Genomic DNA, 61,199 nt, shown 5'->3' with positions numbered 1-61,199 from the left:
AAATGCTTATATAGACTTTTATTATGATCTGTCCCATAAATCAACATCATGATGTAAAGAAGAAGCCATGAAACAGACGATTGAGACCATAAATGTATCAGGAAAATGTTTGCTGAGGTGATAAATCAAGTGAGAAGCAGGGACATTTTCTTTATGCAGCCAGTGATATCACCTTCTGATGATCAATAGATAAAATGTAAGTTTAAAGCACTTCTGCACTGGTTTCACTTTTTAGGCCCTCAGTTTACATCCGTTTATGTCCAATCTAATCTCCAACCTGTTTTTCCCAACATTGCTGTTGTCAATATATCAGACACTCACATGTAGATGCGAAATGGATAAAATGCAAATGGATTGTAACATTTTTGATGTTTTTGGAAAAAAGCGGATGAGATATATAATTTGTATAATTTTTTGGGGGGTCAAATCCAGATTGTAAGCAGATGTAAACTGTGCAACGCTGAAATGTATGCACCCAAATATATCTACCCAAGTTAAAGTAGTGGAAGGCAACTTTTCTATAACTGTTGGCTTTTGCTGAACAATAACAATTTTAAGTAAAAAAATTAAATTAAATCAATAAAAAACAAGAAGTGGGACTGTGTGGAGTTCTCCCCGTGCCTGTGTGAGTTTCCTCCCACCGTCAAGACATCATGTTTGGGTTAATTGGTGGCTCTAAATTGTCCGTAGGTCTGAGTGTGAGTGTGAGTAGTTGTTGGTCTCTGTCTCAGTGTGTTGGCCCTGTGATGGACTGCTGACCTGTCCAGGGTGAACCCGCCCTCACCCAGAGTGAGCTGGGACCGACTCCAGCACCCCTGCGACCCAAAAATTGATAAACAGTAGAAGATGAATGAATATATATAATGCATCAACAAGTTAACAGTCACCTCAAACAAACATTGAGTCACAGCCATGGTAACAATAACCGCATTAAAAAAGAAAACAAAATCCTTACATAAAAGCTGAATATAGAAATGCTCAAATATTTCTCCTAAAAAAACCACAAAAGGCATTTTTTTTCAGTGCATGAGAAAATGTTTCATCCCATAGGCCATAAACGAGAGGACTGAGGCATTTTGGTGCAAGGTTAAAAATGATGTAGTTAATATATCTGACATCAATAAACAGCTTCACATTAATTGCAAAAATGGCAGTTTCTATGAAGGGACACCACAGCCGGATGAGACAGAGCAGCAGCTGGAAACCATGAAGAGCCACTGTCCTGAGCCCTTTCCTTGATGACCGTTTATCCTCTCCTGATGCAGCTTTGGCCACTTTCATTATTTTAACATAGCAAAAAACAATGATGCTGCACATGATCAAGAAGAAAATCTGATAAACAGCCGACCTTAAATTATCCTGCCATCTGAACAAAATGAATATGTCCACAGAACATAACTGATATTTGGTGTAAAATTTTAGGGATGCAGATCCAAAGAAAGTGGAGAGAATAAAAATAGAGGGCACAGAGCCGAGAGCATGAATGATGAGGATACAGTTAATAGTATTACGTGTGGAGCAGATCTCTCCATGACGCAGCGGCATACAAACAGCCACATAACGCTCCAGAGTCATTGCTGTCAGAGTCACTGGTGTGACTGTAGTATACACAATTACCACAAAACAGATAATGACACACAACCAAACTTGAAAGGTAAGGTTAAAAAACACCAAGATGAGCAGGATATCAGACACAACCAATTGGAAGCTATCTGACAGTAAATTAACAGCAAATAAGATGTAACGTGTGGTTGTGTAAAAGGACTCATTTTTAAAAAACATTGAAATGAGCAACAAGTTGATGCAGAGAAAAACCATCACCAGCATCTGGACGATCAGGACACGGTCATTGATCTGCCGCAGTAACACCTTACCACCAACCAAGGAAGCGTTGTCTTTCATCACTAAATACAGTTTCTGCAGCTCTGCCAAAACTAAGTCACTCTTGTCATTATTTTGCAGGTTAAAAAAATTCCTTTGATTCTTTTCACACAATAGCAAAAGTTATGATAAACCTTCCCTGCCTGGCTACGACAATGATTCAGCAGCAAAGCAAATGTCGAGGTCTTCGCAGTGCTGTGAGATATGCCTGTGCATAGAGACTTTATAAAAGCAAATACAATACAGAGTGAGAGCTATGAGGCTTTGCCCTCGTCACTGCCCTCAGGTGTAATCTGTTCAAGTCAAACATCAAATGCCTCAAAGGGGTTTCTCATGAAGGATGAGTCAAGTTGTGAGATACCAATTGTGGACTACATTGGACTAAGACAGACTTGATGTCCAAACCACGATATTAGAGGAGGCAACTGGAATTTTCCTTGTCACAAGCTCATCATATGTTCGACAGATTCCTCAGACACAGCAAACACTCATGTCTCCCATAAACAACATTCACAACGTGAATATTTGCTGTCAAACTCCATCATTTTTAAACGAAACAAATATCACAAGCAAGTCTCTGTTCAGCAGGGTCCTGTCACTTCTCATACCTTGTGCCTTTTAACATTCATCTCCTACCGCTTATCCATTTATGGGTCACAGGGGAGCTGGAGCCAATCCCAGCTCACACTGAGTGAGGGCGGGGTCACCCTCCACAGGTCAGCAGTCCATCACAGGGTCAACACACAGAGACAGAGACCAACAACCACTCACACTCACACTCAGAACTACGGACAATTTAGAGTGACCAACTGCCCTAAACCTGACGCCTTTGGATGGTGGGAGGAAACTCACACAGGCACGGGGAGAACATACTAACTCCACACAGAAAGGCCCCAGGCCGGGAACCGAACCCCCAACCTTCAGCATCTGAAAATTTGATTAAATCAAAGCTGGTTCATCTTACTGCTGTCATCAACATTCACCAGTGTTCACTCATATTCTCAGTATCATGTGTATGTGTCTGTGTATATGAATATCCTGAAGGATTTATATATTTGAGCCTTTACGAAAAATGTTCATCGCATTGGTGGTTGCAGATGTTCAGCAAAAGTTCATGGACTTAGAAATAAGATGGCAAGGCAGTGTACTGGCAAATTAATGGACAATATCTTGGTAGCTATCACTGTTTCAGCTGGCCTGCAGAGTTATAGATGTTTTTATGCTGAAACTCCATCAACCTCAATCACACCAAGCACTTCACCGTGACCTCACATACAACTATTGTAACTATGGTTACAACTATTATTACAAAAAGAAGAAAATGAATCATTTATCTAATCTGTCAGTTCTTTTCTTTTAAACAAGACAAAGGAGGCATAGAATTTCAGTGCTTTAAAGAACACCCCATCACTGAAGACATAAATGAGAGGATTGAGAGGTGGAAGATAAAAGATTAAATCATCAAAGCACTGTGTGTTTTCGAATAATCTAAAAACTAGTCTGAAGAGTAGCAGCCAAAACCATAAAGAGCCACTCTCCATCATGCGTTATTCAGGTGGGTATGAATAGGCTACTTTCACTGTAGACTGACTGAAATGAATTCAAAGAAATAACCACCAATACTGACGTTACTTATATTTATATTTTGTATTTCATTTACACCCTTTCCCCCAACTCAGTTTTCTTTCTTTGTAGTTTGTTGCAATTAAATCAAACTATCAAGAAAATACAAACTGCATATGCACGCACACACACACACGCACACACACACACACACAACACAACTCTTAATCCCCCCAGTTCAAACATTTACCTTTATTATTTGTGTTTATCCAGTTTAAAATTGTAAATAGGGCTCAACAGTGTCCATGTAAAACAGTCTAAGTGTCTGACATTAAGAACATAGCATTTAGTGTGATGCACAGCAGCTTCTGTGATTGCACACCACAGCTGAATGAGACACAGCAGCAACATGTGACAACTCTCTGTGACAGAGAATTAAATGATATGTATTTTCCATCTAAAGCCATGAATGTGCTGCAATGCAGTATGTTTGAAAGCTTTGTCACTTCTGGCTGCCGTGCAGCTCAGTGAATATCATAACTCATTCCAATGTCATGTAGAGTTTGATACTGACCAGTCAATTGTCACTGATACAGTGCTGTTGTGGGACCCAGAGGCCAACTGGCTCACTATCTGAGCAGCAGCTCTTTGAGACCTATTCAACATCTACAGTTGTCGTAGGAAAATGCAGCATTCACTTGGAATGTGCTGAACTTTTAATCTGTCAAATATTTCTTTTGAGCAACCCAAAGGACGCGTAATATTTCAGGGCTTGAAAATAAACTTCATCCCTGAGTCCATATATGAGAGGACTCAGACATCTGGGTGCAAGATAAAACAGCAAAAAATTCAAGTACCTGGCAATTTCAAACAAACCAACATCAATCTGTAGTATAGCAACTTCTATGAAGGGACACCACAGCTGGATAAGACAGAGCAGCAGCTGGAAACCATGAAGAGCCACTGTCCTGAGCCCTTTCCTTGATGACTGCTTATCCTCTCCTGATGCAGCTTTGGCCACCTTCATTATTTTAATATAGGAGAATACAATGATGATCACCATAATCAAAAACTGAACTTGATATATGCCTGACCTGAGGTTATGCTGCCATATGTAAAGCATGAAGATTTCCACTGAACAGAACTGATACTGTCTGTAAAAGCTCAGCGACGCAGATACAAAGAAGGCTGACAGAATAAGAATGCCTGGTACAGAGCTGATAGCATGGATGAGGAGAATAATGTTTACAGTGTTTTGTGTGGAGCAGAGCTGTCCGTGTCGAAGTGGCATACAAATGGCCACATAGCGCTCCAGAGTCATTGCTGCCAGAGTGACTGGTGTGACTGTAAGATACAAAAGCACTGCAGTGAAGATAATGAGGCATATCCAAACTTGAATGGTGATAGAGAAATGAGTAAGAATGAGAAGGACATCCGTTATGAATAATAAATAACTATCCGACAGCAACGTCACAGCAAATAAGATGTAGCGAGCAGTTGTGTAGAAATATTCCTTTTTAAAAAAAATTATGACGAGCAGCAAATTGATGAGAAGAAAAATCATCACAATCACCTGCAGAACAACAAACTGTACTTTCATCAGCAAGTAAGCCTCGCCAGAGAATGAGTCATTAGCAGCCATACGTCTTTATATGTTTTAGAAACAAACACAGTTTGAAGCACTGCCAAAAATCCAGCTAGGTTTCATTATGTCACATAACTGTCAACACAAAATCATATTGTTGCTGCAAAATGATCAAAGTTCAGTTCAGCTGAATAGCTTGGCTCCGTTGAAGATTGCAAATCATCAACCATGTTGTTTGTGTCCTCTGCTGAGCTCTGAGCTGCCCTCTCAGACAGGGCTGACTTTAAAGACTACAGCATCCAAAAATATTGTAAAAGAAACAGTGATGTCATCCCCACATAGCTCCAGCTGTTCATTTGTTTAGATCATTTCATTTGTTTCCAAACTAGGAAAACATTGTTAACCCTTACTCCTGAGATTGAATCTTATGCTTCATCTGACCCTTAAACTTGGACTGTAGACCCTAAATCACACAAACTCCTTGCAACACACTTGCCACCATTTTCTAGCTGAGAACAATAACATGAATGCTCAGATTGAAAAACAGCTTTTATCCAGCTGATATCAGAAAACTAAACTATTAACTGACCTGCACAGTTCAAAGGGCAATAAATGACCTTTAAATGTACACAACTCTGAAAATGCAATGTTTCTTTCATCACTGTAGCAGTGTCTCTATTTTTATTCTTGCCCTAGTTCATTTTTGTATATTATAACTGTTTTTATATACATACTTTATTTATTAAAGTTTTTCATGTGCTTTTTTTAATTATTATTTTTCATTATTGCAACAAGAGGTATTAATGACCACTCTAAAACAAAGTTCAACCAATGTCCTTGTTGTACTATCCCATAACACTTGACTTTTGGGAGTTTTTTCTGACTGACAATCATCTGCAGATCATAGAATGTGAATTTGTGTTATTGTGCTCTACACTCTCTGAACACCAAAATTTGACAAAATATGCATACTTTATGTACCAATTAGAAACCTGACAGCAGTGTACAACAATACAAGTTATACTGCACGCAATGAGCTCTCCTGAGTATGGAATGAATTCAGCTTGTTGAAATTATGTTGCAGCTCCAGTTTATATAAGATTTAGTCTAAACCTCAACCCAAATATGGTTTTGCTGATGAAAAACCATGACATATTTTCCCTGAGCACTACTGTCTATGACGAAGACAAGTTAAAATTTCATTATTTCATCTTCATTTAATATATTTCTATCATCAAATGTTTGCATTGAGTTTCACAATCCAAGAGACCTGAGAACAAAAATCTACTACTGCAAAAAGAAAAGACGGCTACACTGCACAACAAACTGAAGTGAAACAAAGAGAGGGAGCACATAATTAACATCTAGTAAAAGTAAAAGAAACATATAACATTTTTCTGAATCTTACACATTGGTTTTGACACACTGAAATATAAAAGGAACATTGTGCTTCAGGGCAAGAAAAAATTTGTCATCTCTGAAGCCATAAATGAGAGAACTCATACATCTTGGTGTAAGATTAAATATTATGTAGTTAAAGTACCTGACATCAATAAATAACTTTAAACCGATTTTAAGCATGGCAGCTTCTATGAAGGGACACCACAGCTGGATGAGACAGAGCAGCAGCTGGAAACCATGAAGAGCCACTGTCCTGAGCCCTTTCCTTGATGACTGCTTATCCTCTCCTGATGCAGCTTTGGCCACTTTCATTATTTTAACATAACAGAAAACAATGATGATGCACATGATCAGGAAGTAGCACTGATATAATGCCAATTTAACATTATCCTGCCACTGGAGAAACACAAATATGCCCATGGAGCATATGTTGTACTGGGTATACAAGCTAAGCGGGGCTGATGCCAAGAAGGTAGAGAGAATAACAATACAGGGCACAGAGCTGAGGCTGTGAATGATGAAGACACAGTGCAGAGCTCTGTGTGTGGAGCAGAGCTCTCCATGACGCAGCGGCATACAAACAGCCACATAACGCTCCAGAGTCATTGCTGTCAGAGTCACTGGTGTGACAAAAGTGCACAGAACCAAAACAATGTAGATGATGACACAGATGCCAATTTGCATGGTGTAACGAAAGTAGCTTAAGAGGAGCAGCACATTCGACATTATTAATATCAAGCTATCAGACAATAGTGTAACAGCAAATAAGATGTAGCGCATGACTGTGTAGAAGTACACTTTTGAAAAAAAGGTCACAATGAGCAAAATGTTGATGGAAAGGAAAATCAAAACCAGTAGCTGCACAATAATAATCCGTTCATTTGTGTGCCTCTTCAAGGACTCACTAACCATTGTGTAGTTATCTGCCATCCCAGATATTATCAAAAGTCAAACAATACATTAATATCAAGGCAGAACTTGATATTGATACCACAATTGTGCCACTGAGGCACACTATTCTGTTCTTCTGCACCCTGTGCACCTGTCTGCTAGAGAGCCGTGCGCTATGTAAGCCTATATGAACCTCAAAGATCACAGAGCAGAAAAAAATTACTATTATCATATACCACGTGATCATTACTGCTCTGCCACTGCTGTTGTTATTCATTCATGCTGGATCCATACATAATAGTCAGGTAGGAGTGTGAGTATGGTAGCACCTCTGACTTTCATTAAATTTGTCCTAGTATGTAATCACAATTTTGTTGCTTGTTAATCTTAAAAAAAAAAAAAAAATGGTTGTAGGTCTGAGTGTGAGTGGTTGTTTCTCTCTGTCTAGCTCCGTGATTGACTGGCGACCTGTCCAGGGTAACCCCCTGCGACCCGGAAATGGAAAAGCGGTAGAAGGTGGATGGATGAAATTAATGAAATTGGTTAGGAGAATTTGTGCTGAAGCATGTCTCAGTCTGCAGCCTCCTGCAACTTGTCTAACTCTGCAAACACAATAACCTCCTTGACAGTATTGGCTCCACATTTGCTCCCTTGAGAAAGTTTTTGTATATGCAGTGCTAAAAACCATTAATCAAACTATTTATGATCAAGCCTGGAAGAAAAACATAGTAAAAGTGAGTGAAATATGGGATCTTTATATTGCTACGTCATTCTCTGCAATGATAATGTAGTACAAATGTAGCAGTGTCTGAGTGACAGAAACTGAGGTAGCCTTTCCTGGCCTTTAGGCTTTGTGACACACTGCAATGCATTAATGGAGCCTGTATGGTTAATTACACAATCACACATTCAGAATATGGAGAATATGAACATTTATTTAATACACAACTATCAATTTTTTGGAAATGAGTTTAAAGACTTAACTTATGTTTCAAGTAAGCATTTTACAGGGACAAATGTGAGTTTGGTTTGTTGTTAGCACATGTAAAGAGAATGGGACTGAATATTTATAAGGGCAATATTATCTCAAATATTTTAGTCATGTAGAATAATCACTTGTCAATCAAAATAAATTGTGTTTCTTGTACAATCCACAGAGAGCATAGTACTTCAGTACATGAACAAACTTTTCATCCCTGAGGCCATAAATGAGAGGACTCAGACATCTGGGAGCAAGAGTAAAAGTAATGTAATTAAAGTATCTGACATTGATAAATAAAAGAAAATTAATTTGAAGCACAGCAGCTTCTATGAAGGGACACCACAGCTGGATGAGACAGAGCAGCAGCTGGAAACCATGAACAGCCACTGTCCTGAGCCCTTTCCTTGATGACTGCTTATCCTCTCCTGATGCAGCTTTGGCCACTTTCATTATTTTAACATAAGAGACAACAATGGTGATGCACATGATCGAGAAGTAAAATTCGCTTACTGTTGACCTAAGGTGACCCTGCCAAGTGTAAAATATGAAGATTTCCACAGAACATATTCTGTCCTGAGTGAAAAAGCTGCGGGATGCATATGTAAAGAAGGTAGACAGAACAGCAACACAGGGCACAGAGCTGAGAGCATGAATGATGAGGATACAGTTAATAGTATTACGTGTGGAGCAGATCTCTCCATGACGCAGCGGCATACAAACAGCCACATAACGCTCCAGAGTCATTGCTGTCAGAGTCACTGGTGTGACAAATGTGTATATAGATAAAACAATGTATACAATAACACATAACCATATTTGCATGGTGAGCCGAAAGTAGGTAAAATTGAGGAGAATATTGGTAATGACTAAAAACAGGCTGTCAGACAGGAGTGTAATAGCAAATAAGATGTAGCGCATGGTTGAGTAGAAACAATCCTTCATAAAAAAAGTTGCCATCATCAAACAGTTGATACTAATGAAAAGTAATACAATCACCTGAACCAAGATGACCCTTTCATTCATCGTGTACAAAGAGGAATTATTTGCTTCCATGTTTGTTGGAACCAAATGTATAAAGGTTGTAGACAATGGCAGATTTCATTTAGCTCTAAAGACAGCCCAGATGAAAAAAAAACTTACAAATAACTAAAACATTTGCTTGAATCCAGAATTAAAAAAGGTATAAAAAAAGCTGCTTTAATCAACAGGTAAATGAAAACTCTACAGAAAACTTTAGCAGAAAAATATCAGCATCTGAAGGACCTAAGACCGAAGCAGTTTACCAAATCAGGCCCAAAGTTAATGAGCTCTGTGTAGCCAGCTGATCAATGTCCATGTTTGAAGAACATATATGTGAAATTATAACACAGGGGAACATACGACAACTCCCCACAGAGTCACCATTGCAGACTCTTGTAAACAACACTAACTGAAGTCAATTTCTGTCACCATGACTCACATGTGAGTGTGAGTGTGGATTCTGGAGCCACATGCTTCAGATTTTTCCATTTTCCATTTCCGCTGTGGCACATATACAGATGCTGCTTCCACATCTGGAACAATTCTGACATACACTGGAAATCTTCCAGCCATCTTGTCAGCCAGCATTGGAGGCGAATTGTCACATTGCATACTTGAGGATACCACCTTAGTGAAACCGTTAAACTATCTGATATTTACTGTACTTGAGTTTAAAAAGTATTTTGATGTTAATGAACTTTGAAAGCACTGAACATAGTAAAATGTTAATACTGTCAAAAGTCAGCAGTAAGTAAATACTCTCAAAAAATGTTAACAATTTCCATATTTTCAAACAATCAACACATACAATACAACCAACCAACACAGGTTGGTACAGTTCTAGCCAAATAACACGAGGCTACCATTTGTTTTGGGTTTGCTGCCTGTAGGACAGTATGCCTGTAGAGTATGGAGGACTACACAGTGCACTGTGTAGAGACACACACACACACACACAGACGGAATCCGAAAGGACCCATATCTGGGTCCGTTTGAGACAAAACTTGAACATATTAGCAGTACAATAATCCTGAAGGTATAAATCAGCAAGAAAACAGCAGAACCGGGCCCCAATGCGATCTAAACCACACACAGCTCAAAGAGGCTCAATGAAAAACCATAAAACATCACCAAATCAACCAAATCGCCACATTTCTGCCTCTATCGGACAGTCCTGTGGCACAGAGACAGGAAGCCATGGACTCCGGTGGACCCTCGCAGGACACAGGCCCAGCAGCAGCAACAACAACAACACAAACTGCTTCACCAAAAATAGTTTTAAATGTTCTCTTACCTTAGCTGATTCGCTGGTTAGCTGTTTGTTGGATTACGCCAGCCGGAAGTCCTGTGCTCACTGACGGTGGGGGGGCTTCAGCCTCAAAGAGTCTCAGCCCCCCCCAAGCAAAGTTAACAATACTTGTGAGCAGCATCCACAATCAACTGCTGCTGAGGGAGCTGTCAAAGCTGCAACATGTCCCAGAGCAAATCACACATTACGAAAAAGTTATGGGCCTAGCGAGAGCTAGAGTGCGTGTGTCTATGTGGGGGGGGGGCTGAATTCGTCAGCCCCACAATGAAAATCCAGTCCCCCCCACCACCACCACACACACACACACACACACACACACACACTCTCTCACACACACACACACACACACACACACTAGCTCCCCCAATTAAGAATTTCTGGCGCCGTTGCTGCCTGTGCCTGTGAGTGATAGCGTTAGCACCCGGCTAGCGGAGCTAATGGGCGGAGTGTGCTACGCTTGTCCCGTAAACAACATGGCGTCCTGTGCTGTCAATCTCATTTTGTTGCGTATAGCTGTTTTCTATAGGCTGTCTCGGTGACAATGAGGTGTCATTCATGGAAATTGACCCATCCGTTGTGGAGATACCGCCAGAGTCTCAGCCTAGGTGTATTTTCTTTGCCGGGCAGAGGAGGAACGGCAGCGTCCGGGACAAGGTTGTATCTGTTTTATGTGTTTGATTTCGATGCGTTTAGCACTAGTGGTAATATGCAAGTAAAATACACGGTTTGGGACGTGACGTGAAAACTGAAACGGGGCACTGTGTTTCCACGTGTCCCAAATGGGAATATTTAAAGTACAAGTACTCCCTTCAATATGAAAGAAATATTCAAATAGACCTCGTGGTTGCAGCGATATAACCTTTTTTATTGAGAATATGCAATTTTCGAGGCAGAAACCTAAAAGGTGACAGTGACACTGACTCTCCACTATTCACAAGGACAACTTGGTGAATAATAGAAATAAAATGACGTGTCTCAGTTGTTTGCGTACCGTGCATGTGGCCCTCACAGCGTTGATCTTCTTCAGAGTTCATCTTCTTTCTACAGTCTGAACAGTAAACCCTCGGTCATTGTTGCGTAGACTAAGTTAACTCCAATCAAGTGTCCAAAAATCTGACAGTTACGCATTTCACAGTCTGTTTGCCACCAGGGGGAGGCATCCCATCACCAGACCTCTGCCTTGACCGAACTGTCATGTTTCCCGTGTGCCATAATTGCAAAAGCTTCTTGTCACAAACTTTTATGTGACGTCACCCCAAACCCACTTGGAGGTCAAACTCACTTCACTTTGTGACTTATGTGTGTAGTGGAGTAAAAATAGATGTTTTATATCGGAAATGTATAGTAAAATGTGAAAGTCGCCAAAAATAAAACAACTCAAGTAAAGTGAAGATACTTTTAAAAACTGCTTAAGTACTGTGATTGTCATTTTAAGTAGCAAGCCAGATTATGATTGACATGTTGCCTGGTCATTAGAAAACTAAGTGTAAAAAACTGCCAACAAGGCCTGGGTGACAGCAAGTTTTTTGAACGGGGTTGCAATAATTGTTTGATTATTGATAAAGACGTTGACGCTCTATATGGCCAATTAGTTGTAGTCATCTGTAACTAGTACTTACTGTTCACTTTTGATGCACTTCTATATTTCATAAAATCAAAATCAAATCCAATTTATTTATATAGCGCCAGATCATAACAAAGTTAGATCAAAGCATCTTACATGTGGAGCAGGTCTAGACCAAACTCTTTATAAAATGATTTAAAGAGAACCAACAGATTCCCCCATGAGCAAGTACTTGGCAACAGTGGCAAGGAAAAACTTCCTTTAAGAGGCAGAAAACTGATCACCCTGTATTTAGTAAATAGATTTTAGTTAGTTTTTCACCTGTGATGGACTGGTGACCTGTCCAGGGTGACCCCGCCCTCGCCCAGTGTGAGCTGGGATAGGCCCCAGCCCCCCCATGACTGGAAAAGTGGTTGAATAAATGAATGAACGAATGTAGTTCTTCATTCTTATGTCAAGTTTTCCTACTGCACACAAGCACAAAGCACTAGGTCCATTTGGAAAGTATTTGCCAATTTAAAGTATGTAAATGTAAATATCAGAAAGACCTGTTAACCTTTGGGCACCTGTAGATTCTGGTCCCGACTGATCCTTCATAGGATTACACTGACAAGTGTCGCCTTTTCACATTATAATGTTCTTTTTACTGACATTTGACTCATTGATCATAGCAGGGTCAATAGCAAATCTCACTCTTTGTAATTATTTATTGAACCACATCACAGATACAACAGGCAAGTAACGTAAGTGTTCAAATAGAAATCACACAGAAAATGTCCTACAAAGATTCAGCATTGCATCAACAGCTCATACAAAGAAGTCATTAACTATGAGGTTAAAGGTAGAAACATTACTCTCCCAAAATTTGGTTTGCATTTAGTGAAATAAATTAAATGGAATGGGACAGAATATTTATCAGTACAATGTAATCACAAATACTTGAATAATGTACTATCATGACTTTCCTTTGTCAATCAAAATAAATCTTGCTTCTTATGCAATCCGCAGAGAGCATAGTGTTTCAGTACATGAAAAAACTTTTCATCCCTGAGGCCATAAATGAGAGGACTCAGACATCTGGGAGCAAGAATAAAAGTAATGTAATTGAAGTATCGGACATTGATGTATAGCATGAAATTAATCTGAAGTATGGCATTTTCTATGAACGGACACCACATCTGCATGAGACAGAGCAGCAGCTGGAAACCATGAAGAGCCACTGTCCTGAGCCCTTTCCTTGATGACTGCTTATCCTCTCCTGATGCAGCTTTGGCCACTTTCATTATTTTAACATAAGAGAGAATGATGATGATGCACATAAGCAGAAAATAGAACTGATTTATAACTGACCGAAAATGAGCCTGCCAAGGGTAAAAGATGAACATCTCAACAGAGCATACCCTGGATTGTTTGTAAAAACTAAAAGAGGCTGACACAAAGAAGCAAATGAGAACAACAGTGCAGGGCACTGCGCTAAGACCATGAATGATGAGGATGGAGTGCATAGTGCTGTGTGTGGAGCAGAGCTCTGCATGGCGCAGGGGTATGCAAATGGCCACATAACGCTCCAGAGTCATTGCTGTCAGAGTAAGTGGTGTGACTAGAGTATACACAGATGAAAAAAGGTACCAAATGAGACATAACCACATTTTCATGGTCAAATTATAATAGCTCATGATCAGGAGGTAATTTGTTATCACCAAGATCAGACAATCAGACAACAATGTATTGGCAAATAAGATGTAGCGCATAGTTGTATAGAAGAATTCCTTCATGAAAAAGGTTACCATCAGCAAAATGTTAATGCAAAGGAAAAGTGATACAAAAATCTGAACCAAAATGAGCCGATAATTAGCACTTCGTATTGAAGGGCCTGTAACCACTGAGCTGTTGTTTGCCATCTATTTTTCTGCTGAAAGTAAATATACAATTTTTAATTTACGGTTATACCTGCTTCTTTTTATTGTCCTGGTCGAAATATGTTCAAAATGAAGAAACTCCAGCCACTGGAACTGGCAATTGTCCTTAACAAAAAACACAATGCATGAATAGAAGTTCAGATAAATTGCATGAAAAAGTTACATCCAGAAGTCCAAGAGTGTAAAATTGTTCATTTCAGCAAACCATTGCTGAAGTAACAAAGTGGCACACAGTCTGCTGTGCTCTGTTAGGCCCTCTGAGCAAGAGCTGCGTTTTAAGAACTCTAACACAAGAGGAGCATCAAAAAAATGTTTACTCGTAACAATGTCGTCATCATCAATTTCTTTCATTGGCTACAGTAACTATGGGTTCATAATCATGTGCTGGCCGCATTTTTGTGTCCATTCTAAATAGTTTTTTTCCCCACGTAAGTATAATTGAGACAAATTTAGTCCAAACTGACTGTATATGGAAAATGGACTCAGGTGGGGCTGCATAGTGCTTAGCGTTGTCTACCTGCAAGAGGGTCACATGTTTGATTCCTAGCTTGGGGCCTTTCTGTGTGGAGTTTGCATGTTCTCCCCGTGCCTGCGTGGGTGTTCTCCAGGTGCTACGGTTTCCTCCCACCGTCCAAAAACATCATGTTTAGGTTAACTGGCAACTCTAAATTGTCCGTAGGTCCGGGTGTGAATGTGAGTGGTTGTTGGTCTCTGTCTTTCTCTGTGTGTTGGCCCTGTGATGGACTGGTGGCCTGTCCAGGGCGACCCTGCTCTCACACACTGTGAGCTGGGATTGGCTCCAGCACCCCGCGACCGGGACTCCGAAAAGTGGTCGAAGATGAATTAATGTATCGACTCAAGTGGTTGTAACCTTTTTAGCCCATGAAAGTAAAAGTCAGAGCCACTTTGCTTTGAAAGTTTGCACAAAAATGCTGTATCATTTGTGTTTGTTTGGCAGTCAAATTTTAGATTGTTGTCACTGTCTGGTCTCTGGAACTAGCTGTAGTGACACAGAGGAACTGTATCATGTGGGAATATTAGCTCATGGTGGCAGCAGTCATGGTTAGTTTTTTCCATGTGGATTTAAACTCGAACAGAACAGTGATATTAATGAGTAGTCCATTGTTGTTATTATATAGCGAATAAACTCCTGTGAGACTCATTAAGTTTATTGACTCATTAATTATTTAAACAATCTGCCACTGCCATTGATTTGGGTCCTAAATGAGGTCAAAGAGTTGGAAGATGTCATACATTTTCTTCAAGAATCTGCATTCTTATCAAAAGTATGACCGTTTATTTAATATATTCACAAGAAGATATTGCATAATATCTGCCATTTCTCTGTTCATAGCAAATAATGGTGATGATAAAACATCAAACCAAATCTTAATCTGGCCTCGGGGCCAGGGGGTCAAGACATTTACTATGTAACTCCAGTGTCCCCAGTTTTTTTAAGGGAATTTGTCATATCCATGCAGGAAGCAACCTCTGAGGCCAAAAATTATGTAAAATATGTAGTCAGGATTCAATATTGCAGTTAAAAACAAAGATGGATTCAACAAGCAAGATGCAAAAATTTCAGTGGTATGTGTATTTAGTTATATATTGCAATCCCAGCTAGTACAGTGAACTTTTGGAGTTTTGTTTTGCTTTGTTTGTTTGTTTGTTTGTTTGTTTGTTTTTTTTATGCAATTAAACTTTTATTTAACCATACATAACTCTGGACAAACAAACCATGAAAATAAAGTGAATTACAAGTGGATCATTCAACTTGACACATTGACATGAACCAGAAACGGGGAAATGCAGTGTATGACATTAAAACTGTATTCAACACAGTAGTGGATCAGAATCATGAATAGAAAAGAATATTGTGAGATATTAGCTTTAGGATATATTTGCTAAGTAGCTACTTATTTATTTAAACACTAGCCTTTATTTGTCAAATGAAAATCTTGTCTTGCACAAGCCACAGAGATTATAGTGTCTCAGTACAAGAAAAAGTTTTCATCTCCAAGGCCGTAAATCTTAAGTAACATAGGTCTAAACTGAAACACAGCAGCTCGAGGAATGGACACCACAGCTGGATGAGAATGTGGTAAACCTTTAATCTGTCAAATATTTCTTTTGAGAAACCCAAAGGAGGTATAATATTTCAGGGCTTGAAAAAAAACTTCATCCCTGAGTCCATATATGAGAGGACTCAGACATCTGGGTGCAAGATAAAACAGCAAAAAATTCAAGTACCTGGCAATTTCAAACAAACCAACATCAATCTGTAGTATAGCAACTTCTATGAAGGGACACCACAGCTGGATGAGACAGAGCAGCAGCTGGAAACCATGAAGAGCCACTGTCCTGAGCCCTTTCCTTGATGACTGCTTATCCTCTCCTGATGCAGCTTTGGCCACTTTCATTATTTTAATATAGGAAATCACAACAGTTATGAGCATGATCAAGAAGTAAAACTGACTCATAGCTGACCTGAGATGTATGTGCCAATTGTAGAAAAGGAACACCTTCCCTGTACACACTGTTATCATTGGTAAAAGCAAAATTTGATTGAGGCAAAGAATAGTGAGAGAATGACAATAACTGGCAAACAGCCGAGGCAATAAATAATAATCCTCACATTCTTTTCAAAAAGAGTAACTGTTCCGTTTGACATCAGTACTTAAGGTAAATTGCTTTTTAACCTACTGTGACAAAAGTAAATGACTAAAGATTAGCGGGCAAGCCCTTGCATTTTTGACACGAGCATTTGAAAATGAATGAATGAATTCAGTGTATGTGTGGTGATTTGACAAATATGCATATGCATATGCAATATGCAACTTAAAACATCTTTGACAAATGGAAGTAATCAGTATAACTATGTGTTTATTCATTATAGGATTATATCTGTTGTTTTTAGAATGCTTGCACTTTGCCAGACAACTGTGTGTGGTCTGTACAATCAGCAACAACTTCTGAACAAACTTTGATGCACCACAAGGGAATATTACACCGACAGTCTGAATTCTTTCATCAGATACTCTTCTTGGCATAACACGGTGCTGATGATAATTAGCCGGTTATCTTGTGTGTAAATGTAAACTCCAGTGAAACCAATTAAAAAGTGCAATTTCATGGTTTCATTAATTATTCAAAATATTCTGTTGATGTTGCTTCTGCAAAATAGATCTGCAATACTTGGATCATCTCTCACTGGATTAAAAACTTTGACAACAAAGTTTGTAGGAAACAGCAGATAACTAGAGAAAAAGAGAAACAGAACTCCAAAAAATGTGAAATGCGGACAAACATTCTTTCTTGAACTTCTGCCAAAGCTTAATTTGAAAAATCAAGTATTGTTTTATATTTTTCTACTACTTAGTTGTACATATATTTAATTATTTATCTTGTGCCTTTCTACCTCGTAAAAGTTTCTTTTGGAGTTGCACTCGAATCTTGTTGTGGTGTAATTTACAATGACAATTCTGAATCAAACAATGCTTTCCCTGGAAAATAAAATACAATAAATAGATGGCAACTCTTTGCTCCAGAGTCCATGTGGGGACAGTAATCTTGGATATTCTGCATCACTTCCTCTACACTTTGTGGATTTCAGTAATGTAGCTTCAGTGCTACAGTTGAAGGGGACAACAATTCTGTGAGCAGCCACTTGGTGGTGCAGTTGTCAGCATCCTCCTTCAATCTGGACCCCTTGAATTTACTCTTATCACTATTTAATTCTGTGAGACTGTTTGCTAAATATTGCACTTTTTTTTCACTCGGTTAGATGGTGAGGGCCATCCAAGTCCCTGATATTAGTACAGTGCTGCTTATTCATTATATACTTGAAAGCTAAAATGCCAACTTACATTTGTTATTATTTACAGTAAAATGCTATTTTATTTCCATTATACATGCAGCAATGGAGGAGGACATATTGAGACACTCAGTGAAAGTATTGATCCCATTCTGAAAAAAATACTTAAATGCAATAATGTTATCATTATCAGAGCCCAGTGATACCTCCACCATGCTTGTTTTGTCTAGTCCACAGGCCAAGTCACAATTTACTCTCATGTTATTATTAAGACAGACAGATAGATAGATTGATAGATATGGTTTTTATTTAATCTATATTTGTATTTGCTGTAGCTGTATGTAGTATATTTTGATTTAAATCATATCAAATGATTTATTTGGCGTTTGGCATACAAAAATGTTCATTGTCGGACTAAATTAATCAGCAACTATAGTTAAATAAATGCAGCGGAGTCGAAGAGCCAGGAGGATAATGGTGTTTTCTCCAGCAGATGGCGTCAGTGTTCAGGCTTTACGCTCCGTGCTGCGGCGGAACCTTGGTCCCATCCACTGCGAGGAGAGCATTTTATGGTGGGGGACCAACATGGCTGCGCTCAGGAGGGGGGCGGTTTACCTCACTCTATTCAGGTATGAGGTCTGTCACAACTTGACGCTGTTATGTAAATAGAGGTTGTAATTCAGTCGGAACATAGCTTGTAAAACTAACTGGCTGTTTGACACTAGAAGCTGCTGTGGACTTTATCGGGCAGCTTTAGCTCGATGACCGAAAACGGCGGCTCCACTTCCGCCGCCTGAACGTCACACGTTACACTGTGGTTTCTCAATCACAGTAAGATCACACACATGTGGCTCAGTGATGCAGAGTAAATGAGCCCAATGAGCCTGTGTTTCAGCTCGGAGCTTGAGTTTTGACATTTCACTTCTCATTTTCGAAAGGGTTGTGGTTAATTAGATATTCAAATACATCATCTTGGGTTTTCAAGCAGACACCTTTCACTACTGACGTCGAAGAATTATAATTAATCGATTAAGCAGATTAATCAAAAAATTATATCATATATTAGTAATATAATGAAAGTATAAAATGGGAGAATAACTGCAAACCATATTGTAATATACATACATATTCTGACTATTATAGTTGCAGTTGTCCCATTTCTCATATTTTCCATATTTCAATGGAAAGTCTTTGTATGTCGGTGTTTGTGTCGTATTTGTGGAGTAGCGATAGTACCAGGTACATTCTACATTACACAGAAGGAATAATGTGCATGGACTGTAATACAGTGAGAGGGTCTTATCAAGCTTAGAGAACAAGTTTGCTAACACCATTTTCTGCAATCCTCAGTTTTATTTTAAGAAGTGCACCCTGTATGTATACAATATTTATATAAAGACAGAACATTTTCCTTTCCACTATAATGCAGTGTTTGCTTCCTCAGTCACCATGTTAATGTTCTCTGCAATGTATTAGGAAGAATTTGCAATTAGAACTGCTCAGTATTTTAGTAGTAGCTAGTTGTCAAACCAAATTACCCAGCACATCTTTGGCTAGAACTAATACACCTGGACGCAATGCAATATGACTGTACTGGGCTAAAACTGTTTGTCTGTTTTATTAAGGAGTTCTGCTCGTGTCCTGTTCAGTTGCAAAAGACCTACCGTGCACAAAGTGGGGAAATGGATGTATACAAGTATAGCTACTCTCACTGTTGGCAGTGGGCTTTGTGCCGTGCCTTTCAAGCAGGTGAGTCACTTACCATAGATTGATGTAAAATAGACAGTAGTCATCTGGAATATATGATTTACACTTACAATTATGCACTTCCTTTGTGTTTGTAACTGATGCCTGACATGACTCTCTTTCATGTTTTTTCTGTCTTTGCTGCAGGTTGAAAGCCTCTCTCATGACACTCTGATTAGACGAGCAGCCTCCCTGGTAACAGACAGCTCCAGCACTTTTCTCTCACAGACCACCTTAGCTCTCATAGATGCCATCACAGAATACTCAAAAGTACGTCTTGTACATCTACTCCATTATGCTGAATGAAGTATCACCCTAATTTATAACTGCAATGTTAAATGGCGATGTCTTAGTACACACAGTATTAAAGTTCTTACAGTGTGGTGCACTGTGTTGAAATTGAATAACTATCAGTCTAAAAAATATTTTGTATTCAAACAAAAAAAAAAGGATCCCCCATACCCCTGTGGCCAGCCCTTCACTGTGTTTCTGCCTTCCAGCTCAGGTCAAGCACAGTATCTTAGCTGTTCCTTTCTAGGACTGTACTCTGCTGGACTCTGCTGGAGCCACATTCCCAATCTCTACGTCATAGCATCAAGTGGGGACCACTGTTTTCTTCTCATGATGCATCAATTTCTAGCTGTTCTTTCAGCCCTTGGTATTTTTTGAGATTTTGAGATTTGACCTTTTTTGCCACCACTGCTATGTTGGATTGGTTAGCCACAACCAGTTTGCCAGTCTGTATTCGAAAGTACCATAGGATCTGGGCCATCTTCTTGAAGTACTTATGGAGCTCTGTTGTTTCATCTTGAATAGTTGCTCTCATACTCATTCGCTCACTTGGTTTGTGTGTATATCTAGGATTTTTTTTTTCAGCAGTGAGGGCAGGGCCAGTTGAAAATGGCTTTTTCCCTTACAACCACTACAACCTATACATCTCTGTTATATACAATATCAGATAAAGGCTGAATGTAAAAAGGGGGGAAAAGACACCAACAAAATTGAATAAATAATCTCTTTAACAGCTAGATGGGTTAGGGTTGGAGTCTGGGGGCTGAGTCTGTGGAGGGAAGGATCTGGTCTAGTCTCTGGCTCGTCACCAATGAACCTGGCCATGCCTACCCACATCAGGAATCGAACCTGCGACCTTCTTATTGTCAGGCGACCACTACACCACCGTGTGGCTCAAGGCACATGGCATAAAATGTTAATATACAGGTGCTACATTATATAATTATTTATTCATGTATTTGCAATGTGCTTTACTTCCCAACATGACAGACAAACAGCTTGTTTTTGCCCTGCATTGTTCTACATTGTTCCTCCACTACCTCCTTTTATGATAATTAACAAGTACTTTTATGATAATTGGCAAGTACTTCTTGCCATAAGTGCAGGATGATGGAAGAAATGGAGGCTAGAGTTAGTGAGTTCAAGTCGTGGCCCTACACCTATCTAGCTCAGCTTATGCTAGTGTAGCTAGCTGCCACTAAATAAATGTAGAGGAAACACTGATATATCTATACAGTGAGCAGGTGACCGGGTCAGGAGTGTAAGCTATGAAATTATTAGGTTGTCTGCAGGCAGATACCCTAATGCAGAGAAACAAGCTGTGATCAGTTCTTACAAAACACCAGAGTTTACCTTTTTCTGATTTCCATTTGGTTTGATTTTAAGTTGAAGCTCTGACTGATGCCAGTAATACCAGAGACATTATTAGAGCAAGTGATTGCAGTCCTCTGCAGACTTCAACTGATCAACCACAGTTTGAAAACCAGGTCTCACACTTTTAAACATATCCTCTCTGTGTTTTCCAACAGGCTGTTCACACACTCATTGCCCTCCAAAGACAATATGTGGCATCACTGGGAAAACTGAGTCCAGCTGAAGAGGATTCCATCTGGCAGGTGATCATTGGCCAGCGTGCGGAGGTAAGTACTTTAAAATAACCCTGCTGGTCAGTTTTTCTCTTCATTTATTGGCAAATAGACAGCAGACCTGGTCAACTGCACAAACAAACAGGCAGTTGTAGTTTGAATTGAATTTGAATCTGACTTTGGTTTTATAATTCTTTGTGTCCTGGCAGGTTAAAAATAGACATGATGAATGCATGCGCTACGAGTCATCCTGGGTCAGTGCAGTTAGGATGTGTGAGACTGCAGCTGAGGCAGCGTACACGTCAGGTGTGTAAAAGGAAATGTCTGAGTGCTGTTACATGGATGTGCAACTGATGTTATGGTTGAAGTGTCGAGGCCGGTTTTCTCTGTTCTTGTTATGATGAATAAAAGGTTTAAACTGTGGATCATCTTCCTCAAGCTTTGTGAACTCCTTTTTGTGTGTTCCCATTCAGCTGCTGTCAGTGTTACACTTTGGACAGTGCACAGATCATTTGCTGTCACTCAGCGAGGCTTTGTTTAAAACAAAATGGGGGTTGTGGACAGGAGTGCTTTCTTTCTGACCACACATAATGTCAGAACCTGAGGTGGCGTTATGCCAACCCTTGAACTTTGTGTGTTGGTTCTTTGTATTCCCAGGAGCTGAACACGCATCCATCACATCGAGGACAAATGTTCAGGTGGCCCAGGTACAGGTGGAGGAGGCACGGAAGCTGTCAGTCGATGCAGATAAGAAGTTGGCTGAGACTAAAGTAATGGAGATTGAGAAGATGGCGCAGTATGCTGCATCCATACAGAATAATGATGAGGAAGAGATACCTGACGCTTATCTGAGAGAGGACTGAAACTAATACCCAGAGGTTGATGCCCTCTCAGAGTAAATCACTTTTTGTCGCTAGTTCAGTCTCTCATTTCGAATCTGTGATTTGCCATGCCATTTTGGTAGGAGACTGCACAAAGTACATGTATCCCACACTGAACATGGAAAAATGTCTCCACACCAGAGTTTGGCCATTTATAGGATCTATTGATAAGTTTTGCTATCTCTACATAGCTAATATTATCATCAAAAGTTAAGATCTGGTCAATGTCATATCTTGTCTCCTACTGAAATTAGCACACCTTCCTTGTTGGCACCTCTTAGCACTTTCTGATAGCCTCTTAATGCAGCCTTTAGTCATCTCAGAAGGCATTTTATGGCCTTGAGCATTATAACTACAAGCTGTTCCCCCTGCTCTGGTATGAAACCATGTTCAGCAGCAGGCAAGGCTTCAAATCAATCAATCAAAGAAATAAGCCCCTTAAGGACTATTTATTTGATTAGTGACTATTAGCTTCTTTGTGTTGGGTTTTGAATCTGATCTTGTTATATTTTCTCACACTTGGAATAAAGACATAAGAGTATAAAGTGATAAAACTGTTCATTTCTGGTTTTGAATTACTTTGACTTGACTTTGCTTAAATAATAAGTGGGTTAGAGTCACTATTGTCTTGCTAGTGTTTGTTTTGAGTCATTTCATTGAACCAGCAAACACAGTAAACTAGCGCTAAGAATAGAAATAAAACAATTCACATGGTGGCCAATAGTTGGGAGTTTTTAAATTGTACTCACCAGATTTATTTTAACATAATTGTTGGTGTTAACAGATTTTATACAGGAGAGACGTCAACTGTGGGAACAGAATGTCCCCTGTGGTCACCTATGGATGTATTCTGTTTGCTAAAAAACAGAAACCACTTTTTAAACATTGTAAAATATAAATGCACCACACTGTTGGTCAGGTTGCACTTTCCTGTCTGTGCAATTGAATCTCCCACAGATTCCCTCTCATCTGTCTTTTGTGAATATCTTTAAAGGCAGTGTTGCTTTACTTATTTGTATCTCCCTTTTTCACTCAACAACTCTAACTTCACTGCAAATTACCCATGTCTCTGGCTCTCTCCCATGGAGCTTTTTAGGTTGTTTCTCAAGCTCCCTGCTGTCGTCACTTCATCTGCATTGTCATCTCTTTTCATTCTCACAGAACAGAAACCAAGCTGGCTGAGAGGAAAAAAAACAAAACAAAGATTCTTTAAAATTCTTACTTTCCCAGATTGACATTTCATTCAGACAAATCACAAATATATTCTTTCTTTGTAAGCTCAATGAGTTTTAATATTTTTAAGTATGTCATAAAACATACCAAGAGTCCCCTATCAAGACAGATTTTGCTTGCTGTAATTGTCTTTCTGTACAGAGAACTCATTGGTAAACTACTCATGTAATTTTAACATTAACCACCCTCATTTTGTCCAAAAACATATTCTAACTCCATTGTTTGATTTCTCTAACTCATTGAACTGGAGTCTCATAATATCTTAGATGAACTCAGAATGCATTTTTACACTGAAGGAAGACCATATTTTCAACGCCAGCACTGCACATTCACTATACTGTCAGAAGGAACAACCTGTGTCACTTAATCCACTGATGCCACAGGCAGGCTTGTGAAGCTATCCTTGAAGACCAGCAGATGGCAACCTAAATCTAATGTGACATTAGATTTAGGCTCACATGTTTAACTACATCAGTTGAGGGCAACACGGTGGAATAGGTGTTAGCGATGTTGCCCCACAACAAGAAGGTTGTGGGTTCGGTTTCTGTGCAGAGTTTGCATGTTCTCGATGTGGTTGAGAGGGTTTACTCCGGGTTCCTCCAGCCATCCAAAGCCCTCATGTTTAAGTTAAGTGGTGACTCGCAGGTAACAGTGTGAGTGGTTGTTGGTCTGTGTTTGTGTGTTGGCCCTGTGATAGACTGGTGACCTGTCCAGGGTGAACCCTGCCTTCGCCCAATTTGAGCTGGGATTGGCTCCAGCACCCCCACAACCCTGAAACAGATAAACTGTAGGAAATGAATGAATGAATACATCTGCAGTTTCAATTCCAATCCAATGCAAATGAAACATATTTACTGGGGTCATTATTTCATATTGTGATTACCTTTTCATAAAAAAAATATATATAAAAATCAGTTTTCTTTGCTGTTTATGACTGGCACAACACAGGTTATTATAGAATCTATAATGAGAATATGCTGCATTTGCATGGTGCTTTTTGCCTCTAAACAAATACGTGCATATAATGTATGATTGTGCATTAACAAATGTGCCTGTTCATAGCTGTCCCTCCTAAGTGCATTCCTTCAGTAAGTATTGGAGAAAGTAAAATTTCACTTTAATGTACATATACCTAACACGTTCATTACATTACACATTACATTAATATTTACTGACTGCAAAGTATTGTCAACACGATATGTAACCATTACACATTACATTAATATTTACTGACTGCATGTATTGTCAACACAATATGTAACAGGTATGCTCTCTTAATTGCCTTCTTGCATGTCTTCAGAAGGTGAGTGTGTCCTGCAGAGGGTCATTTCAGAGGGAGCTCATTATGGGGAAGACCTATGTGGAGCCGCAAGCACAAGTGTGTCACGTCAGCAGTGAAGTGACCTCTCTTTGCTCTGGATGGTCAAGCCTTGGCAGGGGATAGGACCGTGAGTATGGCTACAGGGAGGGTGGATGGGGGAGTTTAGGTGTGCAAGGACTGGCTCACCAATGTGACTAGAGAGGAATGTCATGTTTAACAAAGGCTGTTTTCACAGACTGTAAAACCAAATGTCCCAGACAGTCTGTATGGATGTGCACCCAGTGGTAACAGGAAAGGTGGTGCCAGTACAGCCTTGCCTGCTTGGAAATAAATGTAATAGCCCTTACTGACTAAGTATTTTTGAAGCATAAAAACTAAATGATGTAACCGCAATTATAAAGGTCAGGGGCCATAAATGCTCGTAAAGTCTTTAATGCTTCTAAGGGGGTTTGAGCATTTACACAGCAAAAGCTATATGTAAACTAAGCTTCACTAAAGCTATTTCACCAAAATTGGTGATATCATTGACATATTACATACTTTGTGGAAGAAAATAAGATGTGATTTATTGTCTCGTAAAGAAAAGAGTCTCCTCACTACACTGACTTTACAGTTTCAATGCAAAGTGGCCCAGGAGGAGAGATTGATTGGTGAAAAGAGCAGCACTTTCACCTGGGGATTTATGGCTCTTTGAGGATATAAATAAACCACCAGAGGGTATAAAGGCAGGGGGTATAGTGTGGTGACTTATCATGGGTCATGCTTTAATCACAGTGAACCTGGACTCCAGCACTGGAAAGGGGAGGATCCCCACAGTGTTCACATCCCCTGATTGAGACTCCAAGCTAACACAGACCACCAGGACGTCACTGCTGAATGGAAAGGGAAGCTCAACATGAGGGATCCACATTGAAGCAAACATTTTTGCTTATCTTCAGTGAATAAATATGATGTCCGCCTCAAACTGCTGAGGATGCGAGTTTATCAGTTCAAACAACAGTGCATGATAATAACACAGTGCTGCACACGACAGTAGATTCCTGAATGTGTAAAAGCTGTAATTATCTCAATGAAAAGAACAATGCAAGAGTGTTTCAACACCACTTTGTTTTAGGATAGAGCAGTCAGAGTGTGCTTGCGCTGAAGCTGGTGAGAGGAAACTTTTTCTCTTCTTCAGAAAGTGAAATCAGCAAAGTTCAGTTCAGTTCAGTTCAGTTTCACATGACTGTTCTGTCCCTTGGTAGCTGATCTCCTGGGTTTAACATTAACTTTCACATTCACTTCCTCCTTGTACAATAGTCATGTCATATTGGTTACACATTATTTGTGTTGAGTATGGGCCTCTACAGTCTCCAATAAAAGAATCATTGGCTCATCTTCAGGTCGGTCTGCTGTTTTTTGAACATTTAGGCGCAACATTCCTGTATTAATGGTACAATAATGCAAGTGTTTCTTGTCTTTAAATTTACAGTATGCTATTTAGACTGTTGCAACTGAACAGTGATTCAAATGGCTACCTTTGTGGAGACAAAGAAAGCTTATCTATGTAAACGTGTTTAATCCATACTTGACTAACTGATTGAATTGTTACTGTAGGAGGAGTAGTCCAAGAGCCCTTACAAATGTGTCAGATAAAAACAAGATTTATATTAGCTTACGATGGGAAACCTGCATAAAAATTCAATCAATAGTGTCTAAATACTAGGTTACTAAGCCTGATCCCCATAACACCCATAGGGCCTGCCAAAACAGATAAAGGTGCCGTGTCTCCTTGAGAAAAACAATGAAGCTTTATCTGTTCAACCACTGCTGTGAAGAAGGTAATCAGGCTTAAAAAGCTAGTAATTATTTATACAATTAACGGTTTCAGTAGCTGCAGTTTTTTAATGTGCATATAATGGCAGTTTTCACAAATGCGTCTTGGGAAGATTAGGGTTTCCAAACTTATCTTACCAGAGTTTTGTGTTTATTTCATTCTTTTTAAAAGGACAAGAGAATATACATAAAAAAGACTATTATATGATTATTTATTTTGTGGTAACTTTATCAAGCACATTGTGAGGATATAGGCATAATTTTGCATCAGTGAGGTTTAGAATGACGTGACAAAGGCTTTAAAACTTAATGGGCCTCAAATCAAAATGATATAACAATGGAAGTGTCAATTAAAAGCCTAATCATTTCAGCCTGTCTTGTGCTCTAGCATTCCAAATGGTAATCCAAACAAATATTCTATTTATCACAAAAGTGGGCCTGAAGACAGCTGCTCATTTTGCCCAGATGGTAATCCAACCTCAGACCTATCACAGCATTTAAGTGAACATTTTAAAATGCCTCAGGAATGAGGGAGTAGTAGCAGGTGTATCTAGCTTTATATTTACTTGTATTGATCAACTTAAAACTTCTACCACTGCAATTTAAAGAAAAATACTGTATTGCACTCTTAGTCCAAGACATTCATGTGACAACATTTATTTACTAATTACTTAGAAAATTTTAATTTTATACATCATGATGTATGATGTACATATGATGACACTGAAGGTAAAGATTCTCAGCTGTATCACATAGTAAATATTAGCTTTACCACCTTTTTTTTGTATTCATCTCTTTGATGAATCGTGTAATCATGTCAGCGCTGGGGCACTGGTCAGTTCCCGGGTGCCTGGGAAAACAATGAAAGTGCTGTGTATATGGAGATCAACAGGGGCCTCACAACAAACTTTTGCCCAGGGCCGTGGAGGTTAATCTGGCCATGGTTGATGGGGCTGGGAAAAAGGGGGAAGAAAGAAAGAGGAAAAAAATATATATATTCAGGTAAATTACAAGTGCCATATAACTGTAGAACTTTGGTAAAATTACGTTGTTACTTTCTACCATTGAGCACAAATCAAATCCAAAAGATCAAATGAAAGAGAAACACAATGACCAGAAAGCCATGAGGAGACTCAAAGTGACATCAAAACAACCACAGAGACACACAGAATGACCAGAAATTGGAAAAAAAAAAAACGCTGCAAAGAAATACAAATACTCATAATACAGCCTGTTTTAAAGCTTTATCAGCAACATTAAATTATCTAACGATTTACAATAATAGCCCTTTTACATCACACTACTGAGTTGTATAAAAGTGCAGGTAAAATAAAAAAATATTGAACTAAAATTAAAAAAAAAAAAGATTAAGGGGTGATACGACGAGACAGACGTCTCCTCTTTGACTGATGTAAATGAAATTTACTAAGTGTGTAAACACGGAGAAAACTCAAACTGGGGGGCGTGCGTGCGTGCGTGCGTGGTTTACGTGCGTTGAGTGCTTGTTGTCCCGCAGAAAGTGGTACAGCCCACGCGGACCGGTCGCTATGGAGAGCAGCTCCCCAAGAGCTCGAGGCAGCCAGAGCGAGCGGGGACGAGGCGGAGGACCGAGGAGGAGGACGGAGCACAGAGACGCTGGGATCATGGAGCAGAAAACACCGCTGCCATCCAACGGACTACGACTTTTAACATCCCTCCTCACCTTGTACGGACTCACCAGTGAGTTGACGGCTTCTTTCTCTCTTTTTTTTTTCATACTTTTCAGGCCGCGGAAAAAGAAGTTTAACCGCCCCGGAGAGCGTGCCCGTTAGTCACCGACACCAAAACCGGCAGTCCTCCGGCGGGGTTGAAGGGGTGGACGGGGGGGTCTGATCCTGGCTTTAACTCGAGCTAACGGGTCGTGAGTGGACAGTTTTATCCCGACATGACGTCCGTAGGAAACTAGCTGCTTCTGGCGTCGGTTCACCGTCAGCCACGGCTCGTTTGTCCGCCTCTAACAATAGTTAACGTTAACTTCCACTACGCACTGCAACCGCTAATTCCACACAAGCTAACGCAATCAGAGGCACACCAGACCGGGGACAGGAGGCAACTTTAGTCGATGTGCTCAGTTGTATTTATACACACATTTTCTTTCAAGAGTTACTTCCAGGATTTAAAATAATAATAAAAATAAATAAATCATGACTCTGCTAACATTACTCAGGGAACGTGAGGGGAATACCGGCTGGTTTCCCTCCCACTCAAAAAGGGCTAAAGTCATTAGGAGGCAGCAGTTGTTGGACGTGACCAAAAATAGAAACGGATTGAAATATTCTGGGTGTCACTTATGGGGAGCAAAGAGAAGCTCCTTTGTGAAGTTTGCCAAGTGGTTGGATGCAGATGGGTGGTGGTGGGGGATAAACGTTATGTGATACAGGAGAGGAGGCAGCGCAGACTCTGCTTTGGGTGTGAAGGGTGGCTGGGGAAATGAAGACATATTTCAAGAGAGCCACTGCAGTCGCAGAGTCTCTGGAAGTATTGACCTGCAGCTAGGCTCCTTGCCAGCGAGAGCACCCCTCTAGTTCCTATACCGTCCTGAAGCTGGAGAGCTCATCTGTATCGCAGTCCTGAGCTGGGATTACAACACATGGCCTACAAACGCAAAAGAGTGGACAAACACTGATGGATACTTCAGTAAATACTGCTGAGGAATGCACATTTTATTTCTGACTGCGGCTTTTCAAGTATGCCATGCCCCATAGTAAATGTTTTTACACGTGGCATCCTCCCACACCTACTGATATCAGACTCTGATGTGCACTGCTGTAAATAGTGATGGTTTTTACTAATGACATTACACATGACTTGTTCTGTTTTTTCGCCAGTTTGGCGAACAGGTACATGGTTGACGAATATCAATGCATCAGCCGATAACATTCATTCATTCATTCATTCATCTTCAACTGGTTATCTGTTTCTGGGTCGCAGGAGGTACTGGAGCCAATCCCAGCTCACATTGGGCGAGGGCTGGGTACACCCTGGACAGGTCGCCAGTCCATCGCAGGACCAACATACATAGACAGACAGAGACAAACAACCATTCACACTCGCACTCAGACCTACGGACAATTTACAGTCACCGATTGACCTAAATCACAATCTTTAACAGCTGTGTGGGCAAGAATGTTTTGTATAAACAAACAATCACTTAAAAGTATTTTTCATGGATTGTGACTAAAAGTGTGTAGACTACATTATGGTGATACTTTGTGAACAACCTCTATCATATCTTTGGCATTTGTGCATTATAATTTCTTGTAACTCATCAGTGGACAAATTGTCAGATAAGATTTATACACAACACAATTATATCGGCTGCCTGGCAAAAGCATCAGTCAAACTCTAGTGATGTGCTTGAAGTTGATATTTTATTGGCACCAGCCAAAATGCCTTGATACCATCAACTATCCAAAAAAGTGTTGTGTTTGATACAAAATTTTGATGCCTAAGAGATTAATCTAATCAGCAGCAGGGGCCTGCAGCATGTTTGAAGCCAAGAGCTGCCAAGCTCTAAAAGTGCTGGAAATTAGCTTCATCAAAGCATCCAGGAAAAACATGTGAAGTTATACCTTGGGTTATGCCCAGAGATGGGGCTTGCAGTGCATATGTATTGTTGTGTTTTGAGAGGCTGCAGCATAGCTACTCTGTGTCGCATTCACGATAGGTACAACTTTAAAAGATGGTGAAACGGTCTAAGGTGTGGTCACATTTCATCAAGTTCAGCACGAACAGCGTACAATGCAGTATTTGTGACAAGGTAATTAGTGCCAAGACCAGAAACAAGTCAAAGCTAATGAAGCACGTGACAGTGCATGGAGTAAGAGTAAAAGCATCTCTGTGTCTCTTTGTTCTGATATCTATGTGGACAAGCATCATCCACACTCTCACAGAGTGTACATGTTTTACTGCTAGGGACACAGCCAGGAAGCTGTTACCTGAAAAAGCAGACCTGTTGCTTTTTGGAAAAACTGCTGACTGAGGTAAAGGTTTCAAGTATGCAGCAGTAGGCTTTGCATACTGACTTGCATGTGTTCAGGTTTACATTGAAAATTATTTGCACAGATTTATTGTGCTGTTTACATTTTGTTCTTTGTGCTCCTATATTTTGTTGAAGCTGCAGTGGCTCAGGAGGTAATCTGAGAACAGCCAGTTCTGGTTCAGTTTATTTCAAATTTAATTCATTAATATTATGTAAAGAAGCCAAGGAGTTGAAAAATGTAACTTAATTTTCTTACCATAGTGTAATACCCTCTTGGTAAAATGGGTTTCATAAAAATGGCATTGAAAAAAACTACAGTTTTGGAACCAGTATCCAAGTCAAGGTATCAGTTTTGGTATCAATACCAATGTTGAACATTTTTTAACAATACCCAGCCCCAGCTACTGCAACTAGGGTTAGGGTATCATTGTGCACACATTCACTTCACATATTTTTAAAGTCTTCTCCTTACCATGCCTTTTCTGTCTATAACCACAAAGAACATGTTCATAAATCAACATAAGGAACTGATAAACAACCCATTGCTGCAAACCAAGCTGATGAACCTTAACACATGTGCTACCTGGTGTTGTGTTATGCAGTTTTTTTCCAGCTTGTCACCATGAAAGTCAGATTAACTCATCATTAGCACAGAGGACAAACTAGCCAGTTATGTTGTGGTTGTTGTATTTGGAGGAGAAACATGCATGTTTTATATGCATGTTTCTCGACTTTCAAAAAATATGGTTTGAGCCCACGTGGCTTAGACATACTTTTGTATGTTTTAGCTTAGCTTAGCTTGACTGTGCCATTATCAGATTCCCTATAGTGTTGATGGGGTTTTGAGGAGGGGATTCATCCGAGGCGTAGCCCCAGGCTGTGAGGTCTGTAATTGAAGACCGTAGTTTTGTGGTTTCTTTTCTTGGAGCCGCAGAAATCACAATCTAAATAAATAATGTCGTAATAGAGCTACCAAAATTACAGACTCATAACAGAAATAGATTTGAAAAAGCAGCACACTCACTGCACAGATTTGGTCCCACTTTGAGGTTAATGTGTTTCATTGGCTAATAAATGACAGGTGCAGCCACAAGTAGGTTTGTCATTGAAAATTTAATGTTAATTACAGCTTCAGCTTTTCCACCATAAGGCATCGGACAGATCAGGACATGGCATCATTTTTAGGACCCTGTAGAGAGCAGTCCGGTGGTTGGAACACTTAATGCTTAATGGGAATTTGGATTCTAGCTTTAGAGGTACCGTTACATATCAACTTATTGTAATATTTTATCACGCTAAATAAACCTGCAGTCATAATAAATGTTACTTGGTTTTCTTGATATTTTAATCTCATTTTTCACTCTTCAAGTGATGGTTGGTTATTCATGAGTTGTCACATTAAAAGCAAGACTTCTGATATGCAGACTAATTATGTTAACAGATTTGATAGTTATGTGCTATTGAAAGTATTTGCAAGGAAAGGCTTTTAAGTAACTTTCAGCATTTTGATGCACATCTGTGGGTCACAGCTGTTGCATCCATCTGAACCTTTCATTTGATGTTAGATCTCAGTTGTAAAGCAGCAGACGGAAACCTCCAAATCACATTGAATGCATGCAGTGTTTTCTTTTTGAAGGAAGGCCATCAGCAGATGAGTGTGTTGCTTTATTGTGGAACATGGAGGCTGTGTGTGGGGTTCTGGGAGCAGGCTGTGGTCACCAGTCACTGTTGACTCCACCCTTTGCTTCCTCTTCCTCGACAGATGTGACAGTCAGAGGCTCTGAATGGCAAGTTGCTCTCTGGTGGTCTATAAGAGAATTTATGGCTGTGACCCCCAGACCGCGATGTCTATGGCACTCATTGAATTAAGCCAACTCTTTCCAATAACAATGAGAAATGAATTATTTGGACAATAATTACTAACCTAAATTACTATAACTAAAAATGGAACACTAGAAAAAAATAGCTTTTTTTTTTTCAAAATAGTTGGTGCAAAATTTTGTGTTAGTTGATTAATCACAGCGTTGTTTTCCATTTATAATGTCAAATGTGTATACTGCTTTTTTTTATTTCCTTTTCCCCATCCTCTTGATGTTTCAGAGGTTCTCTTGTAATTACATCATCTGAGTTGGCTTGGCTCCTTTACAATAGTTTCATATCACTTGACTGGACAATTAGTGGACAGAGAGAACCTTTTAAATTAACATTCTCGTTCGTGGGTTTGGTTCCCAGCCTGGGTCCTTTCTGCCTGTGTCCGCATGGGTTTCCTTGGGGTACTCCAGTTTCCTCCCACCGTCCAAAGACATACATGTATAGGTTAACTGGTGACGTTAAATTGACCATAGGTGTCACCACATTAGCCTAAAAAAGCTAACTTTGGCCATTATGAAAAATGTCTGTGTGGCTGCTTGTTACAACAAATATCAGTAGTAGTAATTCACAAACAGTACATGATTGTTTTTATGACATTTTGTTCATTTAAAGTTAACAAGTTATTAACTTCAGATACTGTTTGAGATGCTTTATCCTGTGGCACCCTTTGCATACTGGGTTTGCCGATATAAGCTGCAGTGGACCTCTTTTTGCTCCTGCACGTTGCTGTCTTTCGAGCTCTTTTTAGTTTGAACTGTGACTGCATTCTTCTGTTTAAGTTTGAGTTTAATGTTATACTTGTTGACCATGTGATGCTGATTATGAAAGTCCTGGAAGAATCATCTTGTACCTACAGCATCTATGTTACCTTTGATATTGCAGAAAAAATAAGTACTTTGGCATCAACTTGGTATCACAGAATCACTTCTTGTGGCATCTGACCTTAGTACCTACACTTCCATGAATATGGCCCCTCTAACTAATTTTTAATCAATCCTACGCCCATAATGCTGGAGTGATACACTAAATACTAGCAAGCTTCATCACCAAGCTTTTAAAAATATTTCAGATGAATGAATGGGCTTTAGACTGTTTTCTGTAGGCAGACTAACGTAGATTTTCCATGGGCACAAATGACGCAAATGTACATTTGTGCCAACTTCAACCTTTAACCCCACTGCCTAGTTTTGTGAGCCAGTCACAATTAATTATTTTGAGCCTACTTCCTCCTCAGACTAATGTTGGGCGTTCCCAGTCAATAGAACAACAGTCCTTGGATAATTAGCCATTCAAAATTGAACGGAAAATCGAAATATCCACAAAAATACTAATATTAGCAGTGCTCTTTTTCAGTGTGTGTTTGTGGATATGCATTGTCTACTGAATAAATCTTGAATAGACAGGAATTGGCTGTTTCAATCACTGAGTCATAGGAAACTGCACTGTATAAATGGCTTCCAGATATTTCCATGGTTAATTACCTACTGTGAATGAACAGAGAGAAACATTTTGAACCGTTTTTTGCCTGCTGTTTTCAGGAGACAGGGTTTTTCCCTGAAAGAGCAGATCACAGTGTGTGACTGAGGTTCAGGTCACTTGGATACACTGTGGCTTCACAGTCCATACTAAAGAGGTATACACACAGGATATGCACAGTCAGCAGTTGAATCCCCCAGGAGAAGAGTGTCGGGGTTATGGGAAACAGGTGTGGTGGCCTTTCACCACTCCTGTCTTATTTGTTTCACTCATTCAGCTGCTGGGTGGTTATGATGTTTGGGATAAGCACATAGTCAGTTGTATGCACTGACACACCCCCCCTACCACCCAGGTGGGAGATTATTAACACCCACTGGTCAAATACTGAGCAGTTGACTGTGGAGCGTAAACTATCTGTAGTGTTGTCTCATCTGGTAGTATACAAAGAATTGTGACGTACAATATACTGTGGCAGATGAGAGGAATATCTTGTTTTCCCTCCAATCCTCTTGCCACACCTGCTGCTTGGATTCCTCATCTGTGCTCTGTAAAGTCAGTTTTGCAGGCTTTATATCCCAGCTCAAAATTCTTCTGCGTGTTGGTCTCAAGTCATGTGCATCTTTAGATTAGAAAAAGGCATTTGGCTCAAGATATTGGGACAATTTTAGAAAAGTCAGTCATTCATAGTTGAACTATTCATTCTGCTCACCCACAGCTCCTTAACTGTGAAGTGACACCTTTGTTGAGACTTACCAACAAATATTGATAATCTAAAACCATGAAAGTGAATTAAGAAGCAAAAAAAAACAGAGAGTACTTGACTTCCAAAACCATAAGTAAGCAGGAAATGTTTGCTGCATGCATTATTTACAATAATGGACTTGCCATGAGTGGCAGACCATAACTGTTTCTTGTAGTGGTATTAGTACTTTCCAGACAGGAACACTCTCATCATTTTAATGTTTTGCCCATGACAAATTTAATCAGATATTGCAAGCTTTCATTATTTTATCAGAACTTCAGTTTTTTGGGTTTCTGCACTCACTCTCTGCTCCCAATATGTGTCAGATAACATCACAGACAGGGAGAGAAAGCCTTGTTCCCCAACTCAGCAGCTGATCAGTCCTGCTCCTTGATGCAGGTATGTTGCAGTAACAGCTTGAATAGGACTTTGCACAACTGAGTCCCTGCTGGCATTCAGCCAAATTATTCTGTATTCCTCTGTCATCTCTGCTATTTTGCCTATGACCATTGTACATCCTTATGCTTAAGGTGTGATGATGATTTTCACAGACATTGTAAAGCTGAATATGTTTGCACTCCTTAATTTATGCTGTAGCAAAAAAAAAAAAAAAAAATCACCTGAAGGCTTTGTTAAGTTTTACTGTTAATGAGGGAAGATGATTTATTGTGTCTTTCTTAAAAAGTGTAGCTGCTTTGTCATACAGGAGAAGTGTCAGAGTACTGCACACCTTTGGCCAACATGATTGTTTGTTGTGGTGGCTTCTTGAATCAAGGGGACAGTACTATTTATGGAACAAAAAGCATTGATGGAATATCATGTAATTCAAGGATTACATTACATTTTGAAAGCATACTTGCACTGCAAACTGGATGTATTTGTATGACAGCAAAAATGGATACTACTGTGTTTGTGTAATCAAAATATGTCTTTAAATCCAAGTACTCCGTATATAATGCAACCAAATCCCAGAAAAAATACACGTGGATGTTGTAAATTAGTATCATGTTATCATAGACACTACTCAGGGTTTTGTGTCGTCAGAAAGATGTAGTTTGTGTTCTGCAGTGAGGTTGCAATAGGTATATTTAAGTCAGCTGTGATTTTTTTTAAACAATGTGTCACAAGTGACTTAGCCTCCTAAATCCCTTTTTTTTTTCTCACTGCTCAAAGTGGGTGGTAAGTCTAGGTCAGTACCACTTTAATCCTTTGCAGAAACAGGGTGAGAGAGACTATGTACTGAGACGAATGGGTGTGCCGGGAAAATGAACTGAGTCTGACCAGGAAAGTGCTGGTGAAATGCCACAGTGACCCAACTAATTACTGTTTTTATTGACCACTGTATACACACAGTAATGTACAGATGCAGGTTTATGTTGGACTGCTATGCTTCCTTGTCTGCTCAGGAAAGTCCAAAGCAGCTTCCTCAATCAACATCTATGCTGTTATAGAGAAAGTAGTCTATTATTGAAGGCAGCCCCCTTCATTAATGCCCCCTCTAAAAAAGCTTAGTCTTTGACAATGATTGGAAATCAAATAGAAAAAAATTGGAAAGGTTAATAAGGTCATCCGCTAATAAAGAATATATCTTATTTGAATTATTCATATTTTAAAATCTCGCAGATTGCCTGTAATCTGGCATGACTTCAAGGTCTCATTGGAACACGATTTTGAGATTAGGTTAAACATCCTGGACAGGTCTTGGACAAGTCTTGTGGTATGCAGTATGCAGTATTTAATTGTGTCTACTAAAATGTCTGTAAAGAAGTTTAAAATTTTAACTGCAGTTTGTTGTACTGCAAAGTATGGCTTTATATATTTTTATATATATATATATATAGTGTATTGTTATGGTAATGTCCAAAAGCAGTAGCAAAATATATCTCTTTGTTACACTAATAGATAGTACAAATATTTGCAGACAACACAAGCCCAGTTTGTGAAACCTATATGCGACTTTCACTCGCATCATGTAGATCCCCTTAAAAAAAACTTTGTTGCTGGTTTTTGGCAGAAATGGGCGTCATACAAGAAATCTAAAATTAGACAATGATGGGAATAATTTTAAAGAAAAACAGTATAATTCCCTTTAGGGTCTCTGTGGCATGTGGGAAACTGTGTTTCTATTATGTTAGATTGGCCTAATGAAACTGCAGTAGCCCATTAAAACCCAGTCAAGGGCGGTGGAGTCTGTGATTAGAACAGAGCTCATTCTCGCTTCTTTGCAAAATTCCACGTCCAACAGTACAACCCAACAAGTGTCTGATCTGTTTCTGTCATGTCAGAAATTAATGTCATTAACAAAAATTGAGTTTGGTTTTTATCATCAGGGGTTTACTTCACTGCTGGTTATACAGTTGTTCCTAAAGAGACTGCTGTAAGGGATACAGCTCTTCTTTTCAGCCAGTGAGGTGCACATGTGTCGAACATGATGATGTAAGAAGTATACAACAGCAATGAGGCAAAGTTAACAAATGCCAATTTTGAATATGAGACCAATTTACAGTTAATCTTTCCTCACATTAATAAGCTAATGGAGGACTGGGCTTCCAGTTATGATTGGTTGGTCTCTCTAAGATGTTCTTGTTGGTTTTTGCAGATGGTGTGTTACTGAGTTAAATCAGTTAATCCATTTTTAGGCTAACTACAGAACACTTTTTCTGAAAGTTAAGACACATCACTCGTCTTTGCCGTCTGGATAAATCTTGTGTATAGTAAATGTTTAAAAATATATATAATTTATGATGCTAATGTTATAATGGTAAACAGGCAGCTGTTTAGGACAGGAACAGTAAAAATGCACTTTGTGAGGTAGCAGGCTTTTACATGAGCAACATTTTTTGCCCTCTGAAACACTACTTGTCAGTGAAGATGGGGCAGTCTCTATTGGCATCTATGTGTCAGGGATGCCATATACTTCTAATTAAGGTTCCTGTTTAAGTCCCTCACTTGGGGAAAAAAATCTTGAAAAAGACTTTACTGGTTCGTACATCAGATTAAAAAATAACTTTCCTTGTGTATCTGTGGCTTTTGCAGGTTTTTATTTTAAGTTAAAATGTAGTACATTTATAGCACATATAGAAAATTTTGTTAAACACTAGGAAAATAAAAATTGCTGCCCATCGCCATTGGCATTGTGCACACATACTGAAATACCTCACAACCCCACAACAACCAACAACCAATAACAAATCCCACACAATAAGGCAGGATGCTGTAGGAATGTTTGTGTTGACTTTGTACACAGTGGCAGACATTGTCCTTCGCAAGTCCTACAGCACAGCTATAGTTGACTCTGATTAGAGGTTGCAACCTATCCTGACACACTGTGTGTCAACAGTATTGATCTTTTTCTTTTAAACTCTGATCTTTAATCAAATGTGACTCAGATGAGAAGGGCACAGAAGTCCACAATGCAATGGGGGAGCAAAAATAAAAAGGTTCTGAAGCGGACGGTGACATGTGAAAGAGGGTCCGTCTGCCCCTTTTCAAAGACCAGTCAGCCCATGTTTGTATGCACCATGAATTAGCACTAAAAAAGCCTCACACCCTCATGGGATACAATGCTAGGAAGTAAGGGGGTAGAATAGGGCTGGTGTAGGAACCAGTGTTTTCTTCACACTGCATAAATATTCCATTCGATAAAGACACATTGTAAAACAATTCACCACTTAATCTATCCTGTCACTGATTGAGACAGAGTTATGGGCTTCACAAAAGTAAAGCAAATGTTCAGGGCCTGTGCTATAACAATATGAGTACTGTGTGACTTTATTTTATTTATTTATTTATTTATTTATTGTTTAGTTTTGTTTGTTTTTTTACATTGGCCACCTGTTTAGTAACAATACTGAAAAAAATGGCTACATTGCCTAATTAATTCACTGAATATGCATCGTCAAATCACAGATTAGCCAAAAATTAAAAAAGGAGTAATGAGTAAAATTCCCAAATGGTATTTCAAATTCCCAACAGTTATAAATTTTGTTCATTTTCCAATGCCATCTCCTCAGTAGCTTTGACAACACTCAAGGAATGGGGATTGCTCTTTTGGGTTTCTTCCATTTACATCTTTGTAATATATTTTTCCTTTGTTTACTAGAAGGGGTTGAATTTTTTTTATGACATATTCTCATCGTCACACATCAATCCATATGCAGGGATTCATATGGGTGCTGCTTGCCAATGCAGTTTTCAAATGCTTGCTAATGAACATTTTGGTAACGTGACCTTAATAATCAGATGGAAGTTTAATAACCCACTAATGTTGCCATTGACTTATTGTAGACTAAGACCTGAAAGGAGTATAAATTACTATGCTCATTAAATTGCATGAAACACTGCCACTCAACCTGCACTCACCGCCTACGCACATTTGAAAATTACCACAAGCAGGTGGAGACCAATGTTAGGTTTGGTGAATCCCAGGTTTCCTGCTAACATCTCAGAAAGGAGAATAACAGACATTGGCCAGAATGTAACGGTAAAGGTAACTGAGGTTACATTGTTATCTATTACCACTAGAGTTTGGCTTAATTATATTCAAGCACACTTGGCAAAAAATGCAACCTACACATTCATACATATCGTACTTTTGAATATAAATATTAAAATTTTGTATTTGACTGCCCTTAAATTTCTCTTTACAACATACCAGATTGTGGTTTATCGGCACTCTTAAAATTTACAGCAGTTCCTTTGGATATGATATGAGCATAGTGATCATAGCAACTACTTACACCTGAGAGCACAGCAACATTGCTAAAGACATGTTCTGTGGGGTAAAAACAATAGATATGAAATGATTCCATAAGTTTTGAACAAAGCCCCAGGTTAACCAAACATAGAGTTGGAATACAATGAAATAAGGAAACTAGTTAAAAGACTAACTTATTGACTGTGATGTACCACACCTGCTGTACTCGTACGTGTCCAGAGGTTTATAGTCTAATAAGAAATTATGACATACATGACATGTAATGCTAAATGCAAAATTTCAGCTTTTCACCCAAAAGAATAGTAGAATAAACTGTTAAGGTTTTAATGGTCTGATCTTGAATTTCGTTCCTATTGTGAGAATAATGGCTAAAAGCACAGAATAAAGTCATCATTACAATACTGGAATTGTCCTATAGACCTAAGCAGGGTCCTGCTACTGATGTGAACTGTCAGCTTACAGAGATAAAATAGCTATAAATGCAAACACTATTAGGTCTGCACGACTTGACCGTTTCATCTTTATTTTTTCATCCTGCGCATGTTTTTATCAGTAGTTGACCTGCTTCCACATCAAACATTATAGTCTGAACTGCTCTGCCAAACTGTCTTTTCCTGTCATGTACTAATATGAGTTGGTAAAATTATTGACCCATCCCAGTTCTATGTCTTCCTTTCTGGCCACTACTGTTTAAGTCTCTGTGCTGCTTCACAGTAACTGTTTTGTGTCCTTATTCATTCTCCACTCAACTCAGCTTCCTTTTGCTTTAGTCTTAAACCACAATCCCTGCTGCACAGATCTCATGTCTGCATTCCTCTCCTGTGAGGTCTTCAGATCAGTCCCTCATGAGTGCTGTTTGACATGATAATCTATGCATGGAGTTTGTCTACATGAACATGACATATTGTCTATTTTGTTGCAGCTTTTGAATGTTTCTGGCCTTGGATAACTCTTGTCTCACACAGACCTGACGTGCACTGTAAGCTTCATTGCAAGTTTCTCTCTGGCCAGGAGACAGCCTGCTCTGGGGAGGTCAGAGCTGGAGCAGGGTCAGGTCTGGGTAGGTGGAGATTTTGGCTCATCAAGTGGCTGACGTGGAATGTTTGAGCCAGTTGCCAGGCAAAGAGGAAGGTTCTGATTTAAAATTTAGTCTTTTGAGCAGCTTGTCACAATTAGTGATGTCAGGAGAGAAGGAAACAAATATGAAGCTTTTCTTCAAAGAGCAAGCATGTCCTTCCCATGAGTTCATTCTTTCCTTGGGTTTCTCAAGGAAAAAGGGGCAAAAGTGCAGCCTATTTCTCTGCGGTCAGATTAAGTTTGGCCGGCCAGGATTTTTCCTGCTTCTGAGGCAGACTGTCACATTTAGAGTGAACAAAATGATTACAAAGCATAAAAACAGTGACACTGCACGAGGTTGAACAAAATGTTTTTCTTATTCATCCTTTGAAAACTCCAAACCTTATTTGTTTACTTAAAAAGATGGATAACCAGCAATGAAACCAGTGACAGTCCTAAGCCGTGCCTCAGTTCTACAGCAGTATGCCTGTTTCCTTGATGAAACAGCGTGACAGCTTTGTTTAACGCTCTGCTTACATTTCATTTGCCTGCAGTATTTTAGATAATATTTCACGGTGCTCTAGTTTGCAAGGCCTGGCTGTGTTGTTCATGGTTGCACTCAGCAGTGCCAAGTTTCCCCACTCTCCTCCTGGCTGTAGGTATCCCATGCAGAGGCCATCTGTCTCTCCTCCCTTAATGGCAAGGGTGGAGTCCTCTTTAAACACATTCCCCCTTTCTCTCCCTCCTTCCTTACTTACTCCCAAATGCTTACTGTAAAACAAACAGAACATAGTATGGATGGAGTCTAGTTTCTTTGTGTGCTTTGACAGCCCTGAAAGCTGACACACTCTGATAGACAAACTACATACAGTAGCAGTTGGACTGTCGTGTCAGGTAGCTGCAGTATGTGGAGCATGTTAGGCAGAAGCCTTGTCTGAGACACGTGTCTGCATATATCCACACAATGTCATGCATGCCATGTGTCTTAGTTTACTACTAAGACAACTGGTGGTATAGGATTTTTTCTGTTTGCTACTCTCGTCCCAATTACAGATATTTATAAATATCGATCTCACCTACATATCTACATCATGACATGTAGATGTTGAGGTTTTATCACTGCAGTGTGATTTTCATTAGATTGTGTCAAGCAAAATGGCCAATGTCGCACCAGTAAGGTGGCAACAAACAGCTGCCATCTTAGCTCAGATGACTGTGGAGTGGGAATGCAAAAGCCACAGGGCTCTGACCCTGATTCTCCCCCACACCAGTGCACCCAAAGGAGTCTGGCAGACGCAATGAGAACACAGGGTAACACATGCAGTGTAAAGCACAATATAGCAGTACAAGCTCATTTTAAACCAGGTCATGAGTCAAAGGTGGGATAGAGAGGTAAATAGATCTGCAAATTATTCTGAAGAAATTGAATATTAACTCAAATTGATTTTCCCAAGTGTCTTTTGAAGTGGATGACAAATAAGGCAGTCTGAATTAAGTACTTGAGGTTAATAGTTTAAAGGCCTTAATACAGTGTAGAACTGGGCTTGATTAGTTTTCACAGTAACACAAAAAACACAAGGAAAATATTTTGAAAATGTGGGTCAGCAAAGAAAAAAACAAACAGCAAAGCATGAACATGAAACTCCACAACACAATGCAACATACATTTAAGATTCAGCAGCCATTCAAACACTGACTCTCACTCTTACACACATAGTAACACACGTATTACTTATTTTGGAAGATAGAAACTCTCCTTCTGTGTGTGTGTGTGTGTGTGTGTGTGTGTGTGTGTGAGTGTGTAATCACTAAAATTACAGGGGACGTAATGGAGCACGGGGAGCCTCAGCCTCCCTGGCTATATTCCTCACAAACCAAGATAGCATTGCTGTGGCTTACCACTCACATTCATGCCAAAGACTCAAAATACCAGCCAGTGGGCCACTTTTATAAGCTTTACTCCATACACATCCGAGACTATGTACAAAGTGGAAATTTATGGCTCCCAAATATAGCTTACTCTGACTGCAACCTTGTCGAGAAAACATAGATTTACTGTTTTAAATATTTTGAATGAAATCACCTTTTTATATTTCATCCATAAAATAAATATTTTTACTGGGTTTAATGTGGATCTGCTCGACAATTCTGTGTTGACCACTGTTGTAAATCTCTCTACAGCCTCTTAAAAATTAGTGTTTTTCTATCAATGACGCTTTTCTCTGATTATGCTTGCAAAAAAACTAGGATGGAGGCTATGATGGACTCTTTATATCTAAAGCAGAAATCATGACCTTTAATTTAGGATTTGTTGAAAGTTAAGATACATTAATTCCCTCTGAGGCAGCTGTTTGTTGTTTTGTTTTTTTGTTTTTTTTTTCCCCCACTAGCATGTCTGTCAACTGTGACAGAGATGACACTCATGCCACTGCCCTCAGCATTTTATTGTCTTTTGAATTAAAATTCCTTTAAGCTTATCTTGTCTTGAGTTACAAATCCTCAATGCATTCCAAATCACCATTCATGTTAAAAACAAACATTTACATGTTGTACTAGTCTAAATTAACAAAAAACAAACAAAAGAAAATGTGGTGCACTTCAAGTCAAGTTAAGAGCCTTGTGAAAAGAGGTGGTAAAACCATTAAATTGCTTCCTTTATTTCATCTCCTTCCAGAGCTTTTTTTTTTCTTCCCTGCTTAAAATGTGCTTTGATAATTGACAAGAGGGACAATGTGACTGTCCTGCGGTGCAAGTGTGTATCCTATTAAGATGGAAACCAGAGCACTCAGAGTAACCCATATGAAGTCTGGTGTCTTTTTTTTTTTTCAACCCCAGAATAAGCAGGCCTGAAACAAATGGTGGCTGTTAGTGCGGGAGGACAATTGCTACTAATAAAAGGCGAGGAGAATGAGTGAATTGTAATATTGTTGGCCCGTTGTGTATTATAGACACTAGAAGACACAATTGGCGGCAGCACATGCTCAGGCAGTCTCAACTTTTAATTTTCTTCTAATCTCACATACTAGAGATGGTGAGTTGCGCCTAGTGCAGTAAGATGCAGTATGCTGTGTCAATAAATGCTAATGTCCCATTTTCCCAATGTTAACACTGATCAGTACTGAGGAGAAGCAGCAATTTTTCCCCATTCACTCCCTGAATTTGCATATCTCATCTCCTGCACTTTGAATTCTAATGTTGTCTGGGGGAGCATACACTCTGTCTTACTGCATTGGACAAGGAGAAGCTAACTGTGACAAATTCAATCTAGATTTCAATTCAGGTACAACTCCTAGACACCATAGAGGAAAAACTGTAATCTCTTGATTCAATCAAGTGATGCCATTATGAAAAATCTAAGTTTTCAATTTTGATTACACATGCAAAAATAATGCCTTGCTGTGTGTCTGAATCTTATCTGAAACATCCTCTTCTCTCAGCAGGTGTGAGCAGTAACCACGTGCATGTTCCTAGCGAAGTGAATGCAGTGCTGGGGAAAAACATCACACTGGGCTGCAGGATAGAGGTGGGCTCCAACCTTAGCCTCACACAGATCTCCTGGGAACGTCGTCTTCCTTCAGGCACTGTTACCTTGGCAGTGTTCAACCCCAAGTATGGAACCTCATTCTCTCAAGAATATGCCCAGCGCGTCTCATTTGTTTCCCCTTCAATACAAGATGCCACCATCACCCTTAAAGAAGTTGGCTTTGCAGATATTGGGTCGTACACGTGCAAAGTGGCAACTTTTCCACTGGGCAATACGCAAGCATCTACCGTTGTCAATGTATTAGGTAAAGTAACAGCTCTCTTTCATCTACACTTTTTAATGTGTTTTCTCAAACTATTCTCTTTGTTGTGATCAAGCAAAGTTTAGTTGATCACTAAATATTTGCCCTTTAGGAATTAACTCCTGCTTGTATCCACCTAACCTTTTAAAATAACTACCTGGACACATGCCATGCAGATTTAAATCCTTGCAGGAATCTACTGCAGAGGCTGCTGTCATGTGGTCCCCCTCATCTCAATCCCTGCAGTGTCACTTGCTGTAAAAAAAGTGCAATGTCATGTATAAATCCACAGCAGTATTATTACTAGTTTTTAGAAATGTTCTTTAACTGAGTTTCCATAGATCAGGCCTGAGGCCACTTACAAACTACATGAAAGACACACGTAGTATCTATGAACGCTTTGAATACAAGCAGTCTCTCTTCGAGTAGTGAACATGTAAACAGAATGCAGAAAGTTCATACCAAGTTGATACAACGTAGTTGCATGCAACAAGAAGTTAATTGCAGGGTGTGATGCAGAGCAGCTCTCATGACATAAAGTTGCATGTAACCAAGCTAGATGAAAATGTTTCATATGTAGCATGGGTCTTAAAACATCAGTGTGCAGCCATTTCCCATAGAGCTTTCTTGTTAGTTCTGCCCTCTTTACCCTTTGTCACTAATTATGAAATCATACCTCAGACTGAGTAATTGGCATTTGTAAAGCTCTCACAGACAGCAAAGATCTAGATGACAAACCTAGTCGTCTGCGGTTTAGACTTATTTACTATATAAATCTTTTCTGTTTTCTATCTCCTTTTTACTGGTTCATTCTGTTCTTACTGATATTTGTGCTTTAGGCTGTATGTCAAGCATAAAGCACAATTGCCATTTTTGTTGGGAACGAGGACTGTGAACGTTGAACTTTGTTTGTGCTTAGCATATGTTTCATACTTAAAGGGGTGCTTGGATTGCGCTCAGGCAGAGCTGAGAGTGGGAGATTGCACTATAGGCACTAGATTCTTGTCTCCCAGTAGAGACCAAAGGAGACTTGAATGACACATTCAGTGTTGCTGTGACAGCCACCACATCTAGGACCTCGGGGAGTTCAATTACACCTTTCTGTCTTCTCTAAGCAGTGATTCAGGCATACACAAAGTCATGTTAAATTCTGCTTAACAATTCAGATGTAATTAGGATGTGATTATGATTATGATTATAAATATGTGTTCTCTGCAATTTGATATGTGTCACGTAAAAATGTGTTCATCCGAAGTGGGACATTTCCAGTACAGCGATGAAGAGTAGCTTCTCCATTTCTGCCTTGGTTTGAGTTAATTTGTACCTTTTTCACAAGATTCTTCATGTTGGAACAAAATGGCCATTGCCCAACAACTGCATCTGAGCAACAAAAAAGTATCACATATTGATATGATGACAGAAGAATGGTTATACAGTGTGTAATAGATTGGTCCTCATTTCTCAGTTTTGACTTGGGTTCATACCCTGAGATTTGTGAGAGCACTTCACTTCATTTTCATTCCTCTCAAATGAAATGAAGTAAAGCAAAAGAAAAAATAAATAAATAACAGGCTCTAATCCACGAATAATAAACCAAAGTCAGGACACACATCATCATGATTAACAGGTGCAGTGGAGATTGACTTAATTTCAAAAGTCACACTTTTATTACAAAACTCGCTTTCTTGCATTCATTCAGTATCACTCAGCACACAGTATTTGTACTGGCTTAGTGCTCTCACTCTGTTTTTTGTCTCAGGCATTTAAGGACCAGTTCCTGCTGAATTGGTCTTTAAATGCTTTAGTGCATGAGCCAGAAGTCTCCACCAGTAAGTAAGAGGAAGGAACCAGAGGAGGAAAAAACATATGTATATGGGGAATAGCTTAGAATGACCCTTTGTTTTAAACTACTGACAGGTCTATGGGAAATCTAGTAAGCGACAATTGACTTTCTCAAAAAACAAAACATACAGACACATCATGTTAGCAAGATTGCACTGATAAGGACTCATGCTTAAAATCTTTAACTACAGAGGCTGTAAGAAATAAAAAGAAAAGTTTCTTACCGATGAAAGCAAAAATCACAAAAAGTGTCACAGATTCTCTTGAGTAAAAAATGTTTCATTTCTCCTTTCACTCAAATAATGCTGCATGCCCCAGAGTGTCTATGTGGTGTGAGTCATAAAGCTATACAAATACAACCCATATATTGTCTTGCTCTCTGAGCTCAGTCAGGCCCTGCCAGGAGCTTACTTGCACATAATTTCATTAAGCTTACCTGCTTAGCATTTTTACCTTTTGCATCACAGAATAGTCTGCTCCAGAATTTAATGCCAGTCAGTTTATGTTTTGATGTTAGATCTTACATTAAAAATATGGAGGCATTTGTTGTTGGACCTCCTAGTTATAAGGAGCCATTGAACAAGCTAAATCCCTCCTGCATTGGGGCTCCCACTCTGACGTCAGTGTTGGGTGTGGATATGTGGGCAAGAAAGGGCCAATGTAGCCAGTTTGCAGAAGGAAAATCATTACTCTTTCCTCTAAAGCATATGCACTTATCCAAAGTCCCCCCCCCACCTTCCTGACAGCAACTCCAAATTAACACGTCTCTCTGATTTAGTTATTCTGAAGGTTCAGCCAACTCGCCTCCTAGCATAGAGCAACTACTGTTTATAGTCAAAGGCCTGTGAGGTGGGGAGAGAGTAGTGAGTGAAGAATATGAGGTGGATGACTGAGAAGAGCATACCCACCCCTACACTGGGTATGAGAGACGGCAGGTTATTTTTGGAAAAAGGGGGTATAAGGAGTATTTGACGTTGTTGCTGGACCTCCTACTCAGTCTTGTTGGAGAGGGGTGGCAGATATCCTAAAGGTGATGGTCTTGTCTTGCAGATTGGGCAGGTGCATGCACCCATGTGCCATCTTTAAAACTGTCACCCTTTCAGAAAGCGGAACAGGGGGACAGAGATGGGGGGGGGGGGGGGGGCGCACTTAGCAGAAATGAAATAAAGAGATGAATTTCTGTCGTGATGGCACATAAAAATAGAATCTGTGTAACAAGTTTACTTCACTACTTCCTCATTTTGACTTTCCCTCAGTGTTCCTTAGTACTCTGTTTTGTATTTGGACTGTCTTTGTCTTATAGAACATTCCCATATTTCTGATGCTGGGATTATTACACAGGGCCCCACATGTTTTTCCTTTGCAATACTAGATAAACTGTTAAATTGCTTTTTTCAACAGGTAGAAGGTTGAATCATTCTGGCCATGTCTTCCTTGCATGGATCTGTTTTGCTGCTCAGTTGAGAAAACCCCTATTATGTCCAAACCTCCGGTTATTCTCAGGAAGCCAGTGAAACATTACCCCAGCTCTAAAGCTTACAATGCTTACTTCCTCCTATTCCAGTACAACAAAGTCAAACATAAACACTGCAGTGTGATTTTCACTGGCCTCAGATTCTGAAATATTATTTTTATGTTTTTTCCCCATAGATATATGGCTATTTTGCATGTTGATATGCTTTGTTAGAATTATATGGATGAAAGAGAAAATGCTACTGCTGTGCAGTATCCTTTCGCAAGCATATTATATGCTTGACACCAGACAGCTTTGTCTCCACTGAAATGCCTCCATATGACTGAATAGCGTCGCTCATCAATTTTTAATGCATAAATGTGAAATGGTAGAGGTCAGTCTGTGCTGTTTAGTATACTATGGCTACTTCTTCCTGTCCATTTACTTCACAGTGGACATTATTTATTAATATACACACAAAACAAAAAAATCAATAATCGTTTTGCAATCTTTTCTCCATTCTGTCACGTCCTTCTTCTTCTTCTGCCCTTCACTCTCCTCTTCACAGTGGAGCCCAAAGTCTATGTGTCCGCCGGCCCCACAGCGCTGCTGGATGGTGGGAATGAGTCACTAGTGGCCACTTGCATAGCAGAGCGTGGCCTTCCTGCTGCTGAGGTTTTTTGGGAGACAGAGCTATATGGGCGAAGTGAGAAGGAAAGTCACGATGAACCCAATAGCACCACCACTGTACATGTGCGCTACATGTGGCCGCCACAGAGCTACGCCCAGGGGAAGACACTCACCTGTGTGGTACGCCACCCAGCCCTGCAAACAGAGTTCCGCATCCCCTACGTACTAAATGTTCAGTGTAAGTGCTGAATTTTATTCCTTCCTTATTTATTTTTCTTGATCAGTCTAGTCACTTATTTGTTATTCTTCTTAATGTCCTAAAAACTTATCATCAGCAAAATGGCCTTGCTGCTCCTTAACTAGACAATGGTATATGTACTTTGTGTCAGCACCGTGAAGCCTTTGTTATTGCTACATTAACGCACAAAATACAATGAGTGGCCAAATTTGGCAGGAAGATGAAAAAATTTACTTTCCCTTATGTAACAGCATGAAAATAAGTCCTTGATAAAATTATAGTTCAATTCTGGATAGGTTTGTGTATTCGGCTTACAAAAACAGTAAAAGTACAAATGAGCCACACTGTTGAGTTGGGTGGCATATTTCTTTATAATGAATATGGATTCTGTAGTTTATTTTGAGTTGGCCAGATAAACACCACTCTGATGCTGTTAATACTCAGGAGAATATTAAATATGCATAAACTGTCAAGAAAAGAACATTGTCATCAGTGTCAAAAATAATGACACTTGAGACTGAAAATGTCTAAGAATGAATGGACTTGGAGCTACACAGATGTGCTTGGGAAGCTGGAAACTATTGAGAAGCAGACAAAGACAATGTTGGAATCTTTTTTTGGGATTTATTAACAGAAAACAGTTTTTGGTCAAAAACATTTTGACAAACCAAGTGAAAATATAGAGAGATACAAATCAAATTTTTGTCTCTGTGGTTTTGTGGTGTAACTTGAGCTTTCACTCCCTGTGTTAAATTACTACAAATCCAATGCTTTGAATTAGGTTAAGTATAAGTCCTCATCAATAAATGGTGTAGAGTTGTACAGTGTTTTGTGACTGGCATTGAGTTATGGTCTAATTTCATTCCATTTAATGTCAAATAACCACTGTTGACCAGATATAGCAAGATATAATACAGAATCATCGTTATTATTATTATGGCTCTAATTGTGCAGACCCTACAGGTACAGTACATCTTATAGATATTAGCACACAATGATAGCTTGATTTATGACTAGCCTGCTCACTACCTTTCCTTCTTTGCTATAACTATTGATGCATACTTGCTTGGTGAGCAGTACTAAGGGTTATTCTGTGTTTGGACCGTATGAGCGCAGGCTAATGAAGGCATTTTATGAAATATTGATCAGGCCTCAGCAGGAATACAAGTAGTAGGAGTCTGCTGGGGGCAGTGTATGGAGACGCAGGAAAACCAGGGCTAATACAGGAAGACGCTCTCCAGCTCAATAAATCATGTCAAATGCAGAGGCAAGGGATTTTAAGTGCAAAAAAAGCACAATTTCAACATTGAACTGCATGAAAAGGGTCAGTGGACACAATGAGCCAAGACATCTTCCTGTGTGCTGTAATGAGTTCCTCGTTTGTCCTCCAGGGAAATCAAAATGAACAACTAGATATCTAAGTCAGTATTTGCCATATTTTATTACTGTGGCATGTGCTAGGGCTAGGCTCAATTTAGGCTCCTCCTGCCCGTCTTCCATGCTCAGTTTTTTTTTTTTTTTTTTTTTTTTTTTTTTTTGTCTTTGTCATGGTAGGTATTAGAGTTTATTAGTAGCTAAAGTGCATCTACTGTCTGGGTGACTGTCATTTTCTAACTTTCCACCAGCCCAGGGCCATTTGTTTGTTCTCTTGGCTCATGTTCACCATCAGGTCCTGTACCCTGCTCTAGTCCTGCACAGCCTTTGTTTTTGTCACAGCTCGCTACAGTGCTTATAATGTACGCTTTGTTCCTTCTGGGAAAGCTCATTTGTCATCAGGCTGCTGTGATCACAGTGACTGATCATAAAGTTCTATTCTTTTACCTTTTGAAAATATGAAATAAAACACATTTTGGCCAGCCTGGATCTTTCTGTGTTAAGGAATCAAAACCATGTGTGTAAACTGTAACTTTATAAATAGTTGTATTTATTTCTTTTATTCTCTTTTACAGTTGCACCAATGGTATCAATAAATGGACTTGACAAAAATTGGTATGTGGGTCAAGAGAATGTGAAGTTCACCTGTGGTGCCAAAGCCAACCCACCTGCCCGCCACTTCACATGGATCAGGTCAGTGTGCCTAGAAAACTTTTTCCAAGATCTGAAAAACTAATTTTCTTCTTCAAATGTGCTTGTATGCTGCAATTTTGATTATCATTGCTTATACTGTGAGATACATCAAAAAGGTTTGTACAGTGTCTTGTATCTAATAACCCTTCAATGTTAGAAATCTAAAACACAACTCACACAACTCCTTGCTTTTTTACAAAACTTTAGCTACATTTAATTTAGAATTTTGGTGACCTCATTCAGGGGAGTTTGAAAAGCCCTCATGTAGATCTTTGTATTGTTGTGCCCCTCTCCTACTTTCAATATAAAATATGTCCCTTTGTCTTTTGTCACTTTCTTGCAAATGTGACAGGTGCTTTGTGCCAACTGTTGTTACCTTTGCAGCCCTTTGTAATTTTTGAGTCATTCAGGGCTACTCAGATAGTTTTTGTGAAGTCATGAGAGGAATGGCCGTTTAGTGGTTGTCAATGTTGGCTCACAGCAAGAATGTCAGTGTTCAAACACTTTGCCTTTGGGCTTTTCTGTGTGGAGTTTGCATGTTCCCCTTGTGCTCCCTCTTGGTACTCTGTCTTCCTCCCACAGTGCAGAGGTACTGTATGTACATTAGCCTAATTGGTGCCACTACATTGGGCATTAATGGATTTTTATGTCTGTATCTGACTGGTGGCCTGTGCAGGGTGCTCTAGCCCACGTGCAACCCTGCACAGATAAGCAGTAGATTAAGTGTATAAGGATAATCAACTGAATTTACATTTAGCACTTTTCCAGCTAAATTTGAAAAGTTAAATCAACTAAAACATAAGTTCCCATTTCTTTGTTTTCATGTTATTTTGACGTTCAGCAACATACAAGAAATTACCATGCTTGTAGCTAAGCACATAAGATTATAGCAAATAATGAATAAGAAATTTGTTAGTACTTGTGAAGCTGCAGAGATTTTAACTAAAAACATCAATTAAGCAGCAAAGAAGCTCCTGTCCATAAATTACCTCCAGCATAAGTTTAGAGCTCGGACACTGGAGCTGTCAAATGCACTGCTGCACCAATCAGGGAGACCGCCTGCTATAAATAAAAGATTCCAACCGGTTCATACATCAGAGCAACACTGCTCTATTGGCAGCTCTTTGTCATCATCTTGCTTTGAAAATAAGAAATATGGTCTCCTTTGGGCTGACACCACCAGTGAAGTCAAGACAACTAAACTCTTAATTTTCTTTTCTTTTTTTCTTTCTCTCTTACTTTTTCTGTCTAGCTTTATGTTCCTGGAGGTATCTTTTCCTCTTGATTGATGAAAGTGCAGTCAGCTCTAATTATCACAGTCATGTGATCACATAATAGTTGCAACAGGGCAACTGATCTAACAGGGCAGTTATGCAATTTCAAGTCATGGATATTTTTTTTATATAGACTTTGTAGTTTGTCCCTGACACCAACAGGGATAATGTAATGTATAAGGTCAGAGGTTTCATCAGCATGTTTGCCTATGACGAACTGAAATATTTGTGATATTTTTATTGTTTCACAGGTTGGACGGATTTATGCCAGAAGGTGTTGAGATCTCAAACAATAGCTTTGCTTTCACTCGGCCATTGGAACGCAATGACTCAGGAGTATATCGTTGTGAAGTGAAAAATGACATTGGTCTTCGCAGTCAGAATGTAAACCTCTGGGTACAAGGTATGTTTTGACCTCCTCACTCAGATTCTTAAGATGGTAAAATGGACATAACCATCTGCTTATTTCTATAAATTACCTTGAGTAACCAAGAAATCTGTGCCGTTTGACATTTACCCTGCCTTGCTGATGTAAGATTACGCTCTCTGTGTGATCATCCTTTAGTTCAACACCTCTAACAGAGCTAAGCCCCCGTATGTATGTCTCTGCCTAGATCCACTTTCACACATTCCTGGCAACAGAGGAGCACATCAGAGTGCAGATAAAGAGTATCAGTACCAAACGTTTCCAGTGTTGTGGTTTTGGCAACATTATATATCCCAGATAAGGAAATAAGTGTTTACCCCTGCTGGTTCTGCAAAGCAAGCATCCGTGTAGCCTTTTTCTTTGTTTTGATAAAGGTCATGTTTCACAGCAGAACACAATGAATTGTGTTCACAGATTTATAGTACACAGATGGGTGGGTAACACATAAATTATGTCTTTCAATTGTATATTTTACATTTAAAGAAGTTCTGCATAAAAATGTGATTAATGGATATAATTTGATTTAACATTTACATACATTAAAATTGTGGCAGCGGCATGGTGGTTAGCGATGTGGGTTTCCTCCCACCATCCATCCATCCATCCAAGACATCATGTTTGGGTTAATTGGTGATTCTAAATTGTCAAAGTCTGAGTGTGAGTGGTTGTTCGTTTCTGTCTGTCTCTGTGTGTTGGCCCTGTGTTGAACTGGTGACCTGTCCAGGGTGTACCCCACCCTCACCCAGAGTTAGCTGGGATTGGCTCCAGTACCCCCCGCGATCTGGAAATGGATAAGCTGTTGAACATGAAAGAATGAATACATTGAAACTACATTTAAGGGCATTTCCTTAATTCACCAGAATTGATGTCTGCATTTGGATCTGTTAAATACTGTTGATTCAGTTACATAAATCCTCATCAGAAAACTTAAAGCAAACTAAACATCTCCTGTCTGCTTCTTTTTGTGTGTCTATGATTTGCTACTTGAGTTCATTATTGTAAAAGTCAGGGTGTGGATCCTGAGAACTCTGTATCTCTTTTTATTTTCATTTCTCCTCTGCTCCTTTTAATCCTTTTCCAAACAAAGCAACTGCTGCTTTTGGACACGTACTCCGCTAACTCACACAGTCCTTTGGTTTCTCACTGTTGAGGGGAAAGAGCTGGATACGTCCCAAAAATTGCTGTCAGGCTCCATCTGTGTAGAAGCCTGGTTTGGAGTGCTGCTCCAAACGAAAGCACAGCTGACATCCTGTCCAGGACAGACTTGCACTGAGCAATTATCTTGCTTCTCTTGTCAAATATTACGACTTGGGCATGAGGCCTCTCGCCTCCCTCCCCTGTGGAGACAGCCAGGTTGAGCTCAGTGATACCCCCCTCCCCTCCGAAGCTGCTTGGTGTAGCTTTTTCACATTCCCAGTGGTCTCTGTAGCCTTGTGGTTTTTGGCTGCTTGTCTCTCAAATCATTGGCTACATGGTTGCAGATGCTCATAACTTACATGAAATGTCCAGCTGCAGCAAAGGATTGATGGCGACTGATGAAGGGAGCAAGAGTGTATCAGTTCACTGACCTGATCCCTCTGTTATCTTCTCTCATTCTTTTACTTTACCCCTAACGCTACAAGCTCACACACAGTGTATAATTACAGGTAATTAGATTCTTACTAAATTACACAAATTGTGGAAATCATTATTGCTCTGCAGGAATTCCGTTTTTTTTATAACTGTTACTTAAAAACCTCCTGGAGATGCAGACCTCCATTTGTGCGAGTCATATTGCTTTGTAGTCAGGACTTTGATGTGCCTGTGCAGAGATCGACTCGTGGTGTAAGGCTGCTCTTGGCCCCAGAGGCTGGAGGTCTGAACAGAGACACTTATCCTGACCTTGAGCTCCCCACAGCTCTTTTCTCTGCTGCTTTGGCTGCTGTCACAGACAGTGTCTGCAGGAGGACAAATCAGATGCAGGAAACTCACATCGATCACAGTGTTTCATCGTCTCACATGACTTCCCTACAGTCGGGTCTAGAAAGAAAGGGGGAAGAGCTAATCACACTCACTCAGATGTTCACAAATGCATGTCCACTGTCCTCCGATCACTCTCTTACTCTCTCTTATGCTCTCACACACACACACACACAATGACATTTAGCACTTAACCTCTTTCCACTATTTTCATGTCCCCCTTTTTTCTCCACAGCACAGCTTTGAACAGATTCTTTGGTGTCAGGAAGGGTCATGTCTCTGCCCTGACACTGTACAGTGTTCTGAATTATTCTAAAGAGCATTCACACTTGTTTTGTCAGTCGCTACAGAGTATAAAGTGCTGTCGTTCTCCTCTTTAGTTTTATAATTTTTCACTCCATCTGCTGTCTTTGCTCTCTGGTTTAAATCTTTTCATCACATCTTCACTCTGTAGATCCTCCCCCTACCACTGCAGCCCCCAGCACCACAGCATCACTCCTCCACGACACATCTGGAACCAGCACTTCTACGGACCAGCAGAGAGCCCTGTTCACCTCCCCTACTCTGGCGTCCTTATCCGACAGCAGCCTGGGTACGATAGTTGGTGGGGCTGTGGGCGGAGTTCTGTTCCTTATCCTTTTGCTGATCCTGGGTGGGGCCTGTTTTATGCGCCAACGCAGAACCTTCAGAGGGGACTACTACACCAAACAGTATCTGGGACCTTCCGACATGCAGAAGGAGTCTCAGCTGGATGTGCTGCAGCCACATGAACTTCAGGAGGTGTACGGGGACAAAACAAGTAAAGGCAGCCAGGAGCTAAAACCCAAACTGGGTGGAGACATCATTTACCCAGACTACACCCCCGAACGCAAGGAAAGGGACGACTGGGCTGACAGGGGGGATGCCCACAGTGGGCTCAAGGAGGGAAACTACTATCCTGATCACTACAACATCCAAAATATGCATCCCTGTGGGCCTCCTGTGCACAGTCCCATAGTGAACAACGGCACCCCCTACCTCCCGGAGGACTGTTATGACAATGGCACAGACAGCGACTATGTGTCCCACATGGACGGATCTGTGATCTCACGCAGAGAGTGGTATGTTTGAGCAAAGAAGCTAAACGAAAAAACAGACAAGTGACTGACTGAGAATAATTTAACAAGTGGCAAATATCATTAAAGGTTGTGTCATTTCAGTTAAAGGATGAACAAAACTTCTCAGCTCAGTTTCACAATGAGCTCTTTGAGCCATACAGCTCTGCCTTGATTGTAACCACTTAACCTTAAGGACATGTTTGTGGATTGTATTACACTATTGTAGCATTTCAAGGAGCTACAAATACGCTGGATGGCCTCAGTGATATAATTTGTGTAGGCTTAAAAGGCTTTGGCATACATTGAAGTTTCAACTGGTGTGAATGAGGTTTTGTATACTGCTTGTTTGTGTTTGCACCTGTCTTTTAACAGGTCACCGGTCAGGTGTTCAGACTCTTATTATTGAAGTATTTATATCCCTGACTGACTGAGCTTTGCTCCCGGAAAACCTCACAACTTCTGTGGCATTTTCTTGTTGCTTACAGCCTTTTCATACAGGTGAGATGTTTATCATGGCTGCAGCAGTATATAAAGAAAATAATATTGCATGAGGTTTTTTTTTTATATACAAAATGTATCATCAAGTTAAAGGGAAAGTCACACAATTAAAAGGGAGAATTACACAGACTTACTGAGGGAATGAAAGGTGACTGAATACTAAAGCAGTGCATTACAAAAGACACAGCCCTTTGTAAATTTTATAGAGCTGTTTAGATGATCTTCTGTAAATCATATATGAAAGAGCAACCTTGTAGCCTGGCAATACCGAAAGAGGTCACTCTCTGTAGAAGTACTTTTACTTTCAGCTTAACCAAACACACTCATGATGTTGAACTGCAACCGTGATTTGATTTCATGCTGCATGTGGTGCAAGTAGTTTTCCACACAGCAGCAGGACAAAGTAAATTCGAGTCAGCTTACTGAGGAGTTGGAGCAGTCAGCGCTAACTTCTGAGACAAACATTTCTCATAGTAAGAGCCAATCTGTTCCACCAAATGAAATCAGCAGCGAATGGAGGCTCGGTTTTTATCGGCAGTAACTTAATGCAGCTCTGACGCAAGTAAAACCATAAACAGTAGCTAATGATGTCACTTTGGATGCGTCGCTTTTTTGTGAAACCCCTTGTGTTTAGGTAGTGGAGCTGGTGGAGTCTGCCACCACCAAAGACAACTGTGACACAGAGAGATCATTACCAAATCAAAAGTAGAGTTTAACTTCATGAGAATCTTCTGGGCTATAACTTTAGTCAAATGCGCTAATATCAGTATTGAAATGTCTTAATGCAGCCACTTTCTTGCAATGAAAAAGCACAACTCTTTTTACATTTGTCAGCAAACATCAAAGGAAGCTAGCAGGGCCTTGGCCTCCTCTACTTACACATGATAACAGGCTGTATCTGTCTTTGCCATTTTCCCTCCTGCTTATCCTCAGATTTCTGTCTGCAAGACTAACACCAATTGGCCATTATAGTTTAAGGTTTTTTTTTTTTTTATTTTATTTAAACAGAGGATCAAAGCAATGCGTTATAAATACCAGATGTGACTACAACAGCTGTCATCATCTGACATTATGTGGCTCCATAAACCACCGACAGTTTCACTGCTCCCGCTCAACAATCCAGTCATGACTCCTGATGGTAAATAAGCAAAACACTTTAAACAGAAAAGGAGTAAAAATAAACAGATCCTTCAGCTTTAGTTTGTATGTGTCTGAAGTGTGATTATTCAGATACCTTGGAAACATTTCAAGTGTCTGACATCACTTGCTGATCATGGAACAAGCTATAATGTTGGGGTTTGGCTCCTCAGCAGCTCCTCTGTGGATATATAGCAATTGTGGAAAGTAGAAACCTAATCCATAAGTAAAAAAGAGAAAGAACCATCAACATTACAGCTGTCTTGGTAACAGCTCCCCCAAGGGTTTCTATATTTTTTTTCTTTTCCTGCAAACAACAAACCCACTGACATTAAGTTGAAACAAAAGAGTTGACATCATCAGTGATCTCATCTCTCACTGCTTGATTTGACCTTACACTTTTCCACTTAATTCTTTTTTTTTTTCTTCTCCTCTTTTTTGTTTCCTCAGGAATGATACATGGATCAAAGTGGCCTTTCTAGAGCCTCACATTAAAGGGAAACATACCCCCTCTTGGAAAAATCCCTATTTAGCCAATCAGGGTGTTGTAGAAAAAGAAACCATATATGTGTATCACAGTGAGATCCTGCCTGGGGGGTGATACTTTAATAACTCATTCTCTCTTATTGGGGTTTTCTAGATTGTGGGTGCAAATTTCCTCTCTCATTCGCTCTTTTTTTTTTTTTTTTTTTTTTTTTTTTTCTTTAACCCCTCTGGACCCATGTCAGGGCTTCAATCCAACGTTCAGATGTCTGAGAATAAACCACTTTAATCTCTTCAGCTTGCTCTCACTCTCATCGCACACACACGCACTGGGCCACCACACATATGCCACATCCAAAGAGCAGCCTCACCTCAAACCCCGAGCTTTTTAATTAAATTTCTTTTTTTTTTTTTTTAAATCATCGCACTTGGCAATGAAAGTGCTTGAGCTCAGCGATACAGTAAATAGCACATCCATGTATGCATGCACACTCTTCTTATTTTCCAAGGGCTGATTCATAGCTGTCAAATAGTTTCTTATTTGCTAAAGTCGCCTCAAGCAAACTGCTGTCTGATCTTTTCGTCAGCTTCTGCCTCATCTCGAAAGACTGTTTGATGAAAACTAAATTAGCTGTAGCGATGGATGTTCTTTTCTTTTGTATCCTTTTGGATCAGGCTCTGATCTCAATTAGTTACATGTAAATTAAGTTATGCACCTCTTGCTATGCTCACTGTTTCTCATCACTTACGTTTATAAACATGTACATAGTGCTAATAAGTTAGTTTAGGGTTAGCTGTTCTCTCAGTTTGATTTATATGTTTTTCTGTACAGTTTGTTCTGGACTCCCCTACTGAATATTTGGTGCCTTAGAAGGGCTAAGCAGTGCACAGAAACTTTAAAAGAAGACAAAGATGATATCATTTAAGAGGAGGGCCCACTGGTCCTTTCTTCTATCTTGATATTTAAGATTTGCTCTTTTCAAAACAGCGAAATGGACAAAAGGTTAATCGTCATGCCTTATATACTTTAAAAGGACACATGTAACAAGTTGGTTACTGAGAAAATTGTTAAGTATAGTTTCACTGGGAATTGAGGCAAGCCAGATTGATAGAAAATATTATTGTGTTGTAAATATGCTGGCTGTTTTGTTTTTATTATTATTATTATTATTATTATTATGAGATCTGTAATTTTCACAGAGTATTAGTTTATCTTATGAGCGTCCAAGGGCGATCCTGTTTTCACTGCTTTTTTATTTTATTCTTATTTCTTTTTATTTTATTTTTTATTTTTTATTTTTTATTTTTTTTTTCAATTTGTTTGTGAGAGTTTCTGACCAATTATTTGTATGTTGTATCTGGATGATTGATGTCTCACAGGAATCAAAGATGAAAGTGCAGTAGATTGTATTTTGTTCCTTGGTTTGCAATAAAAGACCATCATTATTGCATTCAAATGTGTCCTGGGATTCTGCTTTCAGAGCGGAGGAGTGGGGCTTTCCCTTCCATTATATAGCTTATGCATTGTACTTTTGTTAATAAATAACCAAATAACAAATTCAAGCATGCAGCATCTGTGGGACGGGACGGGGCTCCACCTCGCAACTTCCAGAACTTAAAGGTTCAGCTACTGATGTCTCGATACCAGAAACACACAGCTCACCTTCAGAGGTCCACAGGAGTCCAGACCTCGCTGGGTCAGGACCACGAACCTACACGCCATTATACAGGTGCTTGTGTGAACAAATGAACAAGTGACCCTTGAGGTGAGATGAGTGGGAACAAATGTTGCTTTAGTCAGAATAACAGCAGCTGGACTTCAGCAGTGAAATGATTAGTCGATTAATAGAAGTCCACTTATTAGTTTTCTTCCAGACCTTTCAGCCACATCTCATGGTTATGATCACTGTTCAACAGCTCATCTGACCAAACTTCCTTACTTAGGTCATTCAATGAGAACTCAGCACAAAGCCACAGGATGTGGCTGGAAACGCTGGAAAAGCTTTTTTATACACAGATACATGCAGCATTTGTCCCGTGCGTGACTTTTTACATATGGAGGATATTTTTTCTTTAACTTTCACTCAGATTTTTTCTGGTTTATTCTGGTTGAATCCTTGATTACGTTAAGTCTATGGCCTCCTTTACACTAACCTCCAGGAGGCTTATTGCCCTGATTTGTAGTGCCTGTCACAGCCAGATGGCAGCCATATTTCATCTGCCTGTTGATCTTTATGAGTTGAAATAAAAACATCAGAGTTATGAGTTTGAGGTTTTTGCGTTCTGTGTTTGATGTCAGTTTTTATTCACCAGTATGAATTTTTGTCAGACTCTGATTTCTGTGTTCAGGGAGGATCTTTTGGATGCTCATTCATTAGGAATGGATGGGACACATTTTAACTCAAGGGGTGGGAATATTTTTGCGCAGCCAGTTTATGTCCTCCACCTCAGGGTTCTGCTAACAAACCCAAATAAATAGAAAACTCATATCAGAAACTTCCATGTTCACTATTTTATTTATTCTTTTTTTTTTCTAGTAAATTAGAAAATACAACAAACTTGTCAATGCCTTTCTCTCACATCTGAGAATTGGCATTTTTTTTGATAAAAAAAAAAAGTGTGGATTTGAAACTCATTGTGTTCTCAGTCACCTGAACGCTCGAGTGTGAGCCCTTTTTGACATTTATGGACCAAACTAAGTTAGTTTTTGTGATGCAGCAGTGTGGCATCCGTCTCTTTTTAGAAAGAGAAGCTACACAGACGAACAAACTGTTTGTCCTCCACATGAAGTAAGGAAGTTATTTAGGCCGCTGACCATCAGTCTCTGTCACCTTCAGCCTCTTCCACTGTTCACACCTGTGATAGGAACTAACTGACCCCTTTCACATGACTCTCCATCCTGTCCAACTCAGCACCCTCTTCATCACCGGCTCACGGGGCGAAGCCATCAGGGCTGTCGGGGGTTCTTGTCACACCTGCGTTGACTGGAAGGTAACTGACCACCCACGGCTCCCTCCTGTCATCCATCTGTCCTCAGATAATAAGATGTGTCTGCTTCAATATTGTCAACTTCTCGAAGTGAAATCATGCCCTCGAAACATTTACAGAGGAATTTTCAGTGGCATCCCTAATCCAGGCCCTCCCGCTCTAAGTGCCCGAGTTTAATTCCGAGCCTTAACCCGGCTTCAGAGGTGCCACAAACACTATCAATATGTGTTGTTTAGCAAGGGGACAACCGTCCCCTCTGGTCCAGATTAGAGGCAGGAGGAGAAACCAGATACTTAATCCTCTGTGGTATGTTGACCAGAAATCTCTCTTCTTGGACCTCACTTTCATCACCTCTGCATCCACGTCCTCCTGGCCCAAAAGCACTCACTCTATTATCATGGCGCTGCCTGACTGGGATAACCTCAACCTAATCCATCACTGCTACCATCTGCGTGTTTGTGCAGGCACTATGGGTAAATAATGCTGTGTTGGTGGGCTTGGGTTACCGCTCCATTTTCCTTTCTTAAGGTTTTGGCAGACGGCTGCAAGGGGCATTTTTTCACACTTAATGAATCCGTCAGCAAATGTGTTTTGTTTTGTTACCTCGTAAAACAGCAACAGCTCCTTTCTACATT

The 61,199-nt window shown here is 39.7% G+C and overlaps 7 protein-coding genes across 7 annotated transcripts; 2 read left to right on the top strand and 5 right to left on the bottom strand.

The window, feature by feature from the left end:
- Positions 1-978: 978 nt before the first annotated feature.
- LOC115053625 (odorant receptor 131-2-like) lies at positions 979-1,902 on the bottom strand. The gene has a single exon (XM_029518483.1). It carries the CDS (start codon positions 1,900-1,902, stop codon positions 979-981), a length of 924 nt encoding a protein of 307 aa, XP_029374343.1.
- Positions 1,903-4,168: 2,266 nt separating this feature from the next.
- Positions 4,169-5,086, bottom strand: LOC115053081 (odorant receptor 131-2-like). Its single transcript, XM_029517647.1, has 2 exons — positions 5,039-5,086; positions 4,169-4,957 (listed from the first exon to the last, which is right to left on the bottom strand). Exons 1-2 carry the CDS (start codon positions 5,084-5,086, stop codon positions 4,169-4,171), a joined length of 837 nt encoding a protein of 278 aa, XP_029373507.1.
- Positions 5,087-6,433: 1,347 nt separating this feature from the next.
- On the bottom strand, positions 6,434-7,342 carry LOC115053080 (odorant receptor 131-2-like). Its single transcript, XM_029517645.1, has one exon. The coding sequence runs from the start codon at positions 7,340-7,342 to the stop codon at positions 6,434-6,436; it is 909 nt and encodes a 302-aa protein (XP_029373505.1).
- Positions 7,343-8,444: 1,102 nt separating this feature from the next.
- LOC115053628 (odorant receptor 131-2-like) lies at positions 8,445-9,326 on the bottom strand. Its single transcript, XM_029518486.1, has one exon. The coding sequence runs from the start codon at positions 9,324-9,326 to the stop codon at positions 8,445-8,447; it is 882 nt and encodes a 293-aa protein (XP_029374346.1).
- Positions 9,327-13,170: 3,844 nt separating this feature from the next.
- Positions 13,171-14,097, bottom strand: LOC115053376 (odorant receptor 131-2-like). Its single transcript, XM_029518024.1, has one exon. It carries the CDS (start codon positions 14,095-14,097, stop codon positions 13,171-13,173), a length of 927 nt encoding a protein of 308 aa, XP_029373884.1.
- A 4,414-nt stretch (positions 14,098-18,511) lies between these two features.
- LOC115052987 (diablo homolog, mitochondrial) lies at positions 18,512-22,976 on the top strand. Its single transcript, XM_029517505.1, has 6 exons — positions 18,512-18,558; positions 19,555-19,678; positions 19,823-19,945; positions 21,496-21,606; positions 21,762-21,858; positions 22,210-22,976. Exons 1-6 carry the CDS (start codon positions 18,515-18,517, stop codon positions 22,413-22,415), a joined length of 705 nt encoding a protein of 234 aa, XP_029373365.1. The 5' UTR covers positions 18,512-18,514; the 3' UTR covers positions 22,416-22,976.
- A 5,364-nt stretch (positions 22,977-28,340) lies between these two features.
- On the top strand, positions 28,341-56,916 carry nectin3a (nectin cell adhesion molecule 3a). Its single transcript, XM_029518041.1, has 6 exons — positions 28,341-28,521; positions 44,124-44,474; positions 48,335-48,634; positions 50,584-50,701; positions 52,227-52,378; positions 54,816-56,916. The coding sequence occupies exons 1-6, from the start codon at positions 28,350-28,352 to the stop codon at positions 55,469-55,471; spliced, it is 1,749 nt and encodes a 582-aa protein (XP_029373901.1). The 5' UTR covers positions 28,341-28,349; the 3' UTR covers positions 55,472-56,916.
- The last annotated feature ends 4,283 nt before the right edge of the window (positions 56,917-61,199 follow it).

Source organism: Echeneis naucrates, chromosome 13 (assembly GCF_900963305.1).
Source record: "Echeneis naucrates chromosome 13, fEcheNa1.1, whole genome shotgun sequence".
NCBI lineage: Eukaryota > Metazoa > Chordata > Actinopteri > Carangiformes > Echeneidae > Echeneis > Echeneis naucrates.
The sequence above is the reverse complement of the archived record's forward strand: the minus strand, read 5'-3'. Positions and strand labels throughout refer to the sequence as shown.

Coding starts and splice junctions, on each gene's coding strand:
- LOC115053625 (XM_029518483.1), bottom strand. CDS start 1,902: ATGAAAGACAACGCTTCCTTGGTTGGTGGTAAGGTGTTACTGCGGCAG.
- LOC115053081 (XM_029517647.1), bottom strand. CDS start 5,086: ATGGCTGCTAATGACTCATTCTCTGGCGAGGCTTACTTGCTGATGAAA. Junction 4,958..5,038: donor AGGCTTACTTGCTGATGAAA/GTACAGTTTGTT, acceptor TTTTTTAAAAAG/GAATATTTCTACACAACTGC.
- LOC115053080 (XM_029517645.1), bottom strand. CDS start 7,342: ATGGTTAGTGAGTCCTTGAAGAGGCACACAAATGAACGGATTATTATT.
- LOC115053628 (XM_029518486.1), bottom strand. CDS start 9,326: ATGAATGAAAGGGTCATCTTGGTTCAGGTGATTGTATTACTTTTCATT.
- LOC115053376 (XM_029518024.1), bottom strand. CDS start 14,097: ATGGCAAACAACAGCTCAGTGGTTACAGGCCCTTCAATACGAAGTGCT.
- LOC115052987 (XM_029517505.1), top strand. CDS start 18,515: ATGGCTGCGCTCAGGAGGGGGGCGGTTTACCTCACTCTATTCAG. Junction 19,946..21,495: donor CCATCACAGAATACTCAAAA/GTACGTCTTGTA, acceptor GTTTTCCAACAG/GCTGTTCACACACTCATTGC. Junction 21,859..22,209: donor TGAGGCAGCGTACACGTCAG/GTGTGTAAAAGG, acceptor TTGTATTCCCAG/GAGCTGAACACGCATCCATC.
- nectin3a (XM_029518041.1), top strand. CDS start 28,350: ATGGAGAGCAGCTCCCCAAGAGCTCGAGGCAGCCAGAGCGAGCGGGGA. Junction 28,522..44,123: donor CACCTTGTACGGACTCACCA/GTGAGTTGACGG, acceptor CTCTTCTCTCAG/CAGGTGTGAGCAGTAACCAC. Junction 52,379..54,815: donor TGTAAACCTCTGGGTACAAG/GTATGTTTTGAC, acceptor TTCACTCTGTAG/ATCCTCCCCCTACCACTGCA.